The 72,089-nt window shown below is 46.0% G+C and overlaps 2 protein-coding genes, 1 long non-coding RNA gene and 2 pseudogenes across 3 annotated transcripts; 4 read left to right on the forward strand and 1 right to left on the reverse strand.

The window, feature by feature from the left end:
- Positions 1-1,287: 1,287 nt before the first annotated feature.
- On the reverse strand, positions 1,288-3,173 carry LOC112885535 (annotated as a pseudogene).
- Positions 3,174-26,095: 22,922 nt separating this feature from the next.
- LOC112885536 lies at positions 26,096-27,529 on the forward strand. The gene has a single exon (XM_025951136.1). It carries the CDS (start codon positions 26,096-26,098, stop codon positions 27,527-27,529), a length of 1,434 nt encoding a protein of 477 aa, XP_025806921.1.
- Positions 27,530-28,927: 1,398 nt separating this feature from the next.
- LOC112887759 lies at positions 28,928-30,406 on the forward strand. The gene is made up of 6 exons (XR_003227614.1): positions 28,928-29,350; positions 29,430-29,543; positions 29,625-29,737; positions 29,814-30,015; positions 30,079-30,165; positions 30,284-30,406. It is a non-coding gene; the product is annotated as an uncharacterized LOC112887759 (long non-coding RNA).
- A 6,292-nt stretch (positions 30,407-36,698) lies between these two features.
- LOC112887031 lies at positions 36,699-38,702 on the forward strand (annotated as a pseudogene).
- Positions 38,703-56,929: 18,227 nt separating this feature from the next.
- On the forward strand, positions 56,930-58,322 carry LOC112887960. The gene is made up of 2 exons (XM_025954263.1): positions 56,930-57,131; positions 57,737-58,322. Exons 1-2 carry the CDS (start codon positions 57,093-57,095, stop codon positions 58,208-58,210), a joined length of 513 nt encoding a protein of 170 aa, XP_025810048.1. The 5' UTR covers positions 56,930-57,092; the 3' UTR covers positions 58,211-58,322.
- Positions 58,323-72,089: the final 13,767 nt, after the last annotated feature.

Here is a 72,089-nt window from a genome sequence, read left to right on the forward strand (position 1 = left end):
AGATCAAAGAATCACATTAAAATTGATATTGAATTGAAGAAGTAGTGTTGCTAGCTATTAGCTAAGAATGATAACCTTTATATAGGATCGTGTGACCATGAACTACGTGGGGCGGCGGGTGGACCAATTGAAGTAGGATCAGGGAAACCGTAATTCTATTTCTATTTTCTTACTGACTAAAAATTATAATATACATTTCATCTCTCAACAAAATGAGTAAAATGCACTCCCGTTCCTCGAACTTGCTCAAGCTGTCATCCCAGTCCACAAACTTTCAAAATGCACATTCAGATCCTTAAACTTACAGATCGTATCATGTGAAGTCTAAATCATCATTTTTAAGTCATAAAGTAAAAGTGTTTCAACTTATGTGGAGCTTACATATGGGTCCAAATTTTATTTTTGAAATTTTCTGTTCAACTCTTATATTTTCTATTTATTTCTAAAATTTTATTTCTAAACTTATGCCGAATATTTTATTTTCCAATATTGCTCCAAAATTTGTCCTTTTTATTTTCCTTTTTTTTACAAATTTGGACATACGATTTTCTTGTTTTAAATTTTTTATACAGATCTTTCGTATTTGAATATATTTGTACAAATAAATTGGTATAACTATATTTATATGTATATAATTTTTTATTTGAAGAAATTATATAACTTTCGATTTAGTTTAAACAATTATGATTTGGACCTCACGTGATATGATCAGCATATTGGAACTTAATGGATGGATTCAGTACAATGTTTGCTTCGGGGAGCAAATAAAGTGAATAGGTGCATGGGCGCTGCTGGTTCCATGTTGCCACAGACCAGGCAAGTGGTGGCGCATGAGTATTCTTGGATGCCTATGATAAACAAAAACTATAAGTTTTATTTTGGATTATTGGATCGACCTAAAAACTTGATAAAATTAATTAGAATAGCATTGTGCGCAATTAATTTAGGAAGAGAAATGAACTAGGATTGCATGCCATCGTAATTATTTAGTTAACCCTACCCACTTGCATCCCTAGTAGTCTTTGATCCAAGGAAATCATCAAGTGGTGGTAAACCAGAAAATTCCAGTCGGAGCCTATGGTTATGGAAGCAAAGATTTAGATGGATAGTACTCAAAGCGTTGAAGTTATAGCAGATCATCAACAGAATAAACTACAAAGGACTATCCTTATTATTTTTATTCATAGTGCATTACTGTCTAATTGAAAGATGGACAAAAAAAAGAGAAACATGAGAAAGAAGTTGCCTGTTCTTTATTCTCACGAAAAAAACAAAGTTGGCTGTTCTTTAGACGTGGTGAACATGAACACCAATTGCATCAAGGTACATCCCAGCACGAGCAAAGAATCCCACAATACCGCTTCCCTTCTGCACGGGAACACTGAAGGGAGTCCCTATCTCCGTCGACCAAGGCCCAAAGGTTTGAACATTGGTGATAACTTTAAGTGAAGTTATAACCGTGGCACCATCGAACGTCCCATATGTTCCTGAGATTTCCTTGACAAACTCAGAGGCAGCAATTGGATCTGCATGGAAAGTAGTACAGATTAATTAGATATCATGATGACTATTAAACTCTTGCAGTTGTATCATTCACGATCATAGTGAATGCCTATTGTCATAACTATATATGGTTCACTTATTACTATATACTCAGCATAAAAGGCAAATAAATTAAAGAAATATCATCACTACTGACCTTGTGAGGGCTGCCACCTGAACCACCCCATGGACCTGCAGTGTGCTTCTGGCCGGTTTGGTCGATGTATGTAAACGTAACGGAGTGAATAACCACGCCACACATAACGGTGATACTTTCAAGATGCTTTGGGGGTTCTGCGATGTCCTTAGGTGACCCTCCATGCCCACCCCATGGTCCAATCTTGTGGGTATGATGGGGGACCTCCTGGTGTTTTGTTATCAGAGATGTAAGTCAGTTTGTTGAATGAAGTGTATAATAATTATTGAGTAAAATGCACCGCCAGTCCTCGAATTTGGCTCGGGGTGTCATTCTGGCTTCATAAACTTTTAAAATGCATATTCAGATACTTAAACTTATTAATTGTATCATGTGAGGTCCAAATCACAGTGGTTTAAGCTAAATCGAAAATTATATAATTTGCTCAAATAAAAAATTATATACGCACAAAAATAATTCATACCAATTTACTTGTACAAATATATTCAAATACAAAAGATCTGTATAAAAAATTGTAAAATAAAAAATTTATATGATCACATTTGTAAAATATAGAAAATAAAAAAATAAATTTTGGAGAAAATATTGGCAAAGAAAATATTCGACATAAAGTTTTGAAACAAAATTTTGATTTTTTTTGAAAATATTAGAGTTGATCAGAAAATTTTAAAAATAAAATTTGGACCCACATGTTAGCTTCATATAAGTTGACACTTTCATTTTTTTAACTTAAAATTAATAATTTGAACTTCACGTGATACGGCTAGTAAGTTTGAGGATCTAAAATATGCATTTTGAAAGTTTGAGGATCGGGATGGCACCCCGAACCAAGTTCAAGGGCCGGTGGTGCATTTTACTCATAATTATTAATGAAACTACCAAATGTTTCTCACCGATGGCGGGTCCTTGTTGAGCCGTGGGCAGAATCCTTAGATGGTAAGTTCCATCATATTCCCGTCGTGATTGTGTTCGTGAAGCCTTTTGTAGATGACTCCGGTTGCCATGGCAAGCTCTCCGGTTCCCCCAACAATAGCCCACTCGCCGTGCTCAACGACTACTCCCATCACTTGCAAAGTAGACCCCTTGAACCTGGATCTCCCATGGAAGTAAAAACCATCAATTATGAATCAATCAAAGGGTTAATACAGAAAGTAGCAGCGCTGGGTCATCGTGCATTAGTTTTTCTCCCAAAACAAAAGAACATGGTCATCCCTGCCTGCAGGTACCTTCCATCCTCGAACACTAGGCGGAAGGAGTTGTGCCAGTTCCCGGCGTTGATGTGCAGGCCGTGCGCCCGTGCGACGAGCTTGGCGTCAGGGCCCGGACCGTCGTACACGGTCCAGTTGTTAGCAGCCAGCTCGCCCATCACGGGCGGAGGGTTCAGGAGCGACGCCTGGATTACCCTTGGGCCCCGGCAGTTGTTGTGCAGGTACAGACCACGGATGCTGATGATGAGCTCGTCGCGCTGCGCCATGTGATGTCTTGCTTCCTCCTGGTGGTGATTTCCCTGCGCGCGGTGTCTCAGAATTATTATAGTGTCGTTGAGTGTTATACCTCTCGTCAGATCGATCGCCGGGAAATTCTGTTCGCAGATCGCTGGTCGTCGCCTACTACGCTGGGGGATCTGATCTGAAAACAAAAGGCTTAGGATCGAATGATCTGGGAGACCAAACGAGAATCCCACACCAGCACAAGTTCATTCCCTGTTTGCGTGTTTACAAATGACTACTATATATGTATATATAAAGCAACAGACAAATGACTACTAAGGATAGATACGTGCACAGCACGTTTAAATCTCTAATATGTTACTTATGGGGTAATTCTCTCAAGACACCAGGATGAGTACGAGACAAGGACATGCAAGGAAAAATGACATGCATGCGTGCATGTTGTTAGCATCCCTGGATTAACACACCGTGTCAGGATTAACAACGTAACTGCTACATACAGTCTCTTCAGGAACTCTGGCATATAACTTCTAATCGGCAAACATTTTCCTTTGTTACTAGTACTAGGAGAAGATGGACGATGGCACCGGCAGGTCGCTACTTTCATGGTATCTTTTTTCCTTTTCAGATCGGACTATTGCACAAACTGGTTTTCAGATCTCGGCAATGCTTCGCCCCGTACATCTGCAGTCTCTTTCTTCTTACCAACCGTTCCTTCACCATCCTCATTCCGAGCTCGACACAATTTCAAGCTGCTGTGTCCCACCCCCACTGGCTGGCCATCTCGCCGCCCATGCTGCCTCTGTGACCGGCAGCAGTGGATGATGACGTTCACCTACTCGCAATCTTGACGCCATCAACTGGCAAATGGCACCCTTAATTACTATTGTTAGGGCCAGCAGGCCGTTTGCGAGGAGCATGCCGAGAAAGGCCTCATGGTAATCCACTGCATGCCATCACTCGCGGTTGCAGGAGCTGCGTCTTGTGAGGCAACTGATGCGTTGGGCGGTCGGGCCTCCTTTTTTGCCTGAATGCTACTTTCAGATCCATGGGATTTCCGCACTTTCCTGAATGCCTCCTATGCCTACTTCGGATGTATATACGTGAGTTGGAGAATTGGCAATGTGCGTACGAGATAGCATGCATGAGCCACTATTGCTTTCTTGTTTATTTCTGATCTGGTTGTCATTTTATTGCCTTCATACTATCATCCAGGACCAAAATAAGAAATGAATGGAAAAGTTCAGATGGTACCCCACTAACTATCAGACTGCTACAAGTTCAGTTCCCCATGAATTTCTCTTAATGCTATCCATCTAATTTTCATCACGAACCAGATTTTACCATGTAAGAAATATGGCCCCGATAGACCATAATTGTGATTTTGGTGATTGAGTGACAGCATAGTCAATGGGACTAACAAGCCTGTGAGCTCAAGATTTGTACGATTTCTAGATCCTATGGATGGAGTCCAATTCATATACAAGACGGTCCAAATCGCTGTCAAGGTGTCCAAGTTGAAGTGAAAAACTAGAGAGAATATATTTAGGGTATCCAATTGACGGCAGCGATGATTTGGACAAAGTGCAGCAGGAAATGGACAACCGGTTAAACCGACGCTCTTGAAAATGAACTGATCAGTGCAATGAGGAGAAGGCATGACGATCAAGTGGAGAAATGCTAGAGGCACCAGTTGAACCGACGCCCTAGAGTTAAGCGTCGTCGGTGCATTCGTAGTTTATTGATACAGTACTGAATTTGGAGTTGATGCGTTCTGTCTCAGAGAATTCCTTCAGAACCGGTTGAATCGACGGTGCGTTGGTGCAATGCATCGGTGCAATGACGCAAGCAAGCTCAGGCGTGGTAGAGAGACGTTCAACGGCTAGCATGTAGATTCAGAGTAACCGGTTAAACCGTTGGCTATGACCAGTTTAACCGATGCTTTAGGCTTTTTACAGAAAAGCATACAACGGTTAGGAGTGGATCTCTAGCCTGTATAGCACCTCACCCCAGGTCATCTTGAGGTTGCTGGAGTTCGTGAGAAGCTAAATAAACTCTGCTGAAGTTCTCCAAGCCAACCAAAGAGCTCATAGATCAAATTCTTAGATTTAGCACAAGCTTTATGAGGTGTAGCGCTAGACTAGATCTAAAGAGTGTGAGAGCAAGGTGTTGTGACCTTGTGATGGTTCTTGAGTGAACCTCAAGCTTGTACCTCGGTGTGCCGGCCCCTTGGAGTCTTTGTGGCTCGTCGGCAAGTCTTCGACCCTCTGGCTTGGTGTAGAGCGGCGATAACATCTTTGTGCGGGGGACGAGGAGACCCTTCCTTCATGGGAAGCTCCGTACTGAAGGTGGCATCATGGTGAATGGGGGACTTGGCGTGAGCCTTAGTGGCCGAGCTTTTGTGGCAAGTTAAGGGTAATCCCGGAAGAGACTTGGTGACCGGGAAGTAATACTTCTAGTGAATACTTCAACAACGTGGACTAGGGGTGGCTTAGTGCCTACTGATAAATCCTCGCGTCAAGAGTTTGCTTTCTCTTATCCCTTCCTTTATATTTCTGCATTACTCTTACAACTTATGTGCCTTTACTTTCTTAGTATAGTATTTTTCTAGAATTGGCTACTGTTTGGGATGAGGGTTTCGTATTAGTTGAACCTTAGTTGCACATCTAGATAGCATGATCTAGTTTATATTTTTGTGCAAACTAGCTTGAGCCATAAGTTAAAATTTTAGAATTGCCTAATTCACCCCTCCCTCTTAGACTACGAGCACCGATTGCTTTCGTACCTATCATCATTTTGACCGTTCGTTGATGTGGTTATCTAACGTATCTAGCTGAATGGTATGCTTTTGTTTCTTGAACGCCTTTCATCCTTTCAGATTTCGCAGTTCCTCGTTAAGTCCGTCAAGATCGCCACGGATGGGCGTACATAGCAAACAAACCACCCTATTAATTGGCGTTGTAACCTCATGTTTGTTCCTTCTTTGTTAGTCCTATGTACACATTTTTCATTACTTATTTTTTTCACAGAAATCAAGGGCTCAGATTTATTTTAGATCTTACCTCTTAAGTGGTAAGAGAAGGTAAGATGGCAAGGCCCTTCGGTAAATCGTATTTATTGATGAACTACAGTAATTTTGTTTGCGAGTTGTCCCTTGCTTTAGTGGTCTTTGCATCCTTCTGGTGGCTCCTAAATCAGCAAAAATATCCGGAACGGGAGCTAGATTTCAGTGATGACTGTAACGGCTAGCTTCTGCATGGCAATCTTGACGCCACCAACTGGCAAATACCACCCTAAGACCATCTCCAGCAAGCTTACCCTTCCTCTAACCCATTTTAGGGGAAAATCCCCTGGGACCCACCATCTCCGCAACTAGGTTTGAACGTTGTTTCCAGCGGAGTCGCGCTTCCGTCGCACCATCCCGCTGGCGGCGCTGTGGGTCGTTGGTTCCCGCACTCGGGCGGAAGACGACCGCGTTCCCCGACGGGCGCGGTAGCTCCCTGGCGACGCGCCGCTCCCCAGCGACCTCTCCGACGACCAGGTATGGCCGGTTCGACGCCCTCTGCTCTCTCTTTTTTTTGTGACATCAAAATTGCCCATTTTTGTTGTGATCTCTGAACCCAAGTTGTCCCAATTGTGGATTGCTCATGTGTATGTTTCGATTTAGGTTTAGGATGGCATGGCTTCGAAAGCTTCGGCGTGAACGCAGGGAAGGGACTTCACGAGCCTACGACGACGTGTTGGTGGCGACCACCATTGCTCGTATCGCCACAGAGGAAGAAGAAAACAAGCCTAACCTGCGTCGGGGTTCAATTGTAGGATGCCGGACCATTGTACGGGATAGATACAGTGGGTATTGTTGTTTGATGGAGGACTATTTCGTTTCCAACTCTATCTATGGTGAAAACTTATTTCGCCGCCGGTTAGTTTCCAACATTTTATCGACATTGTTTAACTTGTCTTCGTACTGATCGTAGTATGGTTTCATCGTCATCACAGGTTCCGAATGACTAAGAATATGTTTGAATATATTAAGGATGCATGTGAGCAAGCAAACTCATACTTTAAGTGGAGACAAAATGCTGCAGGACAATGGGGCTTGGCTCTAGTGCAGAAGGTAATTGCTGCTTTGCGCATGCTTGCATACGGAGGTCCAGCTGATAGCATAGATGAGTACCTTCGGATGGGAGAAAGCACCATAATTGAGAGTGTGAACCAGTTTACATGAACCATTGTTGATCTATATGGCCCTAGGTTCTTAAGGCAGCCAACAAGTGCTGACATACAAACTTTGTTGGAAGTTGCTGAAGCACGTGGATTTCCAGGCTTGTTGGGTTCGATTGATTGTATGCATTGGGAGTGGGAGAATTGCCCTACCGCGTGGCATGGTCAATATAGAGGTCACTTTGAAAAGCCTACTCTGATTCTTGAGGCAGTTGCTAGTTATGATACATGGATATGGCATGCTTTCTTTGGACTTCCGGGATCATTGAACGATATCAATGTGCTGCATCGTTCACCGGTGTTTGACAATATAGCAGAAGGTAATGCTCCAGCGGTTCAATTTAACGTAAACAGCAGGGAGTACAACATGGGTTACTATCTGGCAGATGGTATATATCCTCCTTGGGCTACTTTGATCAATGGTATTCAAGAACCTAAGACTAACAAGCACAAAGAATTTACGAACAGGCAAGCTGAATTTCGTAAAGATGTGGAACGGACTTTCGGTATTTTGCAAGGATAGTATGGAATCATCAAAGGGCCAGCTAGGCTATTGGGTCAGGTTGACCTAAAGTACATTGTTGATTGTATCATCATACTACACAATATGGGTATCGAGTACGAGAGAGGATTGGATCAGCTGCGGGCACAAGATTATGAAGGTGCGTCGGATCCCAGATTGGGCAATGATAATACAAACGTGCCAGAGCTAACATTATTGATGGAGAATCACCATAGGATCCAGAGTCGACAAGGAAATGCACAATTGAAGCTTGATCTTATCGAGCATATTTCGAGCAAGTACGGAGATAGATAACTATTTATTCATGGATTACTCTATGGAACTATTTATTCGTGTATGGATACACATGTTCTGAACCTGTTATTTCTGTTGAATAATACAACATGTATGGATTCATGTATGGATGTACTGAATTTCTCACAGCACGTATGGATGACCTGAATTTCTCACAGCATGTATGGATGGATTTCATGTATCATTGTTCAGTTTAAAAAATATATGGACAGCATTACTAGTTGATGACAGAATTCTCACTGCATTCATGTATGGACAGCAAACAGAATTCTCACACCAAACATAATTCCCACAGCAAACATAATTCCCACAGCAAACAGAATAAAGGTACAGGGCTATCACACAGCCAAAACACAATAAAGGTACAGGGCTATCAAGCAGCCCTTGCTTAACTACTGTCAAGCAATCCCGACTTAACTAAGATCAGACGAACCCTCGCCACTTGCAGCCCTCGCAGCAATCCCCTTTTGCTTTCTAATGTAGTAATTCCTGACCCATGGTGCCATCTTCTCAACATCAAGACTCATGACCTTATCTTCTCGGTCTTCCTTTTGCAGGTTCAACAACTCGGTTGCTATCTCAAGTTGTTTCTCCTGAATTGAAAGATGTTTCTCCTGCAGGGCAAGCTTCCTCTCAGCACGTGTAGCAATCGCCTGGGCTTCCTCAATGGTTGCAGCCTCTACTTTTGCATCATATTTGGACCTATCTTCATGAATCTTTTGCAGCACGTCTATGTATGCTGAGCTGCTAGAAGAAGAGCCAGTAGGGGTAGTGCGCGCAACCTTTTTGCCTTGTCTCTTCCAATGGGCCGGGTAGGAATAGTTGAACCCTCAGTCCCCTCTTGGACACTAGCCCCCGGTGAACCCTAAGTCACATCTTGGACAGAAGCCTTGTTCTTGGTGCCTTTCTGGTACTCCTTCGCTAACCAATCATTCCATTTGGCTGAATGGCGAAGAATTAACCAACAATGGATCAGCTTGAATGGGCTTTCAACGACACCGGCATACATTTGCAGAGCGTCCTTCACCTACACATATATGACATAAGGTTCATTACTACAGATGATAGGGAAAAGCCTTCAAGATGAACCGAAAACACTGCAGTTTTCACAGGCTAAACATCCAAATGCTTAAACAACATGATCTCACAGTGACAAAAGAATCCATTATCATGTATGTGAGTCTGGTAATCGCACAACAAAAACCTTCTCCTCTACTACACATCCTGGTCAAAATACAACAGTTAAAGAATTACCTTGTCATCTTCACTTTGCCCACTCTGATTGCACCTAACAATCTCACTATGGAAGCCACAGAAGCGAGCAGTCTCTTTCTAGATGTCTCCCCACCTATGCTGCAGAGAACTGATAGACCTCACAGTGGGATTCCTGGTAACTTCATTGTAGTAATCAGAAATTCTTGTCCAGTATGACTTGTATGTCTGGTTCACCCCAACTGCAGCATCCTTTGACACATTCAGGTAGGCAGAGCAGAGTGCCTCGTCTTCATCTTGAGCAAAATTCTTGAACCTCGACGTAGTTCCCTTCTTTTTTCCTCCAGTTGCAGGCATACTTGCGGCCTCTCCCTCCTGAAACACAGGACCATCGATCAATGCACATATATGAATATTTGTAACCAACAATTAGAACTACATATATACATACTTGGCCATCTTGCTGTTCAACATTCGCAGTCACATCAGGAGGGGTGCCATTCATCATAGCAGTGAGGTCAATGGTGGGTGTGTAATTCACTTCACCAGTGAACTGGCCCTGGGAACTAAATTGATTCCAGAAATGATCCATGACGATTCTACAAAATGTACTAGCACAACATAAATCATGTATACAACCATGGAAATCGCCTAGATCTGAGAGGGAAATCCCTAGTTCAAGGGGGAAAGGGCAGAGCACGGGCATGTATACCGGGGTGCGGGTGCTTCCAGACCCGACGAAGAGTAGGGCTTGGCCTCCGGCGCTTGGCACCCGTCTCGTCGCTGTCGACCTCCCGCTGATGAATCCAGGCCCGCTGGCGAGACCTACGACGCAATGAAACGGGTCAGATACGGCGCGGTAGATCGGGGACGGCCGCGAGTGCGGCGGAAGGAGGCAGAGCTTGCCATGGGGGAGCTCAAGCGAGAAGCGAGGGGGGAGCTTGAGCAAGAGGCGAGGGGGAAGATGAGCGAGAGGAGAGTACCGGGGAAGACGAGGAGCGAGAGGATTGACTGTTGGCTCCGGAGAGGATGGGGGGAGAGAGAAAGACCCATAGAAAAGGGGTGCGGGGGGGGGGGATGCGCGTTTTGGGGGAGAGTTTAGAGGAACCCCTGGAGCAGTGAATAGGACCAAAAGTCCTATATTTTGGGATAAAGTGTGGGATGGGAGATATTGCTGGAGATAGTCTAACTAGATTAGGACCAGCAGGCCATTTGCGAGGAGAATGCCAAGAAAGGCCTCAGGGTAATCCACCACACGCCATGACTTGCGGTTGCAGCAGCTGCGTCCTGAGATGCAGCTGATGCGTTGGGCCTCCTTTTTGCCTGGATGCTACTTTCAGATCCATGAGATTTCCGTCCACCTTGCTTGCATCAACAATGGTGTGAACATGAACACGAGGAAATGGTCTAGACTACTATGCCTACTTGCGATGTATTGCATGCATTAGCCACTATTGCTTTCTTGTTTATTTCTGTTCTGGTTGTCATTTTATTGACTTCATATTTAAGTGCATATTATCATCCCGACCCAAAATAAGAAATGAGTGGAAAAGATCAGATGGTAGTCTTCGGTAATGGGTACCCCACTAAATATCAGACTGCTAGAAGTTCAGTTGCCCATTAATTTCTCTGAATGGTATTCATCTTTTTTTTTGCGAGGACCTGAATGGTATCTATCTAACTTTCATCAAGAACCAGATTCTACCATCATCACTTTGACCGTTCATTCGTGTGCTTATCTGATGTATCTAGCTGAATGGTATGCTTTTATTTCTGGAACCCCTTTCATCCTTTCAACATAGTACACATAAAAAAATTATATTTTCCCATCTTCGTGTTCTTCTGTGATGATTTATAATTACAATTATTCCAAGTTAAAGACTTCAAAGCTTCCTGTTAATTTCGATTCATTGTTCTTCATAGTTCATGGCACAGATCCCCATAGGATGCGTGATCTTCTTCTTACTGAGTCTGGTGGTGGACGATGCTTTTGTGGGAGCACCTGTTTGGCCACACTGCCACACACCACCTGCTGGCCGTGCCCCTGGGTAGGGGCAAGGACTGCAACGACCAGAAGATCATAAGGATGATGGGGGACAGGCTGGGTATGGCATCGCAGAAGATGACGCTGTCCCACCTGCAAGTTTCTGTTTTCTGGGTGGCCGATATGTACAGATCAGGCGGCAACGGAAATAGTGGAGAGTTCTAAAACCATTCCTGATGCCTACCATGCCTAGTGTTACGTGGATTGTCAAATCTACCGAGTTTGATAGTTTGAAATGCGTGGCATATTTCCAGTCATAGCAATTAGGACTGGGCTGCGACAAACCGCTCAACTACCTAGTTTACATGGAACTGAAGCGTAATATTCGGATAGGTGGCTTCGTTCTACATAGGAAAACAAGTTCTTATATATGGAAGGTAGCGGGCGATAAGGGAATGACAATAGTGGGTGGGTGAGTGTGAAGAACAGCTTTGGGCTCTTATGAGCTCCATGTGATTTTCTGTTCATCCTTGATGCTTTTAGTTTGCACCGTGCATGCGGTATGTACTTGGTTGCTAATTCAGTATATTGTGTACTGGTGGTGCAGGTGTATTTGTGTTGCTCACAACGTGTCATGTAGCCCAGGGCACTGTCATTTTTTCCCTGCACCAAAAGTCTCTCAACCGAATTCATTCACAAACCCGGAATCAACTTTCTTGGCTGATGCAGCTTTTTCAGTGAGTTTTGCTTACATGCTCCTCAGGAAATGAAGGGGCAGAAGTACCAATAAAGACTATGCTAACTATGCACGTTAATTGCCCTGTTCATGGTTTATGACCCCCGTTAAACCGTAGTACTTTGTGAGCGCGAGCGGGATGATGATATATGTCCACCGTGCGGACCGGCGTCATCTGGTGGTTTTGAGACGTGAGATCGACGACGACCATCAAGTTAGCGAACAGGAACGGTGCACCAACGAGGAACACGATCCAGGTGCTGCTGGCCATGTCCGAGGCCGCGTCATGCTCTGCTCTGATGGTTGTTTGGGGACAGCCGGACAGGTCGGTCCAACTCGCCTGATCATGCCATTTTTTTTAGATAAGGGCCTGATCATGCCATGGAGCTCGACGATAGAAACTGTGGGTTCGACGGTACAAGCCAGTGACGACGAGATATATTAGTGAATTAGTTTCTATACAAGGGTGCCAACACAGAGCTTCCAGTAGTTGGGTATGGTACCCTGATCGGTTGAATTCTCTGCTTGGTGATGGGATGAGGGAAAACAGAATGGCGACTTCATGGAGCCCACCATGTAGGAGGTTTACCAAATGTTTTTCAAACTTCACGAATATACCAATGCTTTTTTTTTAATCACAGGGTGCCAACAGTGCCGATAATTTGCTATAGATGTACCCTCATCGGTTGCATCCTCTGCTCTAACGTTAAGGATAGATGTCAAATGCTACATAAGCTCGAGGGCCGACGTAGGAACAGGATGGAGGGCCGTGCATTCTTGTTGGTACAATGAATCTACGTTCAATTAGCATACAATGTACGTAGATTCATTGTACGCTAATTGTACAATGAATCTTGATACTTAAATTAATAGTACAGTCCCAGCTGGTAGCTAGCTATATATGAGAGGAAACTTTTATATATAAAAGTGAGTGGTAAGGAAAGGACGGGTGGGCGCCACAGTATTGGCAGCCGTGATCACCACGATGCTGTAATTGATGAGTTCCATTCTTTTTCGCCCCAGCACTCTTTGAACTTGTGTCTACCATGCACTTCATTCTGAATTCAGGATACATTTTTTCTGTGTACAGTTTTTTCTTTGAAGGTACTAGTTTACGTACCCATCCAATTCCACTCCATGGCATGCACCGTGGTCCACGGACTCTAAGCATGTTAGGCTATCGTTCAATCTAGTTGCAGTGTCTTTAAATTAATGCCTCTCTTTTACTCCATTTACCTTTGTATAATGCCTACCTTAGTGTGCATCGTGCATGTTCATATCTGTTATAGACACATCAGCACACATAGTATATTTCTTTTTTTTTCATGCATATTTGGCTTGTATTTATTGGATGATTGCATCAGCCATCCGGAGCTAGAGGACGAGCAGGAATAACCAGTAAACGTGTACGCAACTAAACTAGTTTCAACCTGAGTTTTCACCCACAGCTACTCTACTCGCCGTTCATGCTACCACGTAACTTCCAGCGAAGGCCTGTTCTCGCCACTACATTGGAATGAACACGGTGGCAATGCAGTGGTGGCTGCAAAAGGGTAGTAATAACTGTGAGAAATGCTGTGACTGCATCCATGTATGACTGGCCTCTATGCCCCAACCCTGACGAAAACCTGTGGCTTCTGGCAGGCGGCCCGCTCTCGCCACCATACCACAGCGAGCCCGAGCAGTGTACAAAGTTCCGCAACCAAATCCATGAGAATCACTTTGTGGAATATTGGTTATTCGTAACTTGCTGATACATCCCATTCCTAGAAAATGCTTATTTGTAACTTGCTTCATGAATGTGTGAATACGGAAGACATTTTTGTGTGTAGTGCTATGATGGAGGCGAAGCATATACGAATAAGATGTTGTAGTAGTGAAGGACTCGGGAAGTAGTTGGCTCACAGGCAGGGAAGAACGACTATATATGGATAATGCTCAGAAAAGGGAAGGAAAAGATGGGTGGCCAGTATAAGGGCGGAAATAAGGCACTTGCATCAATCTGTAATCATGTTGCTTCTTCTTTTTGTTTTTTTACGAAACATAGATGTAGACGCTCGTATATACACACACACATACGAATACATGCATGCAATTCTACCCCAATGAGCACATCCGAGAGATTGAATGGATTTATCTCGAGATTGATAAAGTCGACGTCACCATATGTACCTCGTTGTCGATGAATGTGTGGCCTACCACTGAAAGAATAATGATAAGATTATGTTGCTTCTTTGATGTATATATATGTCCTCCAGGTGGTGCCATGTTGACCTAACTGTTAATATTGATTTTGGCTGTGTTGATCACACGATTTAGCACATTCTGCCAAGCACAAAATACTATTTCTGACGGGTGAAAATTTGTTTTGTTTATACCATAGTTTATGTTACGCATTCTTGCTTTGCATGCCGACTAAATTGCCAAAAACACAAGAAGTAGTATTCTGGAATAGAACTAACAACTGGAGTCCATGGCTACAAAGATTGGAGGAAGCAGGGGACTTCGGTTTAGATGAAGTAAAAGAGTTCACACCTGCTACATCTCCAACAATTGTTATGGCCGTCATGACTTATTCTGTCATTCAGGTCAATGTTACGAAAATCAGCACAAAAAAAAAAAGACGAAGCAAACATTCAAAAGCTATATGCATAAAGGTTGGTTTTGGACCGCGTAGAGCATAATGCCCTTTGTCAAGTTAGTGGCAGTCCTATTTGGGTCCTAGAACTAAACACGTCCCCAACTTTGGGTATTGGGCATTCCATAACTCCATGGAAAATGGAAGTTGGTGTTGGTTCCAACCGTTTTGCATGACCAAGAAGATCCATCCTGTTGAGCCTATCTATGAGAAGAAGCCATAAAGACTGTTCGTGCTAGATAAAAGATTTCTCAAGCCATATACAAGATCTACATGAACTGGAATGCCACCGGATATGCTCCCACTGTGATCATAATTGACAAGGGGGATAATGGGTTCTCATGCATATTATATATACCAGCTGAGAAGTATAACCCAAAGTTCAACATTTTAAAATTCAATATAAGCCAGAAACTTCATGGTGTCGAAAAATAATTTATTAGCGTCGTCAGACAGAATGATTGGGTTCCACTTGATGATGGAATATTGATTCTAGTTAACCTGGCCATAAATTATGCAATAGCAAAGTGGCTTGCATCCGACCTGCTGTTGAGTCTATGCTCTGCAATCATCTATCCTGACTGTTCATAATCTCAGTGCAGAACTGTTCAGCGAGACACGAAGCTAGCAGCATCACATTTCTAACGTTGGCTGAGACATTTGTCACATGATTCATGGGTACACAAGTAACACAACCAGCCCTAGCTTCAGAGCGACGGGGATAACAGGTCCCCACACGTGCCTTCCAACAAAACTATCTGCCACCTTGCCTATTTCCCTTGGCTAGCTTCTATATGAAAGCAGAATTAGAGAGGCAAAACTGGATTGATTGATGGAGAGTACAGGAGGTACAATATATAGGCAAGGAAACCCTAGGGGTGGTTTATAGAATCAGCACCAATAATCAAGGGATCCTTGCCTATCCTATCAACAGATCCACAAAACCTGGGACAGTCCTATAAGGCTAATACTCCTGTCTAACACGCCCCCGCAGTCTGAGCGTCAGCCACTGCACACGTTCAGACTGGACCGAAACTCCGCAAAGACCGAAGAAGGAAGCCCCTTGGTGAAGATGTCGGCGTACTGAGAAGAAGTCGGTACGTGCAAAACACGAACATCTCCAACAGCAACTCGTTCCCTGACGAAGTGAAGGTCAATCTCAATGTGTTTGGTGCGCTGATGTTGCACTGGGTTTGAGGACATGTAAACTGCGCTGATGTTGTCACAATAGACCAACGTGGCACGGCGCAGAGGAGCATGAAGCTCTTGTAGAAGCTGGCGCAACCATGAAGCTTCGGCAACACCATTTGCCACAGCGCGATACTCGGCCTCAGCGCTGGATCTGGACACGGTGGTCTGACGCTTGGAGGACCAGGAGACAAGACAGGCACCAAGAAACACAGCATAGCCCGAGGTGGACTTGCGTGTATCAGGACAGCCAGCCCAATCAGCGTCAGTGTAGACCACAAGATCAGTAGCAGAGGACGGTCGTAGCAGAAGACCCAAATGAAGAGTGCCCTTGACGTAGCGGAGAATGCGCTTCAGAGCAGCCAGATGAGGTTCCCGAGGATCGTGCATATGAAGGCAAACCTGCTGGACGGCGTAGGCAATGTCAGGCCGAGTGAAGGTCAAGTACTGGAGAGCACCAGCAAGACTCCGAAACTCAGAGGCATCAGCAACTGGGGCGCCATCTGTAGCAGAGACCTTGGGGTTTGTATCCACTGGAGTCAGACAGGGCTTGCAATCCGCCATATGAGCACGAGCTAGGATGTCAACCATGTACTGCTGCTGAGAAAGGAAAAGGCCATCATCACGGCGCTGAACCTGCATACCGAGGAAGTAGTGTAGGTCACCAAGATCCTTCATGGAGAACTCGTGCTGGAGGGCAGAGATGATCCAACCAAGGAGCGCAGTGGAGGAGGCGGTGAGGATGATATCGTCGACATAGAGTAGCAAGTAGGCAACATCAGAACCACGCTTGTAGACGAATAGCGACGTGTCTGACTTGGCTTCAGTGAACCCCACGGACAGAAGATAAGTGGCGAACCGGCTGTACCAGGCACGGGGGGCTTGCTTCAATCCATAGAGGGACTTGTTGAGCTGACAAACAAAATCCGGACGAGCGGAGTCCTCGAAACCAGCAGGCTGCATAGAGTAGACTGTCTCGGTCAAAGTGCCGTGCAAAAAGGCATTCTTCACATCGAGCTGGTGGATGGGCCAGCGATTGGAGAGAGCCAGGGAGAGCACAGTCCGAACGGTAGCAGGCTTCACGACCGGGCTGAACGTTTCTGAATAATCCACGCCCGGCCGCTGAGTGAAACCGCGAAGAACCCAGCGGGCCTTGTACCGCTCAAGTGACCCATCGGCATTGAACTTGTGCTTGAAGACCCACTTGCCGGTGACCACATTGGCGCGCGGGGGGCGCGGCACGAGATCCCAAGTGTTGTTCTTCAAAAGGGCAGCATGTTCCTCTTCCATAGCAGCACGCCAGTTTGGGTCGGCAAGTGCGCTACGGAAGGTCTTGGGCACTGGAGACAGAATGGCGGCGGTGAAGAGCTTGGGTACTCTGAAACCGCTCTTCGCGCGCGTGGTCATGGTGTGCTGGTTGCTCACTGGTGGGACAGCAACAGCACCCGCCGGCAGGGACGTGCTGGAGGACGGCGGGGGAGACGCGCCAGAGGTGGGCGCCGGGGCTGGGCGCTCCCGGCGGGTGTACACCTGTTGGAAGAGGTGGTCAGGGCGCGCAGAGGGCGCCGTGACCGCTTGGTGCGGCGGTGTCGTCGAGGAAGGGCCCGGCGCTGCGCCGGGCGTCGGTGAGGCCTCCGGAGCCAGTCCAGGCATGGCTGGAAAGCCCGGAGGAGGTCCACGAGCCGCGCATGGCCGTGCGGCAGGAGCAGGGGCCGCACGTGGCTGTGCGGACGGTGGTGCAGAGGCCGAGCCGACCATGGGCGCGCCGGGCGAGGGAGGGCCGGCTGGGAGCGCATCTAGCGCTGCTGAACCAGCCGGAGGAGCGCCGGGCGCAGCCGCACGTGGCTGTGCGGGGTGAGTCACGCCAGAGCCTGCAGAGAGAAACTTTTGCACAGGACCAATAGGTGCTGGCACACAGTCAGTAGTATCCAAAAAATCAAGGTCAGCCGGTGAGGAAGAAGGGCCCTGCTCAGCATAAGGGAACGAGGACTCGTCGAAAACGACGTGGCGGGAGATGATGACTCTGTTGGTGGAAGGGTCAAGACAGCGGTATCCTTTATGATGAGCAGAGTAACCTAAGAAGATGCAGAGGGCTGACCGGGGGGACAGCTTGTGGGGAGCAGTAGCAGACAGGTTAGGATAACACTTACACCCGAAAACGCGGAGATGGTCATAGGTAGGCGCAGTGCCAAGGAGGGCGGCATGCGGCGTGCCAGACGCGAGTGTTTTGGTGGGTAAGATGTTAAGGAGATGGGTAGCTGTCTGAAGTGCTTCAACCCAGAAGCGAGGGGGTAGGGAGGCCTGGAACAGAAGGGAGCGCACAACGTTATTAGTGGAACGAATGATGCGCTCGGCCTTACCGTTCTGAGAGGAGGTGTAAGGGCAGGACATGCGAAGGTGGACACCGTGACTGAGGAAGAACGTGCGGGAGCTAGAGTTGTCAAACTCTTTTCCATTGTCGCACTGGATTGCCTTCACGGTGCGGCCAAACTGGGTAGACACGTAGGCAAAAAAGTGAGCAATCATCGGGAAAGCGTCAGATTTAAGTTTCAGAGGAAACGTCCATAAGTAATGGGAACAATCATCAAGAATGACCAAATAATATTTAAAACCCGAAACACTGAGAATAGGAGACGTCCACAAATCACAATGTATAAGATCAAAATTATGTGTAGCTCTTGAGGTTGACACAGGAAAAGGAAGACGCAGATGACGCCCTAGCTGACAGGCATGGCATAGCGAAGAGCTAGTGTCGTGACGGCAGGCAGGGAGACCCGACGAAGCAAGCTGGGAGAGCGCCTCTTGTCCGGGGTGGCCAAGGCGGCGATGCCAAAGGGTAGACTCAGTGGCGGCTGCGAGGGAGTGGGCGACCGGCAGGCGGAGAGGATACAGCGGCCCGGAGCTATTGCACCTTGCGATCAGTCTCCGGGACAGAAGATCCTTCACAGAACAACCAGACGGGTCAAATTCCACTGAGCAATTGTTATCGATGGTAAACTGTCGGACGGAAATAAGATTCTTAATAAGTTGAGGGGAAACCAAAACGTTATTAAGATGAAGCTGGGGAGTAAGAGCAGTATTACCGGTGGATGTGACAGGAAGCAAGGAGCCGTTACCGACAACAATTGAACAAGGGGTAGGATACCGCATGGGAAAAATATGGGAAAGAGAACTGGAAGAAGAGGACATGTGAGAGGTAGCACCTGAGTCAAAATACCACTCGTTGGTCTGCTGGGGCTGATTCAGCGCCATGGTGCTGAATGTTGATGCCAGAGATTGCTGATCCCAGGACGAGGGACCAACCGACGAGGGGAAGAAGCCGGGGGGCAGTGGAGAACACTGGCCAGCATGCTCCAAGGGCGCGCGAGGCGCCGCCGGCTGCTGGGGGTGCTGCTGCGCCAGGAGAGCCTGCTGGGGAGGGCGCGCAGGCAGAGACGCCAGTGGAGGCCGCGGACCGGGCCACATCTGGATGGTGCCGGTCCACGGGTTGTAGAAGGACGGCCAGGACGGCGTGGTGCGGTTCTGGGCAGTGCTGGAGGTGCCCGTCTGGGAGCCCTGGCCTCCGGAAGCCTGACCAGAGCCCTTGCCGCCGCGGCGGCTGCGGCGGCTCTTGGGTGGCGGAGCAGAGGGGCCGCCCTGGGAGGCGACGGCACCCCCGGAGCCCTGGGAGGGGCCGCCAGTCGCTGAGGTGGGGGCGGTGGAGGTTGCCAGAGCCGTCGCCTGCGTCGAGTGGTGCTCCATCGTCATCTCCTCGAGGAGGAGATCAGCCTTCGCATCGACGAAGGTGGGGAAGGGACGCCCCCGACGAAGATGCATCCCGACGGCCTTGAAGCGCTCGTTCAGACCGCGGATGACGTTGAGGACGAGGGTGCGGTCGGAGACGGTCTCGCCCAAGTCCTCAAGCATATCCGCCATGCGCTTCATCTCCTTGCAGTACGCAGCGACCGACAGATCGCCCTGGGCGAAGTTGCGGAACTTCGCCTCGAGGAGTAGGGCGCGCGTCTCCTTGTTGTTGAGGAACTGGGACTCAACAGCAAGCCAGGCGACGCGAGCGGTGGAGTTGCGCGAGGAGATGGAGGCAGCCAGGTCGTCGGTAATGGTACCGAAGATCCATGACTTGACAACGCAGTCCATGCGCTGCCAGTCAGGGAAGGAGGGCGCCGAGTCGTTCTGCAAGACATGATCCTGCAGAGAATACTTGCCGACGGTGAGGAGAAACTGGTCGCGCCACCGGTTGTAGTTGCCGGCGGTGAGGTCGAGAACAACCGGGATGAGGGCGCGGATGTTCTGAACTGCCACCGCCTGGGCATGAAGGTTGGCAAGCGCAGCAGCTTCATGAAGGAGGAGCGCCTGACGAAGCTCGCGGCGGTTGGAAAACTCCGCGTCCTGATCAGAAGAGGCGCCAGCCACGTCGGGGTCGTCGGCGTCGGAGTCGGGGTCGCCGGCGGCCGCGCGCTCGTGCTCGGCGCGAGCGAGGGCGTCGCGCTCGCGGATCGCGGCGGCTTCACGCTCCTGGGCGGCAGCCTGGGCCTCCTGGAGGGCGGCAGAGGCGCGCGCTAGGGCCGCGCGGCGCGTCTCCGTCTTCCTGGCCTCGCGCAGACGCGCGGCGGCATCAGCGTCGGCCGCCGCAGCGGCCGGATCGGGCGGCGGGAAGGCGGCGGCGACCATAGAGGCAGAGGGAGAGGGAGGAGGGGAGCCGGTCATCGCGGCCTGGTGAGGGGCCGGCGCGGGATCGGCGGCGCTGCCAGGGAGGCGCGTCGGGGAGAAGGGAGAAGCGCGGCCGGGAGGCGCGCAGGGCGCGGCCAGAGGCGCGCAGGAAGGGCGGAAGCAGAGGAGGTCACGGACCGAGATGAACTCGTGATACCATGAAAGCAGAATTAGAGAGGCAAAACTGGATTGATTGATGGAGAGTACAGGAGGTACAATATATAGGCAAGGAAACCCTAGGGGTGGTTTATAGAATCAGCACCAATAATCAAGGGATCCTTGCCTATCCTATCAACAGATCCACAAAACCTGGGACAGTCCTATAAGGCTAATACTCCTGTCTAACACTATAGAATTTACTGACTGTGCACGGCCGGAGCCATCTCGTTCGAGTATTGCCCAACTACTTGGACACTCTGGTCTCACGTGGTGAAACGGCAGGAAAACATCGTCAAGTATAGTGAAAAACACGGTGGCTCAATGAATCATCATGTTTGGGATCGAGCGAGTCGTGGTGCTAACAGAGAGGAACCCTAACCGAAAGCTAGCTCTAAACATAAATCACCACCACCACTTTGAATTTCTAATAGAAAGGATCGGAGGAGCTTCTTATGTTGTGTGGCGACAATAGCGGCGATTGGGTGGCTAGCAGGCATCCCCTGCCCAAGCACAAATTGATGCAAGGAGGCTGAAGAGTGTTGGACATTCCTCAAGCCTCTCCACCAGAGGCAGTTGTTGGAGTCATGGCGGAGATGCACACGACGTGGTCTGAAACTTGCTGATACATCTCATTCCTAACAAATAGGCATAATAACTTTCTACAAGAATGTGTGTGGATAATAAGCTAGACAGACATTTTGGTGCAGAATGCAGTGATCGAGGAAAGCCTATAGGAATATGCACCGAGATGTAGTACTCGTAGTAGTCCAGTGACTGAGCAAATAGTTGTCTCATAAGCAGGACAGAACAATACATCAAGGTCATGCATGTCGTCTGTCATAGTTGCTACATATGCTGGCTTGTTAATGGATTGAGTAATTAAGAAAAATATTTCTCTCAAGCATTTATTGTTTTGGAACTACCCATCAAGCATGATCTTTATTGAAAACTGGAAGTACTGAAACTTCAATATATCAAGGTCATGCATGTCGTCTGTCTAACAATCCGGTACGTGGGTACGAATTTTGCTGAGACAACTGGAAGTCCCAGGCCTCTATTGAAAACTCAAAGTACTGAAACTTCAACGACAAGAAAGTTAATGCTATTAGGATTATCTCCCACCTACGCCTTCGGTTATCATATTTTATTGGACGTCCACGTCCCCTTGCCTTATCTTTATATAACATCGCTGTGCAACAGCAAACTCATTGTATTTTCCTTCATCCTGGACCTCTTCAAGGTTCTCTAGTCTCCACATCCATTGCTCAATCATACCCATTGTTAGGAATGAGAGGAATCAGAAAGTTAACCAGCACCTTCAAGAATGCAACTAGCCCATGTGTGCAACAACTCTTAGGTATATGACAAAGAGGCTGGCATGGTTGGACATCTTGTTTCGGAAGATTTGTAAGGTTAGACTAAGTCACTGGGAGATGGTGAGAAGCAGGGGGTCCAGGGGAATGTAATGCCTACCTAGTGGGTGGATACGCCAGGATAGTCTAGTTGTCTAGTTGATCATCTCGCTATGTCAGTTTTACCTCTCTGATGAATGTTTTCATCTAAACCTATTTAGGACATGGGGATGTCCTTAAGCACTCGCCGCAATGGAGCTAGTTGGCCTATGAATTGTATCAATAGATTTATTTTGAAGCTGATTTAAAATGATATTATAACAACTGATGACATGCCGAGACTAGCTTTTTCCTACGCAATACGGCTTGCATTGATTAGCGTGGATCATGGGTATCTTTTGAACAAGTTCTTATTGAGTCGGCTAGGTTTCAATCGGATTTATAAGAGCTTTATGAGCATTAAATTTGATGACACATCAATAATCTTGTTGACTTGGTAAGCACTTCGTGAGGAGGGGGGGTGTTGTTCTTCCCATAAAACCCAACGGGCTCGGTTACCAAGTCTAAAAAAATACAATGAACCCCGCCCTGAGGATGTTATCATTTCATGGCACGACACATTTGATCACAACATAATATAAGAATTAAATGTCATGGCTTGTCTACGAAATAGTGCAATAAAACTATTGCACTGAGAGAGATGGTTTCATCTTATAAACACTATACCACAACACCAATATCCCGTCAGATATCAATCGCTATAACTAGACAATTACCAATGAACCATCGGCCGGTAAAGAGTTCTAGCGAACAATCTGTCAGTATTTGAATATTTCCCGATCGTGTATGAGTCGGTAAAAATATTTACATATATCGTTGAAGGTCGGCAAATACTAAGAATTGGGTCTAACTATCTGTCGGCAAACTCGTGCGAGGCCTCAGTTAATAGGCCCATGACTGAAGCCAACAGCCCTCTCAAACCCTTGTTTGCCCTCAACCGCTCACTCTCCAGCCGTTGCCGACTGCTACTCGGCTACCCGCCAAGGGCCATGGCCCTGTGGCACTGACGGCCGAAGGAGCCCCACGCGCCGCCGGCTGCCGCTGAGGCCCCGTGTTCGTGGCCCTGCGGGGCCGCCGCCAAAGTGGCTCCATGACGTCGTAGCCCTACAGCGCCCCCCACCGAAGAGGGTCCGTGCTGCCGGCCACCGCTGAGGCTGAGGCCCTGCGGCATCGCTCGCCGAATAGTCCCCATGCTGCCGGCCGGCGGAGAGCCCCCAAGTTGCCAGCCGCTGAAGGTAGATGTACGCCTCGGGCCCTCCCTTGAACCCTCCCCTTCCTTGCTATGTGGATCTGACAAATTGTGTGTTGGTGAAGCTGCCTCCTCCTTGACGAACTGGTAGACACCTTTGATTTGTGTTACAAACTTAAGGCTATTCATCAGTTGTATCACTACTAATGCTGCGCGGCATCATCATGTTGCGGGAAAATCAAAGAATCTTTTGGAATTCAGTTTAAGATGAGCACAGGTGTGGTATTATTATTCACCCCTTTGCAACTGTAATTGTATCACTTTTCTTTCTCTATATATAGTATTTTCGTGTGTATATGTCACTGCAAATTTTATTACTGAAGGGACCCGATGTTGCAATAAATGCCTCAAAATATTGTTTTATGGGAGGTTTTGATGCAACCAGGTGCGTTCTTTCACTTCTAAAAATTTATAAGTAGAGTCCAGTATATTTATGGCCCTTGCTCTTCATAATGATGCTTGAAGAAGCAGTGTATTTTTAGTTTTTAGTTAGCATTGCATTGCTTAGATTATTTTTTCCTTACCAAATTGTCTATTTTCTCCCCAAAAATTCTTTTGCAGTAATTTATTGGCTGGAAATTTGTTTGGCATATCACTTCGTGGAACACATTCTCATGCTTTTGTTACTTGTATATGGCCAGTAAAAATATCCTTCCTGTTATGAATAAATGAAAGCTTTCACAACTACAATAATTTTCTTCACTGGAGAGCATTATTTCTATGCATACTGTAGTTGCATTAGTCAAATAAAACCTTTGTTCTTCACTACAGTGCCTGTTAGCCCCATTTTCAGGATTCAGGGTAATGTTTTAGCCATGCTATATTTCTTTTGTTGTGTTTTTTAGTCCGATGTGAAACCTATGGGTTATCATTTGAGTATAGTGACTTTTCATGTCATTTTTGTACAATGTGCACAACATTTGGTACTGTCCTTTGCATTTGGATCTACATAAATTCATGCTTAGATACAGATTTAGAAAATCAAGCTTAGATACACATTTTGGGGGTACCATTTCTTTTTTTGCCATTTATTGCTAGTTGGTTCTTTCCTGATTTAGTAATACTTTCGAACCTTTCAGAGCCTTGATGAGATCCCAGACAAGACCCTCACTACAGGAAAACGGCAAACTTCCGACGGCCAAAATAAAGTTTCGACGGCCCCGTCGGAAGCTACTTAACTTCCGACGGCCAACTAGATAGCCGTCGGAAGTTACTTAACTTCCGACGGCTCTAACTGCGGCCGTCGGAAGTTTGCCGTTTTCCTGTCGGAAGTTACTTAACTTCCGACGGCTCTAACTGCGGCCGTCGGAAGTTTGCCGTTTCCCCGTCGGAAGCTACTTAACTTCCGACGGCCAACTAGATAGCCGTCGGAAGCTACTTAACTTCCGACGGCCAAAATAAAGTTAAGTAACTTCCGACGGCCACAGTTAGAGCCGTCGGAAGTTAAGCTCTCGTTGGCCGTCGGAAGTTAATTGGCACGACGTTACCCCCCGGCCGGGCTCGCGTTATCTCCGGCTACCGCTTTTTTTCCCCAAATCGATCTCTATCTCAGCTCCCCCGCCGCCGCGCCACCGCCCGTCCCCGCCGCCGCCCGGCCGCGCCGCCCGTCCGCGCCGCCGTCCGCACCGCCGCGGGCCGCGTCCGCGCCCGCGCCGCCGCCCGTCCGCGCCGCCCCGCGCGCCCGCGCGCGCGCCGCCCGTCCGCGCCCGTCCGCGCCGCCCCCCGCGCCGCTCCCCGTCCGCGCCGCCCCGCCGCCTCCGCCCCCGGGCCGCGCGGCCGCCCGGCCTCCCGCGCAGCCGCCCGTCCGCGCCCGCGCGCGCGCCGCCGCCTCCGCCCCCGGGCCGCGCGGCCGCCCGGCCTCCCGCGCCGCCGCCCGTCCCGCCGCGCCCCGCGCCGCCCGGTCTCCCGCGCCGCCGCCCGTCCGCGCCGCCCGGCCTCCCGCGCCGCCGCCCGTCCGCGCCGCCCGTCCCCGCCGCCCCCCGGGCCGCGCCGCCGCCCGTTCCCGCCGCCGCCCGGCCGCGCCGCCGTCTGTGCCGCGCGGCTGCCCGTCCGCGCCGCCGCCCGTTCCCGCGGCCGCCCGTCCCCGCCGCCGCCCGGCCACGCCGCCGTCCGTGCCGCGCTGCCGCCCGTCCCCGCCGCCCCCCGGGCCGCGCCGCCGCCCGTTCCCGCCGCCGCCCGGCCGCGCCACCCGGCCCCCCGCCACCCGGCCGCTCCGCCCGGCCCGTCGCCGCCCGACCCCCCGCCGTCCAGGTTAGTGCAGCACCGTCGGAAGTTAAATATAGTATTGTATTTGATATGCATATTATAGTGATTAAATATAGTATTGTATTTGATATGCATATTATTATGATATATCTAATTTAAAATTAAGCGCTCAAGATAACTATATTCTAACTTTGGAATTATTTAACTTAAAGTATGGATGAGGATCGACGATGGATGTACGAAGATTGGCCTAATTTGTCAGATAAATGGATAGCTAATACGGAGGAATTTGTTAAGCGTGCTTTTGCTATGTCAAAGAATGGAAATGATGTGAGATGCCCATGTAGCTGTTGCCGTATTTGCCATTGTCAGACTAGGAAAGTTTTGTCCTCACATCTAATAAAGTATGGTTTCATGCCTAACTATGAGGTGTGGGTGTATCACGGTGAAGCTTTACCTCCTCAGAATGCACCAGAAGTCCCAATACCATTAGAAGTGCCGACATCACCACAAGTTCTAAGTAATGATAATGGAGAGTATGATAGAATGGATGAGATGCTTCGTGATTTAGGGGAAGATATGGAGCTCCCATCCGAGACTGAGGATCCACCCACGTCGGAGGCTAAAAATTTTTTCGAGCTCCTTAAAGCTTCAGAAAAGCCGTTGCACGAGCACACAAAAGTGACTGTCCTTGCTTTCGTGACTCGACTCATGGCTATTAAGTCCAAATTCACATTATCTCACAATTGTTACAATATGATCTTGAATTTGATTGGTGATATACTTCCGGCAAATCACAAGATGCCTAAAGATGTCTACCAGTCAAGGAAATTGTTGTCTGGGCTTGGTATGGACTACAAAAAGATAGATGTTTGTCCAAATAACTGTATGCTGTTTTGGAAAAATGATATAGATTTGAAGAAGTGTCGAAAGTGTCAAGAATCGAGGTTTGTGGAGGTTGTAAATGAAGATGGTGAAAAGGTGACTACAGAGATAGCACAAAAGCAACTTCGCTACATGCCTCTTATGCCTCGGTTGAAGCGGTTATTTTTATCAAAGAATACTGCTAAGCACATGAGATGGCACAAAGAGAGGGTGCGTGCAAACCCAGACTTGATGGTGCACCCGTCTGATACCGATGCATGGAAAGCTTTAGATGATTTTGATCCAAATTTTGCTAGTGATGCGAGAAATGTTCGGCTTGGTTTGGCGACAGATGGTTTCTCACCTTTTAATATGACTGCATCATCATATTCTTGTTGGCCGGTATTTGCTATTCTGTACAACCTTCCACCACATCTTTGCATGAAATATGATTATATGTTCTTGTGTCTTGTAATTCCTGGTCCGGAACATCCTGGAACACGACTTCATGTGATGATGCAACCTTTAATCGATGATCTAGATAAGTTGTGGCAAGGTGTTGAGGCATATGACTGTTACAAGAAACAAAGATTTACCCTTCGAGCTGCATTTCTATGGTCGATCCATGATTTCCCGGCATATGGTATATTTGCTGGCTGGAGCTGTCATGGACTTTTAACCTGTCCGATCTGTGGTAAAGATACAGACTGTTTCCGCCTTGAGTTCGGTGGTAAGATATGTTACTTTGATTGCCACAGACGCTTTTTGCCAGAGAATCATCCATTCAGATTTCAGAGGAACGCTTTCAGGAAGGATACTATTGTCACGAAGGGGCCACCGAAGCGTATGAGTGGAACAGAGATTCTAGCTATGTTGAAAGATTTAAAGATGATACAGATGGAAATGGATATGTTGGTTTTGGAACTGAGCACAACTGGACTCATATATGTGGATTATGGGACCTTCCTTATGTCAAATCGCTGATTCTAATGCACAATATCGATTTGATGCACCAGGAACGTAATGTTGGTGAAAGCATTATAAGTATGTGCATGGAATTCACTGATAGAACGAAAGACAATGTAAAGGCCAGAAAGGACTTGGCACAGATTTGTAATCGACCGTCCCTAGAGTTGACTGAAAGTGGTGGTAAGCCACGAGCTGCTTTTTGTCTGAAATCCAAACAGAAAAAAGAGGTAATGAAGTGGTTGAAGAATTTGAAGTTCCCCGATGGTTATGCGGCAGGTTTTAGGAGGGCTGTGAATTTGAAGACCGGAAAAATAAATGGGTTGAAGAGTCATGATTACCATATAATTATGGAGAGACTTCTTCCTGTTATGTTTCGCGGATTTGTACATGATGATGTGTGGAAAGTGTTGGCTGAGTTAAGCTACTTCTATCGGCAACTTTATGCTAAAGAAATCAAGAAAGAGATGATGGAGAAGTTGCAGAAAGAGATACCAATACTTTTATGCAAGTTGGAAAAAGTTTTTCCTCCAGGCTTCAAGGCGTAGACAATTGCTGGAACACTTAACTCCAGAGATGCAGGGGCAGATTGCGTTCCAGAGAGATGAGGTATATATGTAATGTTTAAATGTGTATTCTAATTTTGAGATTCAATATAATTACTGCAATATGTTATGTATTTTGTAGAGTGAAGAGGAGACGGAAGAGGAGACAAGTCGCAAGGAGTCGGACGAGGCGGGCCGGGAGAATGACTTAGGTGGTTGGGATAGATGGTGTGAAGGATCTGCTGGTGGAGGGTCGGCAGGTCAAGGGTCAAGAGTTGGTGGGTCAAGAGCTGGAGAGACTAGTGCTGGTGCTGCGGGGACAGGAGCTGGTGATGAAGGGGCAGGAGCTGGAGAGGCTGGGGCTGGGGCTGGAGGGTCTGAAGCTGGAGGATCTGGAGGGCAGGGTCGGACACATAGGCGGCGGTCGAAGATTGGTTGGATTCCGCCACCTAAACCTCCAAGAGAAGAAGAAAAGTGCGTGATCACACCAAATGGAGATGGGTTAGTATGTTTTTCTATGTTTTAGTACATAATCCTTATTCCGAATTGATTCTAATTGTTTTATATACTTGTAGGTCTTGGTTTGAACCTAATTTCCCAGGTGTTGGTCATTTAAGACAGGTGAACAAAATCTTAGGTAACATATGCCGTATGCTTTGGCCTGGAATGGTAGAACTTGTTTCTGGTGAACGGATCCCAGCTACATCTTGGAATCATTATAGATATAGTGTGAACATAACATTCGGCGATACCCAAAAGGCAGTTTGGGCTGAGTTTTGGGTATGATTGCTCTTATGTATTGATTTAATTTTCTACATACGATGGCTACTGACTGCGTAAAATTTTTGCAGAAATACTACAAGTTGCCTGAGGAGGGAGCTTATGATGATCATGCCAGACGTGTGTTCCACCATAACGCACACATTGTGGTTAGAGATATGATTTCTTATGCCAGAATTTAGGTTGTTGCCTCTTATCTGGAACGGACTCAAGGGATACGATTTGAGAAGAAACGGGATGCTGGAAAATATTACTTGACTGAGGAGCAATACCGCGAGGTAAACTGTTGCAAGTTGCAATTAGTATGATTCTGTTTGTTACCTTGAAACGAAATATTATTGTGCAGGAAATGATTCCGTGGATGGCCACATGTGAGGAGGCTTATCATGCCTTATGTCACTATTGGACCACGTATGAGTTCAAAAGCATTTCCCAGAGAAATAGAGGAAATCGTGGAACTGAGTCCTATCATACCTACGGAGGTGATGGGCACTTCCGATTGGCCAAACGCATTGTAAGTGAACTCTTTGAAATGAATTCTATTAATTTCATATATCAATACATGCTTCTTTAATTTTTTGTTGTATGTATAGGAAGTTCGCACAGGTGTAGCGCCGAGTGATATTCAGGTCTACCTTGAAGGTCATAGAGGACGTGATCCTACAAATCCAGATCAGTTATGCTCTCAGGCGGCTACAGAGCGTCTGGTATATCTTAATTTACAAAATTAGCACTATCAAGTTGTCATGAAACAATCTTATGTAACTGTGTGATTTTGTTATTTGAAGGCGGCATATGGTGACCAAATGATTGCTCGCCATGGAGAGGGTTATGATTGGAGAAACGCGCCTATTGATCCTGAGGCCGTTTACAGTAGTGGTGGTGGAAAACCTCATGGCCGGTTAGATTTCTTTAAATTTCAATCTAATTTGATCTTTCAGCAAGTCTGGTATATCTAAATTTCAATCTATTTGTAGGTATCCATTATTCGACAAAGTTATTGACTCGAGTCAGGTGCCGTCGCGTCAAAGAGCGGGATCGTCGCGGTCAGCAAGTCGCAGCACAAGTAGTGGCGACGACAGCGCGGAGGTTGTAAGGCTGCGTGAAAGAGTAAGACAATAGGAGCTACAGCAGCAGTGGTTCCAAGCTCAACTTGCACAACAAAATGCAATACTGCAGGTAAATCTTAATTGTTAAAACTTAGGTTAAGTTACATTCTTGCTGACAAATTTGATCTTTCAGCAAATAGCGAGCCAACAGAATATACAAGTGCCACCACTGGTACATCCACCTTTTGCACAGGCCGGTTGGCCATCAGCTTCACCTCAGGTATGATAGTCAACGATTCAAATGTTAGTTCATAGTCATTGCAAAATATGGTCACTCTAAATAAATATTATCCAATTAGTTATCTTTCAAACTAATCTTGTCCATTTATCTTTTATAGCCTTTTCACACCCCACCACCTAACCTTGCGGCACCGGGAGACTCACACGTTCATCCAACATCGAATTGGGCGGATCAATTCATTGGAAGTGGCGGATCAGTTGAACCAGGTGATGGAGGCGGCCAAACTTAAGTGAAACATTGTTGTTCTATGAATTTGTTTCATATGATATGATACTTGTATGAAGTTTTTGAACTTTAATTATGAACCTCTGAAGTTTACGTATGTGGATATATGAATTGTGTACTTGCGTGCAATTTCTGATCGTGAATTATAATTGTGGATGAAATTTGATTGTATGTAATGCTTGTGGTTGGTTTTGGGGTTTTAGGTTTGAAATTGCTCTGTTTGCTGGGTAAGCTTAACTTCCGACGGTTTCTGGGAAACCGTCGGAAGTTAGACGTCTATAACTTCCGACGGCCACGGAAAACCGTCGGAAGTTATCAAACGGACGTCAGCTGCCGTTTGCCAGGCTAACTTCCGACGGTTCGCCGGGCCGTCGGAAGTTTGGGAAACTTCCGACGGTTTTGTTCTATGCCGTCGGAAGTGTAAAATTTCCGACGCCTTACTGCCGTCCAACTGACTTCCGACGGCTTAGCGCTAAACCGTCGGAAGTAACTTCCGACGGTTTACCCGTAACTTCCGACGGTTTAGCCGTCGGAAGTTACGGTTTTTCCTGTAGTGCCTCAGGAGCAAAGATGGTTGAAGAGTTTGCCTGGATTTTTTCCGTTTAGTGCAAGAGTGCTTCAAAAAACTTGCCGGTCGGCAAAAATTTATCCTGATGCCACTTTTACCAACTAATAGTTAGAGTTGGTATAACTGTATACCGACTGATGGTTGATCACTGAAATGACTTATACCAACTTTAATGAAGTTGCTATATATTGGGGCTGTGGTATAGTAAAAGCTGATATGTAAAACTTGATAACACTACAATGAAACTATGCATTGAGAATAACCTTACACGTCACAAACGATTCACGCACATCACATGCATCTTTTTATATTCCAGCATCTCTGCGAAACACATGAACTTGATTGATATGGTGAGACACGTGAACACAGTGACGCCAGAACCAATCCAGTGCATGTCCATCATTACAAAAACCGCATGTTGGTAATGATGAAGAATGCCTAAGTTAACCGGCTTACCGTCCGTTATCAGAGATGGGTTACAAATTACCTTTGACAAAATACTTGTTACATCTAAAGACTTTCTTGTAACTGACAACACATAAGAATCGTTACCAGTTTGTCGATGAGTGTCCTACGGAAAAGTTATAGATAATGAACGAAGAACGATGCATATAATTTGTAAAAGGTAACAGATTTTATTCTTTGCATGTTACGCATAACTTACATGTAACAGGCTAATAAAATAAATTTGCAAAAAGATAGCCTAATAAAATATTGCATGCTACCTATATCCTGTGCCCCTAGGTACCAAGAACCTTGCTTCTTCTCCACGTACTGGGAGCACAAAAAAACTTAATGTTACATGGACATCCGTCCTGGACTTGATAGAAAACCTTAATATTTGTCTTCTACCACAATGGATTTATAAGTTATTAGCTAGGTTTTGTTAATGATGGAAAGTGCAAGACATTTCTTGTTTCGAATGAAAAGAAAAGTGCAAGATATATATTTTGGAGTACAAAAATAAGACAATCTCTCAACAGATAAAAGATAGTTTGCGGTAACATGATGTCCTCAGTTAAACCTAATTAGAGTCCATCTAGATCCATCCACATGTGTGACACCTCAGGTATATGGGAACCAGACTTAGTGCATTGAGTGTAGGATGTGCTCTTGTGTGTTATTTAAGGATAAGATTTTAGGGTGTTTTCTGTAATTTTAGAAAAATATAGGGTTTAATGTGCAAAATGTGTGTGGGAGTGGATAATTTTAAAATATAGGAAGGGCTGTTTTGCAAATGATGCTTTTACTTTGAAACCACTGTAAAGAGTGAAAACAAATCAGGGAGTTGTTTGAAATGTAAAATTTAAATAGGTTTTAAAAGAGATTTGACTAGTTGTATGGTTTTTAAAATAACTTTGAAACCTCAACTCTTCTGAAGGTGAACCCTAAAGAAAAAGTGTAGAACTTTTTATTCTCTACACTTTTGGTTGTTGGAGCATTTTCATTTGAGCTCTAGTTTAAAAGCTACTCAAGCTTTACAGTGAGCCCCCTGGACTTTTGAACTTTTGCAACCGGGTCCTCGTCGTCCACCTCCAGCTTCTCTGTTTCTCCCGAGAGCTGCTGACGCCGCCGCTTAACTCTGGCGAGCTGCCCCGGCCGCCACCTGCCCCTGCGCCGCTCGCTAGTGCCACCTCCACCTCCAGCGCACCTGCCCCGCCGCTTGCCAGGCCTTGGTGGCCGTTTTCCCGAGCCGCCACGCCATCCCCGAGCGCTCCACGGCCGCCACGACATCGCCGGCCCAGCTCCTCCTTGCCGCGCCTCAGGCTCCTCCGAGTGCTTAAAACCCTTCAGTACCTCGTGAGCCATCTCTTTTGCCTTCTCCCCGAGCTCAATTTCGCCCCGGCCCCTTCTCCCTCGTATCGCCGCCGTCCGCCATTGCGCCGCCGTTCGGCCTCGCCGTCGGCAGCTCAATCCCGAGCCTCCCCTCCCCGATTTCTTGCTCCACCAGCACCACCTCACCCTCCTGAAGCTCATCGCACCGGCCGTTTTCCATTTCCCCCACCGGAGACGCCTGCCCACGAGCACGCCGCCGCTCCTCCGCCGCCGCAGCTCGGCCTCGTCGCCGTCCCACTGCTCCGCCGTCCCCCAGCCCCTGCCAAGTGGAGCAACAGCACCACATCAACCTCACGAAGTTCTCCAGGCACTCGTCGTTCCTTCCCCGACCCTCCAATCACCGGAACGCCGCCGCCAATCTTCCAGCCGCCGCCGCCGCCTCTGTTCCCCGTCGCGCCGCCGCTACAGCTCCTCCCCGGCCCAACTTCGGTCACCCCTGAGTCCCTTGTAAGCCCCTGAGCATTTTCCCTCCCTTTCCCCTCGTTGCCGGCGAGCTATCTCGCCGGAATTGATCGCCGTCGATCTGTCCCCGAGAGGAAAACCGGCCAGGGACCTGATTGCTCTGTTTTAAAAACTTCCAGGGGTCTGTTTGTAAAGGATCAGTCCCCTTTTCTATTTCCTTTTCAGCCAACTTTGAAAATTCATAGGAAATGGTAGAAAAATCCAAAAATGGTAAAACCAGTTCTGTTGTGTTCATAAAAATGAGTTCTACAACTTTTGTTACTAAGGTGCAGTTTGAAATCAACTAGTTTTGAAGTTATTTAAATATTTTCAAAAAGGGATCTTTTGTGTATAACTTGTGTGATTTAAGTTTATTTCCTGCAACTCTTGGCTACTAGTTAGTTCAAGTAGTGTTTAGTTTTGTGTGAACTTTTCAAGACCAGTGTAATTTTGTAAATTAAGTAATTTTCAAAATTGGTCAAAATAGGTTCAAACAATTAAGCTTTAAGTATAATTTATGATAAATGTGTTTAAACCTATGATTAAGAATAATATACTTTAGCTTTGTGATACTTACTTAAGGACAATTATTAGTTGTTTAATGAGTTTGTCATTTTATTGTTGATGCTAAGTGTGTATTGATTATTAAATTACAACTTTATCATGAAGGAAAGTCTTAACATATTTGTCACTAAAAATCAACCCTTGCATATCATATAGACTCGTCGACGCTTGAAGATGGAGACTTCGAGTTAATCTTGGAACCCGAACCTGGGCTATCTGAAGACTCCGTCTAAGTTACTGAAGAAGTGACTGAAGCCCCGAACCGACGTTCGGAAGTTTTTAACTCATCTGACCCTAGCTTCCCTTCTGAAGGCAAGCCCCGGTGCACATCCTAATATTTTCAAGCTATTACAAATTCAGTATTATATTATATATTTTTGCATTACGTCTAGGAGTTGAGATGAAACCCTAGCTGCATGATATCTTAGGAAACCAATGTGTTGTACCCGAGTCCTTATCGCTTAGATGCTCTGCTAAATAGGACCGGTAAAAGTCGAGTGATTTCCTGTCACTCGCGCGATTTAGGAGTTGCTTGTTTACAATTCTGCAACCACTATAAGGATGACGGACAGGGTCATGTGTTGTATCATGACCTGGAAATTTACCCTGTCTGTTTGGATAAAAGCTTTAAGGTCGAAATATGTGGTAGTGGTGGCTAAGCGTTTGAAAGTACTAGCCACATGCCGTGAAATATGGTAAGCGGTAAGCCTAGTAACCGATCGGCCCGGCAAGTGGACATACCTCCCACCACTCGTATTTTGGTTCTTCTTGTTACTCGATTCGACGTGTGGGAATACGTGTTGCAAGGGCAACCAGGAGTACGGGTTGTAGTCGCGCTACAGCCGTACGTCCTGCACACATTGGGTGTGCGTATGGTCCTGCAGTCGCTTGTGGTGGCCCTGATCCACAACCCGGAATGAAAGGTAAACGGTTGCTTCGGAATCATCGTTGGATGTTCCAAGTGTGTGTGTTAGGTTTACCTTGCAAGGTTGAAATTTCGGTCCGGATCGTCCGCCTCTCACGAAGATTGAGACTGCTTATCCCTTTTGCCACATCGAGTAAAAAGTGTATTTGTTGATGGAATAATTTTGATGGATGATATTCTCTATCTTGCTTGTTTAGTATAGGTGCTTACCTAGAATGGTCAATCAAGCTAGAATCTGAAAGCTAAAACTTGAAATAGATTATACTCTTTTTTGCTTTTCAGCTGAAAAATAAACCCAGAACCTTACCATACTCTCATGAGTCTAGTTAAGGGCTAAAGTATACCCAAGCCCGGGTAAGTCTTGCTGAGTATTAGTATACTCAGTCTTGCTAGAACTGCTTTCAGGTATGCCGGTTGAGAACCAGGTTGATAGTGCGTCCTGCCCCTTTGCTGTTCCGCCTGGTTGGTCCGTGGAATGGGATCCGTCCCCGGCCAGCATTGACCCCTCGGAGTGACACCATCGACTGGGCTACGCATGGTGCTGCTGATGGCGACGTTGTTAGTCGCGTTGTCTTTTCGCTGTGACTTTGGTCAACAGGTGTTTACCCGTTGTTTTTAATAACCCTTTGTTTATTTTGCTCCAGTCAAGGGCTGGAGAAAACTGGTTTGTAATAATACTGCTTACTCTGTGATAAAGGCTTGCGCTGTTATATACCTGGAGTTCATCTTGTATGAGTATGACCTACTCCGATCCTGTGTAACCGTGGTTATATCGGGCGGTGACCCGACAGACCCATGGGTTATTCCGTTTGAAGTGCATTTGAGATCATCTTGTCTTTGTAAATGATGATTGGTGCACTTGAACCGGAATAATTCAGACGGTTCTGCCACAACATGTTCTTCTCTCATTCTTCGTCGTCTCCGTTCCTTGCACTTGGCATATGAGCTCCATGATGATGGTGAGCCTGGAAATCTAAATTGCAATTGGAGCTCCAAGTGTTACTGGGTATTACAACAACACCAAAATATTGATGGTTTCTTAGGGAACTGTTGCTGCATGCACACAGACTTACTAAATATAATGGAGCAAAATGACTTATTTTTTAGATAAATCTTGCATCATAGGATAACCTTTTTTTTTTTGCCACGGAGAGAGTACTATCAAATACTAGATATTTCCTACCAAATATATCATACTCCCTCCGTTTTAAATTATAGATTGTTTTAGCAAATTTAGATGCATAATTTTTGCTATGGATCTAGACACAATGTATATCTAGATGTATTACAAAAACTATATATCTAGATATCTTCTAGCAAGTACCTGACGATTCAGCTGATGTGCTCATATAGTCGCCAACGATTCGTGTGGATCACGAGCATCTTTTTAGTTCCTGCATTTCTATTGAACACGTGGATAGGATGTTTTTGATATGGTGAGACCAAATTTCTGACGTGACCCATCGCACAGCTAATGGTTCGATCATGTACTTGTCATGATAAGTTACTGCTTTTCCTCCATCCATATCACTATATGCCATAGTAATATATAACTTTAACTAGACAAAAGTCGAATTTACAAATTATAAACAATAACTTGTCAAATAATATGCTTATTTAATATAGGAAAGCTGCATCAATGGATTTATGTTCAAAGTTGATTTAAGATGATATAGATTAGCATTTGTAACATATTGCAAGAATAATCAAATGTGCATGCATACTTTCGAACACTAGCGATTTTGTACCAAATATGTCTTACATTGAGAGGAGTCAGATGCTTCTTTCATGCTCATTCTTTTGAAAGCAATCCGTCATAGGAAGTGGTTGCATGTGCAATGGGCCAGGGAAACCAACAATAATGCACTCGCTGGCCGGCCCACAGGTCAGACAACAAGCCATCCCTTATAAATACAATAGCAATCATACATAAGCCCCATAGGCCATAGCTACTGGAACACAAGCACTCAAAATCTCTCGCAGAGACCAGCTAGTCCACCGGCCGGCGATGATGCCCTATGGCACCGCCGCAGAGGCGGAGGCGGCGCTTGGGCGTTCCTTGACGTGGGCAGAGGCCTGGTGGTTCTGGTACTCAGCAAGAATGCCGGACTTCTGGCTCATGTGGCACATCGCCCTTGTCTACTTCGTCATGTATGCAATCGTTCCGCTACCCCTCCTGCTTCTCCAGCAGCTCGCGCCGGCAATTACCTTGAAGTACAAGCTGCAGCCCCGAGTAAAGCTGCCGTCTCCGATCGCCATACTACAGTACATGAGGGACAACACGCTTCTTGCACTGTTCATCATCGGTCCTTTCCCGCCATCTACTCTGCTGCATTCAAAGGTCTGTATACTGCTAATTTATTTGTTAAATTTACTAAACCCAGCAGGCATTGCAAATTAAATAAACATTTAAATATAGATAATAGGACTAACTTAAAATGTAGTACAATTAGTTGCCATTATACACGCCTAGCCTTAGCCTAGCTATGGAATTGCATGGGCCAATTGCTAAGCTAATAATAAGTGAAGTTGGTGCTCACAAAATGTAGTACAAGTAGTTCTTTAATAGAATAGTTAACCTCAAGAATGAATCATAACAATTATGGAAACAAAGCTAATTAAGTATTCATCTGTGCCAGTAAATTGACTAGTGCAATTTACAGAAAAGATCGGCGAGATCAACTTATTATTAAGAATAACCTTGTACTTCATACGACAGATGTTGGGGATCCGGATGTGGCTTCCGTTGCCTTCTGCATGGGAGACAGTGACACAGCTCGTTGTGTACTCCTTGGTGGAGGACTACATGTCCTTCTGGTTGCATCGCTTTCTCCACAACAAGTGGGGCTACGATAAGATTCACCATGTCAACCACGAGATCAGGACACCGACGGGCTTCGCTGCATCCTATGCCGACGGCATGGAGCTAACCATGTATGCCATTACTATCTTCGCTGGGCCGGCCATCGTGCCGTGCCATGCCATGTCACCACGCATTGGCTTTGGTTCTCCATACGCAAAACGGAGGCCATGGACGCACACAGCGGGTAATTATCAGATAAAGTTAAGTTGTTATCCTTAAGTTTATAATTATTTGAATTTCTATGTATTTAGAATTTATTATTTGTATTTGACGAATGATCGCTTGTTATTGACCTCATCTTGTAACGCAGCTACGACTTTCCGTTCAGCCCTCGAAGTTGATCCCGTTCTATGGCGGCGCAAAATTTCACAACTACCATCACTATGCGGGAGGACAAAGCCAGAGCAATTTCAGTTCTGTTTTCACATACTGGGACTATTTATATGGGACAAACAAAGTAATAAGTTTATTGTTTCTATGCAAGTTATGGATTAATACTATACTTTATACGTAACTCGTCACATTAGCTTATTTCTCGCCTTTATTTTCTCTCTTTCAGGGCTGCATGTACCACTAGGGAAGACTATTAATGGTATAGCTCTGTTCATACTTTTGCCATCTTCTTACTTGATATCTACCAGTACAAATTTGACTTATATCTCCATTGATCTGAAAGTCTGTACTAGCATGCCACACATGATCCGACCAGCTATATGCATGTTTACTTCTTTTTTTTATGAGGTCAAGCATTAACTTTTGTACTTCGTGTGCAGCTCAAGATGAAGGAGGCCGAACACAACAACGTGAAGACCCGCAGAGACAGCAGCGGGAAAGAGGACCGAGAGATTAGCTACCCTTTTTATGCATGAATACGTGGAATTAAGTGGACACCCAAGACATACATTACTATTGTTCCTTTGTCAAGGAAAGACAACAAATAAACCTTAACTACCACAGGGTGTGCCGATCATAAGTATCCATATGTACACTTGCAATCAGTTCATGTGGTGCCCAATAGTACGTAGTAGCATCGATGTAAAGTTATAAACAAGGAAGAAAACAATACTATTGGTTCCTCAACTATTCAAATTTCACTAATATATTACTCTTTGTTTGGGTAAATAAGAGAAACAGTTTTTATCAATAGGAAGACCCTGGTCTGGAGCACATCTGCCTACTGCAGACACCCTTGGGGACAGTATCCAGACACCGTTGTGATGAGCGGTGGCTAGCATTCACCCAACGCAGGTGGCACCATCCTGATGTCGTCTTCTTCATTTCCTTGTACGAGAGGTTGTTGAAGCCATACCCAAATTAACGGGGCTGTGTTGTCACTGCATCTTGGGCCCAGTGGCACACATAGAGATTTCCTATAGCCTGGGCGAACATAGTAACTGATAAACAAGTTTATACAAGCATTTATGTTCAGTGACTTCCACTACGGTCACCATGTCTCGATCCTGAAAGAATCATGGATAACTAAATAGGGCACTGATGAAGTAATGACCCATTAACCAAGAGCAAAATCAATTATAACTATTCCGTCAAAATCAAGAGCAAAATCAATTGTTCAGTTATCTACCATTCTATGATATTTGAAGCCCAGCCATGAGACATGAGACAGGAGACATGTGGTGGTGCCTGCCATTCATTTCGTCAACTCGTTACATTATGTTCGTGGTCTAGGCTTAGGCATAGTGACCGGTGCAAGGCCTGCGGCAAAAGGCCTCACTGTCAAGCCTGCGCACGCCCTCAAGCTGTTAGCAGCAAGGTAACGGGGATAGAAGTAGAGAATGGAATTCAGGTAGAGGAGCAAGAATTGGGATGAGATCAGATGGATTTCGACCAACGAGGTTTGGTTAACTTGGGGAAGAAGTAGCTTGTTCATACATGATGTCGTCTCCTCTCATCCCTCATCTCTTATCCTGCTCACAGGCAGGTTACACACGCACGCCACTATTTTTAGGCTGGGCCCACTTGGGCCGATGACCCTCCTGTTGGGCCGACGAGCTCTTGGACGATCCACCTCAGTCACTTCATCAGTAGTCGGCGCAGCAGCCGTAGTCGATGCCGTAACATTCCCTCCCTCATAAGAGCCTGCTTGACCCCAAGCAGGGGCCCTGGGAAAAGACCGCTTGACTGCATGAAAATCTTCCCAAGTTGCAAGCTCAGTGGACATACCAGACCACTTGATAAGCACCTGTTCCACAGTATCAGGGCCACGAGCAATGAACCTCCTCTGAAGCACCAGGTAAGGCAGAAGCAACAGACTGAGTAGATGGTGGAGCTTTCTTGAGAAGGGATACATAGAACACCGGATGAATATGCGCACACGCTGGCAAGGACAACTTGTAAGCAACAGGAACCAACTTTGGCAGCAATCTGATAAGGCCCAAAGAACTTGAACGCCAGTTTTTGGTTGGCACGAGGAGCAAGCGATGACTGCACGTACGGTTGTAACTTAATGAAAACCCAATCACCCACTTCAAACGACCGTTCAGAACGATGTTTGTCGGCTTGATTCTTCATGCGATGCTGAGCGTGAAGCAAATGTTGTTGTGTCAGACGATCCATTACTGAACGATCCTCCAACCATGGTCCCAATTCAGAAGTCACAAGAGTCGGTACAGCATCAGGACCAAAGCAGCGCAGCTTATAACCATACAGAGCTTCAAAGGGTGATCGGTCCAAGGCAGAATGCAGACTAGTATTATACCAATGCTCAGCGAGAGAGAGCCACTGATTCCACTATGACGGACACGCATGAATGAAACACCTCAAAAATGTTTGCAAGCATTGATTGACGCGTTCATTTTGGCTGTCAGATTGCGGATGGTATGCTGAGCTCATGCACAACTGGACATCGGCCAACGTAAATAATTCTCGCCATAAGCGACTCAAGAAGATCCTGTCGCGGTCAGAGATGATAGACTGCGGCAACCCGTGCAGCTTATAGACATGAGCCAGAAACAACTTAGCAACGGATAGTGCAGTAAAAGGGTGTTTGAGAGCTAAGAAATGTCCATACATCGTAAGTTTGTCCACCACCACTAAAATGGCATTAAATCTTCCAGAAGACGGAAGTCCCTCGATGAAGTCCACTGAAATAATCTGCCAGGCAGATGATGGTATTTGCACTGGTTGAAGAAGACCAGGGTACTTGGCTTGGTCAGGTTTTGCTTGACTGCAGACAGTACAAGCTGAAACAAATGTCTGAACAGATGTTTTCATGGCCAGCCAGGCAAAGTACTGTTTAAGTCGACCTAGAGTGACTGGTACTCCTGAGTGGCCTCCAATAGGTGAATTGTGCAAAGCTAAAATGATCTTGTGTTGCAACTGATGATTGGAGCCCAACCAAATACGGTTATGATAACGCAGAACACCATCCCTCAAAGTGAAGCCCGGGACAGCATCAGCATCAACAAGAAGCTGAGTGATTAGGTTCTGAGAATTGTCATCATGTACATATCCTTGGATCACTTCCTCCAGCCAAGCAGGAACAACAGTAGCCATAGCATTAATTTCAGCAGATGTGGAATGTGGCTGACGAGATAAGGCATCAGCCACCCTGTTGTCAGCACCGGCCTTGTATATAATTTTATATTGAAGTCCTAGCAACTTGGAGAAAACCTTCTGCTGCCAGTGGGTATATATGTAACCTTTGCACATTCAAGTGGATCAGACTCTTTTGATCAGTGAAGATGTGAAACTCAGCAAGCTGAAGATAATGCCTCCATTGGTCAACAGCAATGAGAATAGCAAGATATTTTTTCTCATAAGTTGATAATCCTTGTGTTTTTGGGCCTAAGGCCTTACTAATATAAGCTAATTGGTGCCCAGCTTGCATCAGGACTGCACCAACGCCCACAGCACATGCATCTGTCTCAATAGCAAAAGGAAGAGAAAAGTCAGGCACGGCCAGCACAGGGGCAGAACATAAGGCTGACTTGAGCTCTTGAAAAGCTACTGCTTGTTCGGATATCCACACAAACATAGCATTCTTCTTAAGCAACTCAGTGAGGGGTCTTGCCAGAATAGCAAAGAATCTCACAAACTTTCTGTAGTACCCGGCTAGGCCCAAAAAACTCCTCAACTCTTTAACATTGGTTGGAGTAGGCCATTGAGAAACAGTTTCCACTTTACTTGGATCAGTTGCAACACAGCCTTGACTAATGATATGGCCCAAGTACTGGATCTTCCTTTGGGCGAAGGAGCATTTAGATAACTTAACTTGCCAGTGATCTTGTGCCAACAACTGCAAGACAGTTCTCAAGTGCTCAACATGTTCCTCGTAGGGATTGCTGTGCACCAATATATCGTCAAAGAAAACCAGCACACACTTCCTCAATAGTGGTGCCAATGTGCTACACTTCCTCAATAATGGTGCCAATGTGCTGTTCATGGCCCCTTGAGATGTACCTGGTGCTCCACAAAGGCCAAATGCCATCACTTTAAACTCAAAATGGCCATGATGAGTTTGAAATGCAGTTTTAAATTCTTCACCAGCTTTCAACCGGATTTGATGATAGCCTGCACTGAGATCCAAAGTAGAAAACCAACTTGCTTTGGCCAGCTCATCCATTAACTGATCAAAGACTGGTATTGGAAACTTGCTCTTCAGAGTTACAGCATTTAAGTATCTATAGTCAACACAAAAACGCCAAGATCCATCCTTCTTTTTCACCAACAAAACAGGAGAAGCAAATTCACTCACACTGATTTGGATGAACCACTTGGCAAGCATCTCAGCAACTTGTGTTTCAATTTCATCCTTGAGGGCTGGAGGATATCTTTAAGCCCTTACATGAACAGGTTTAGCACCAGGAATCAAATGAATGGTATGGTCACAAGTTCTCTCCGGTGGCAAGGCAGAAATAGGGGCAAACACATACTCAAAATCAGACAAAGCAGCAGCAATTTCTTTAGGAATGGCAGAAACAGCATCACGGCTGGACGGATCAACAACCAGGGAGCACAACTGAATGACAAAAATCTCTGGTAACTGAGGGAGAATGCCTTGAAGAATTGCAGTAGCCCCTTTGTAAGGCAACTTCATCCACTTGTGTGCCCAATGGACTTGCATCGGGCTAAACTCCTCTAACCAATCCATTCCAATAATTAGTTCATAAGAGTTGAGAGACAACACCTTCAAGTCTGAAGTGAACTGATAGCCTTGCACAAACCACTGCCCTTGAGGTAAATGAGCCTCACAGTGCATAATACCACCATTGGCTACCTGCACCCTGACTGATGACTGAAGTGGCAACAAAGCAGGTAACTGAGCAGCTAGTGTTTGCGAGATGAAAGAATGTGAACTACCTGAATCAATCAGAATAGTCACACGGTGCCCTTGAATATCCCCCTGGAATTTCATTGTCCTAGGACCAACTGAGCCAGATGCAGCATCCTTAGACAAAGCCATGTACAATTGTTTCCTAGAAGCCACAGACACAGAATCCACATCCTGATCCACACTGAAAAGCTCCAGTAGTTCTTGGACCACATGAAGCTGCACGGTTGGAGCACATTTGTGATCTCGGCTTCACTTTTCAGCATAGAGATCGCATGGCCCCTTAGCACGACTGTACTGCCGCAGAGCTGATAACTTCTCACCCATGGACTTGCTGGACTCCAAGCGTAGCAAGAAAATAAGATGTTGTCATATGTGAGTTGAAATGTGCGGTTGGGCGGACATGATAATATAGGGGTGGTAGAGGGAGACTTGATTATTAATTTTCCAAATATTTATTTCAGCATAGTATTGGTGTTTCCGTCCAGTTGTTAAATAACTATCGTGTCATAATGCTTCAGTTAACACATATTTTAATTTTGACCATTGACATCTCTTTAAATTTTTATACATTACTTTTTGAAATGGTATAGCTACATTTGAATGTGTTTAATACTATTATTTATGGTTTAAGTAGTGTCCTTGTGACCATGCTTTTGTCTAAAACGATAATTATGTGAAGACTAGAGGAAGTACTAGTAAGTATTCAACACTGCATTTCAATAAAAACTAGAAGGTTTGCGTCATCTCAACAAATAATAGAAAAATCTATATTTATTCACATACTCATCACTGCATTTATTCACAAATCATCACACGATTCATAATCACAGACTAAACACATAGTAGAAAACTAATCAATTGCATCGCTTCGTCCCGTTGCTCCTCCTGACGAGATATAAAGATACAAAACGGACTAAAACAAGGAATGAAAAAAAATCCAAACAATCGATCAATTGACGCTTGCATCCGGCAGCCATACATTCCCCCTTTGCATTGGCTTGCTACCCCTGGGAACTCCGAGCACTGCTTCTGCATGAACTAGAAGCCTCGATAGATTAGTTTTTTTATGGACAAGATAAAAAAATATCGTGCCTTTCCAAAGAACCCCTTTGTGCCTTTATAGTAGAGATAATAGTCAAGTTACATTCTATAACCTTTTGTTTGGAAACTAAGCTTCCTTGTGATGAAAACTATCCACCTGAGTTCAAATCCAACTTAGCATGCCGCAGTCATGTTTTCATAGATTTCTTCCATAAGTATAAACAGTAGGTGCTATTGTTTAGTGGTGGACATGTCAATCAACAGCCAGGCGCCTGTGATGACTTCACCAATCTCATGATCTCCTAGCTAGCCTAGTCTATTGGAGGTGTTTACAGTGTGAGCGCCCATGCATATATACGAGCACCTGTGTCTCTTGAAATGATTAGTTGGTTTATGAGTATCCATTTGTTGCATCATCAGATCATGAATATCGAATACAATATCAGCATCTCTTCTCGATCATCTGCTCCTCGTTGTTCTTCCCCAGCAATTTTTACCTTACAAATCAGATCATACGAGGATTCATTCCACCAGAGATTAGCCTGCCACGCAATACATTTTGACTGGAGTTCATAACTGCCATTCGTATCAGCTGATACGCTAGGTTTATTTGACTTGCTGATCCCTCTCAATCCTAGATACAGCTAGGCATTTTATTGAGCAACTGTGGTGGAGACGGTAGCAAGACATCCGGAAGAAATATTATACAGACGACAAGCACAGTTGCTCCAAAGATATGATGTTGTCATAAAGGGGGAGAAAATTAAAGGGTTGTACTGGGACCATAAAGTGGTAATTAACCGGGAGGTGGTAGGACCATTGGTCTGGCCATGTCAACATGCACGCTACAGGCGTGATGGTATGAGCATATACACAGTAAAGCCTACCGGTCCAAAACCGTATATGCTTCTTATATTATTGTGTTATTTATTAGGAAACGTCTGACACTGTGCTAACAGAAAATAAAATTTGAACCCATATTTACACAGGATCCTTGTATTGCCTTATCCCAGGAGGGAGAAGCTGCTATTGGTGATGTGCCCAATTAACCGTAGAAGTAGCAGTAATTAACTATTTGATTGGTGCTATGCATTTCTGTGTACGATTCTTTAATTTTTTGTGTGTGAGCGTTGCTTTAATTAGGTGGTTGTCAACTACATGATATAGAAGCTAAAAAGGTTTTCTTTATCGGATAAGAAGTTGAATGCTAGAAGTACACATAATAGAAATTTAAATAATTGACTACGCTAAAATGGGATGTATCAAGTTATAATAAATATTTGGTAACACCTACACTCATATAAAACAAAAAATAACACTTGGGAAATAAAAAACAAAGATGACCCTAATGCAACCAGCAATCGAGTACAGTTAATTTATTTACGATGGATCTAGCAATTTAGGTCCACGTCATCGTCTTGGTGAACTGACCAGAGCAAGTAAGCCCTAGCATCAACGATCCCCGTTCTCCCGTCATCACACGTACATTGGGTATCCAGCTTAGCTTGGACACAGCATCTGTCATCTGCCGGTTGCGGCAGTCAGAGTAGCTTCGATCTGCTGGTTGGAGAAGGCCAAGATGAGCAGCATGTACTCACATAGAAGCACCATTGTCTTGAACCTCCTCATCACGGGTCCATACTGTGTTATCTTCGATCTACCTTAGTTGTAAAATCGGCTTTATAATCGATACCTCAGGGGCCCAACTCGTCCTATGCTGCGAGCGGCACAAAACCTCCTCGGGCCAACATGTGCTGATTAACTTGCTGATTCCTCTCATTCCAAGCTAGGCATAAGATTGGATTAACATTTGTAAAGGTGGACATACTAAACTACGAGAGTATGAGAGCCAGCAATGGTGCGGCTCAGCTGCCCGTGGACATGATATATATGTAGTAAAGATGAAGCAAGGGGTTGCGACCACCCGAGTCCAAGAAAAAGTTGCAATTGAATGTGCTGTTTCAGAATGCTGAACTGAAAATGCAAATAAAACATGAGAATGAACGGTTTTGGGGGTGGCTTGGCCACATTTCAGCACTATAAATAGTCACGATACTCCACCAGCACAAAACCGTGGCTTATTTGCCTGTCAACTGTCATGACGCTTTCAACAGAAACTAAGAATTGAAGATCATGTCGTCTCTCAATGAAGTTCTGTGTTTTTGCAAGTCAACTGTCTGTCATGCCTTAGGTTGACACTTAGTCATATGGGCTCCCGATATGGTACTCCAGTTAGACAAGTACCTCTTCAGAGGTAAGAGTTCAAATAAATCTATACCACTATATTTTAAAATAAATAATAAAATATAACTAGGAAAGAAACAAAAAGAAAATACCTGGCTATCCCAGCCCATCCTCACGCGACCCGTCCTCCCTTATCTGGTTGCCATCCCTCACGCCATGCGATCCCAATCTCTGCCTCAAAACTATTTGTAATAATAGCCTCGTCCAGTAGCTAAGTACTAACATCATTGTTTTGCTTCAACCTTATTGGACTGCAATAGTGCCTACACGGGCCTATCAACCTCTCGACTCTAGTAAGGGAAACTGGTAGGCCTTATTTAAGTATTACAATACGCATAATGTAGTGTGACATAGAGCTTCTGAATGAATCATATTGGTGGTCAGAGCGGCTTGCGCATATCCATCCATAACCAGATCATTATTGTGAAGCTTAATATTGTTCTGCAAATTAAATTCCGAAGCAATTTTATCTATCTTTTCAGTCTTATCCCTCCTAAGTTTTATCATTGACTAATTCATTCACAGGAATATCTCATTATATTTTTTTTGTACATTATATGATCATTATTTATTTGGAAAAAGTCTAAATTACTTCCCTCAACTATAGCTAAAGTCTGGATAACCCACTAAACTATCGTTTGGTTTATTTTACCCCCCAAAACCATGCCCTTTGGTTTAAATTACCCCCTAATACAATTTGTCTTTTTCATTTCTCCATACATAGGTGGAGTTATAAGATGAAATTTTACAAGATGGTAGCATACATCATAACACATGTTAGAAAAAATACATCATAATTTTTTATCATTATTTTGATAGGTTAGGATATTTAATAATAAATTAACCATTGGAGTTCAAAATTATATGAAAACTAATGATGAAAAATTATAACAAATTTTTAATCTGCATTGTGATGTCCACTACTATCCTGCAAAATTTGAAATTAAAATTCAACTTGTGTATAGAGAAACGAAAATAACAAATTGTATTATGGGATAAATGAACTAAATGGCATAGTTTAGGGGGTAAATTGAACCAAGTTATAGTTTAGGGGGTTATTCAGACTTTGGCTATACTTGAAGGGAGTAAACTGAAATTTTTCCTTATGTTAAACCTTTATTAAAGGTAAAACAAGAGTTGTATATGATCATTTCATCTAACTCGAGATGGGCCAGGCCCTTGCTGAGTATATTGATATTTAAATAATTGAAGCTTATTGAGAAAGAAAACACAAGAGAGAAAGCTAGGGACTACGCTTTACGTTCTCCTCAAATTTTAGTTACCCAAGATTTCCAGATACCTCCCAAACTTAGATAGCTAGTTGTAACGTTTTTCGTTGCTTGCAATGCAGTTAAATGTAGTTGTGACATGCCAAAGGAGAGATGCATTCGAGTATACTAATAGAATGCTCGAGAAGGAGCGCAATTGAAGAAATGGTGTACGCGCTGCAACAAAGTTGATGATCTATCTATCACGTGTGTTGGATCGGAGGATGATTTTTGTAAGGGTACTGTGTGGCGGTGAACGTAACCCAAAGGCACTGTATACATGCATGTTGGTTCAGCACACTGGTCGAGTGAGTAGTACATTATTGCTTGGCATTTTCTCCAGACACTACACCACGGTTGGCTTATGGTAATTTGTGATCAGTTGCTAAAAGCGCTTGCAACAACTTGCGATCAGTTGCTATAGGGTTTTAGCAACCGACGCGGTCCGTCGCTGTAAGTGGGGTTGCTAAAGGCTTTAACAACCGTCCACTTCTTTAGCAACCGACCCTCCATAGCTGTTGTATACCTTTACCAACCGAATGTACAACCCATTTAGCAACCAACAGTAAGTTATGGAGACTGATATAATCTGAATAAGTAATGTCAATTCAGAGCTATTTATGCTGTAAACCAATTACAGTAAACAAGCAGTCACATAGCCATAAGTAAACAGGCAGTCCTTCACATGATGAGTGAGTATAAACAAGCAAGAAATCATCACAAATGACTTATATCAAGTTAATTGACTTCATTAAGCAGTCCTTCACATGGTCATAAGTTACCATCATCTTTCCAAATGATCCAACTAATGAGGCCTAACTAGCTAGTTTTGTCACAAAAGCAACCACACTTGCAATTAGTTTACAGCATAATGTTTGCATGTTTACAAAATCTGTCACAAAAGACTTCCATGCCATGTACTTGAAACAGTCCTGCACAAGCTTCTGGCACCCAGAATTCTTCAGCCTACACTAAGATCCTAACAGTCTTGCAATTATCAATTCTTCAGCTTATCCCTTCCTGGACACTAAGAGGAAAAAATTAGTCAGTTATCAAGTGAAAGCAACGATGACAAAAAAAAGTGCTACTTGCAACTAACAACAGGTTGAGTTGGCTGTCTTAATGCTTTAATCACCCAGCAGGTTGAACATTATCATTTTTTTAATTTCTGTCATATGCGCTACTTGCAACTAACAACAGCTATCCTAAGAACAAACAAAAGTAGTTCCAATAACAAGTAGGTTGCTGGCTGTTGCATATATAGTTCTATCTCTATCCTAAGAACAAACAAAAGTAGTTCTGTCATGGTAAAACAGCAACTTATGAGAAGGCTGGTGCATTTTTCAACCACAATATATACCTGAACCAGCTGGTGCCTTGTTTGTAACCTTCAGCTGTTAACATTAGGAACAATTATTTAATAATGGTCACATATATGAATCAAAACATAAACAAGCTGAAGCATATCTCATTACCTTCTTGTATGGCCATGCAAGCCTTCTCATCCTAGTATTAGCCATAGTTTGCATGTTGCCATATGGATGAGGAAGAACTTCATCTCGCTTGAGCACACAAGTCACAATAACTTCACAATATTGCCTTCCAATTGGCTCACCTCCAACTATTGTGTCCGGTTTAGTGGAAACAATTGTTCCTTTAGCTACGGGCACATTGGCTCTCAACAAGGCATATAATATGACATCTTTTCCAATCTAAACATATGATTAACAACAACTGAATTCAGTGTCTTATAGGATTATGCCCCCTATGGAGTATAGAAATTGTAAAAAAGGATGAGAAACTTACAAGAGCATCATGTGGAGACCGAGGAGCATCTGTCTTTGGTGTTGCTGCCTTTGAACTTTGCAGCTGATCATCGTCATCTCCAGAAGCATAATCTTTGTCATTAGGGTCATCCTCACCATTCCTTGCACTAAAGAACTGTAGTGTACCCTTAATCAGTGCAAACAAGCAAAAACCATAGCAAAAAATCAGATCCAGTCCTCACTTTTAAGCCATGGAATAGTACCTGATTTGTTTGTGTAGTAGAACCATGGTGTGACGCGGGCTCTTCACTTGCGCGGTCCTTTTGTGCTCTTTGCTCAATTTCAGCCTCCAACTCAAGTATACGCTGTTGTAGAGCAGCCTTCTCATTTTCAGCCTTGTTACGAGCAAAAATCTCCATTTGAAGTCTAGTTGGCTTATAGGACTTCAATCCTGGAGTGCCAATATCTTGAGGAGTTGGACCCAAACCCAAACATCGGACAGATCCTTTTGGCTCTTTCTCTCCACAAATGATAGCAAATGCATCACCTTCTTGAATTGTTCGATCTTTTATTTCTGGATAGACTTGAAGAATGTCTTTAATTTGATTCTATTAGATATTAGATGGGTTCATATGTCAAAGATATATTTTGCTAACAAGATATGAGATGAGTTCATATGACACTAAAGAGGCTTACAATCACTTGTTCTGCGGACTGTGAAGGAACTCCATCCTTCCTCGTATGGGTCTTGACAAAGATATCATCTCTTCGTGGAGGACGACCAAGTTCCATAGCCTATATCAATTCTTGTAAGTAACAATAATGTATACAATTTGAACAGATCTAACTACTAGTTCATGTGCTGAACATTACCAGATCTAACTACAATTTGAACAATATATATCAAGCAGATCGAACATTACCAGATCATGTGCTGAACATGCAAAGCTCACACTACCAGTTGTATGGTGTAACTGCACATGTTTCCTATTTTGTTTGGCTGTTCCAGATCGATCCTAACACAGAATTAACAAATTTATATACATTGCATAGAGGTTCTAAGCTTGGTATTGCAAAATACACGTCATATTACATGTTTCTTACCTGAAACTCAGAAGACAACCAATACTTGTAGATACTTTGCCAGTCATCATCATTGATTCTTTCATCAGGACATTCTGGAATTTCCTCTAATGTCAAATCAGGATTAAAGTACTGGTCCTTTAAATCTGTCTTGAATTGTTTCCACTTCATATGTGCAGAACGCAAAAACCAATGTATGGCAGCATCATCAACATCAAAATACTGCTTTAATTCAGTCCACAGCTCTAACTTCTTTTGAATATCAATAAGCCTCCAATCCCTATGAGCAATCGACATCTTCTTCCTAACGTGGCAGCCAATAGCACTAGAGAGTTGCCTACCAGTTTTACCAACAGGTTGACCATGTTCATTGAGATGTACCTTGATCTTAGACATTTGAGGTGTCCGTGAGAAGATCTCATCCATCTTAGTTATGCCCCTTGCAGCCCTCTTTTTTGTACCACTAGTTATGTCATCAGTCTGAGCATCTTCAACTGGACATAGCAGCAAAGGGAAAGCAAAGGGAAAAAGAATATTAGCATTACTATTGTTAAAGCAAAAGGAAAAACAATACTACTGTTAAATAAAATCAGTACCATTGTCAGTAAGAAAGTCTCCATCTAGCAGCAAATCATCAAGTACATCCTCTTCATGCTGAGGTTTGTTTCTTTGTGGCCTTGGACGCAAGTTTGGTTTACTTGGCTGAAATTCTGGTTTACTTGTTGCAGTACGTTTTTTCTACAAGCAAATGCGATGCATGTGAAATAGTAATCTGCCACAGATTCTACAAGTAAATGTCATGGGAAACAAACCTTTAAAGTTTCCGTAGCCAAACCTTGCTGCCCCATGTCTTTGACAATTTCAGCGATGTTCAAATCTGTGAATCTCCTTTTGATCCTCTTAATATTTTCAAGCCTTTCCTGCTCATATTCATTGGATGACCCAGCTTTATTATTGCCTCTTGCGTTTGGCATTTAGTTTCCTGAAAAAATGACAAACAGATCAGATATATGTACTCAAATGACAATACAAACATAAGGATATGCACACATTAGCTTACAAAATGAACCAAGAAGTCAAGGGAAAAAAAGACAAATAACATAACTTACTTTCTAGATTTCTGTCCATGTTTTACTCCACTGACAATTATACCATCTATATCTGTTCTAGCACATGGGACACGTCCAGCAACCACACTTTTAGGCATACTAGGGTTCAAATCAGGGATTGTAATATTAACACCAATATCAGCGTCAAGCAATTCATCCTGTGTATCATCACTTACATACAAATCTTGATGCTTTGGTTGAACTACAGCAACCCAATCAGTATCAACTGGATCGGGAACGTAGAAGACTTGAGATGCCTGTGATGCTAATATGAAAGGCTCATCTGACATCTTATCACCGGTGTTGAACAAGTGCTTGAAGTTAACAGTGGTGATCCCGAACTGATCTGTTTTCACCCATTTGTTGTGTCCTCGGTTATCAACCCAATCACACTTGAAAAGCACAACATTTCCTTTATGGTAATAGTTCAATTCAATGATTTGTTTTATGATACCGTAATAGATGTGTTTCCCTACTACTTGATTATCATTTCCTCTTTCAAAGTGTGTTGTCTCCGCAACTAGAGCTACCCCACTACTTTGGACAGATCTATTCTCATCATAGGAATGTGTATGGAAGTTGAGACCATTGATTGTGTAGCTGTTATATTGATTTGCAATCATCATTGGTCCTTTCGCTAAAATTTTGATCTCTTCAGATACGTCCTCACACATTCCCTCGACCTGTAATTAGTAGCACTACTGTTAAGTATTCACTGATTTCACTTGAGATGCTTAATTTAGAACTCAATTTACTACTTACATGCAACCTGAACCACTCATGAAAGGATCTATGATGCATGCGGTTGATCTCACGCTGATTTCGAAAACCAATTGAGGAGAGGTACAGAGCATGCTCGCTGAAAAGACCAACAAAAAAATTAAACAAAGATGAAAAATAATCTAGGCAATATCAATTGAGTTGTACTGCTTACTTTAGGTATGGCTCTATATTAGCATAGTTGAAAAGGACATATCTATGTGCTTGAAGCCATGTCTTGTGATCTAAATTCAGAATACAATTTCCTGCCAATGCTCGACCAATATTGTGAAAGAAAGGTGTTGTAACAGAAATTTCTGTTTGCAAGCTCTCATTATTTCTAACTCTATGCTTAAAGTGAGTTTCATCTTGTAAATACCAAGAACAATGTGTTAGGGCATCGTCAAACATAGAACCCTCCATAATTGATCCCTCCGGGTGACTTTTGGTACGAACATAGCCCTTACATTTCTTAAGAAACCTATACATGTACAAAACAGCACTCATCAATTTATCAAAAAAGTAGTTTATTGTTTTGTATGTTGCAATATGCACTAGATAATTACCTCTCCACTGGCCACATGCTACGAAAATGGACTGGTCCTGCCATTCTTGCTTGTTCAGCAAGATGCACCATCAAATGAACATTAATGGTAAAAAATGATGGAGGAAAAATAATCTCTAGCAGGCTCAAGATTTCAGCTATTTCAGACTGTAGCCTTTGCATATCACTTATTCGTAGAGCAGGGGAGTACAATTTCTTGAAGAAGTTGCTTAAACGAATTAAAACAGCACTAACTTCTTCAGGAAGAACTCTCCGCACAGCAAGTGGAAGCAAATCTTGTAGAAGAATATGGCTACCATGACTGTTAAGACCAATAATCTTTTTGTCACTAACAAGAACATTATGTCGAATATCAGCTGCATATCCATCCGGAAACTTGACCCCTTTCAAAACTTGACAAAACAGTTTCTTTTCAGCGGGACTCATTAAGTAGGGTGCAGGAGGTAAGTAAAATTGATTATCATCTAGTTCAACCGGATGAAGGTCACTTCTAATACCTAAAGCTTGAAGGTCCAAGCGAGCATTCAAATTATCCTTAGATTTTCCAGATATGTCCAACAAAGTGTTGATTATGTTGTCACACACATTTTTTTCTATGTACATGGCATCATAATTATATCGGATCATCAAGTCCTTCCAGTATGGAAGAATGAACCAAATAGGTCTTCTTTTCAAAAAGATTAATGACTCCCCTTCCTTGCGTTGAGAATTCCTAGCTGCCTTGTTGGATGGGTTCTTGCCATAAACTGTTTTTAGGTTCTTTGTATATTCCAGAATTTCATCTCCAGAAAGAGGAGCAGGCGCTGGCCTCAACTCAGCGTCACCACCAAATGAAGCAACATCAAACCTTAATGGGTGATTTGGATGCAAAAACCTACGATGACCCATGTAGCAATGTTTGCTGCCATTCCCAAGTCTAAGAGAACAGATCAAGGAGTGACAGTCAGGGCACGCTGCCTCACCAGATGTGACAAACCCAGACACACTACCGAGACCAGGAAAATCAGTGATGGTGTAAAGTATTGCAGCACGCAAATGAAAGTATTCACCCTTCGAAGCATCATAAGTTCTCACACCATTAACAAACATATCAAGCAGATCGTATACAAGTGGCTGCCAGTAGACATCCATATCACTACCAACAGAATACCGACCGGGGATTAACGCAGACATAATGAAATTTGAATCCTTCATGCACATTGCAGGTGGAAAGTTGAGTGGGATCAAAATGACAGGCCAAATACTGTAACTAACATTCATAGTCCTATACGGATTGAAACCATCGGTGGCAAATGCTAGGCGAATATTGCGACTATCAGCAGCAAATTCAGGATTCTTCTGATCAAAATCCTTCCACAAAAGTGAATCAGCGGGATGTCTAAGCAAGCCATCTTTTATTCGGCGTTCCTCATGCCACCTTGTGAGACTTGCAGTTTTAGAGGATACAAACAATCTTTGAAGTCTTTTCTTAATAGGAAAATAGCGAAGAACTTTTTTAGGAACCTTGTAATCCCGTTTCCCATCTAGACTCTTCTTTTCCGATTTCCAACGTGATGCATTACAATTTGGACATGTATCAGATTTTTCATGCTCTTTCCAAAAGAGGATGCAATTATTTTCGCATGCATGAATAGTAGTATACCCAACTCCCACCGATTTGACCACTTTCTTTGCTTCATGAAAATTTTTAGGAAGTTCTGAACCTCTAGGCAGCACATCAGCAAGTAGGTCTATCAACAAATCAAAACTTCTATCTGTCCAACCTCCAATAAGTTTGATGCGAAGTAATCGAACTAGGAAACGTAGCTTTGAGTATTTACTGCATCCTGGGTATAATTCTTGACTATTATCTTCTGCTAACTTACAAATTGAAGCTACATCATTACTAGGTGGCTCAAAAGATTCATCATGCTCCATACACCCTCCATCATCTAAACCACAAGCTAAGTCCCTAATCAACTCATCTATATCATCATCTTCGCTGCGTTGCTCAATAAACTCATCTATATCGTCTTCATTCACAGAAGACGAAGAAACTTCTCCATGTAAGGTCCATGTTTGGTACCCTTTTAGAAAACCATCACATATCACGTGTTCTCGTACTTCACTTGCCTCTCTCCAAAATGAGTTAACACACTTTCGACAAGGGCATAATATCTTGTTCCCTACTGCTGAATTTCTAAACGCAAAAGCTAGAAAACCATTCAACCCTTTTTCATAGGCCTCCGTTTCCCTATATGCAATTCCTATGTTAAAAATAAATATAACTACAGCAGCAAACAATTTCAGTTATTATGAACAAGTTGTTCGGTACCTAGCCTCATTGGTGATCCACGATTTATCCATGCACCTTTATGTGAGATACGAAACAACTTTCAAATATGGAATCTAAAAACAGATAACAAGCATCAAAACATAGTTGCATATTTTTGTAATGTACATGCATACGCAAGGTATGAAAAGAACTCAGAGGCACACAGAGAAAATTAATGAATGGGTATGCAAAATTACCCTTTGTGTGAGCTGAGGTTTGATAAGGTTAATGTCAACCGCCTTCCAATGAGAAACGCTTTGCTCCAGCTGAAATCGGTACCTGCAAAGACAAGAAGTAGCAGTACCAATCAGTAGCTGCAAGATTTGTACACTGTGTTTACGAAATAATAATTCCCTACTGCGGGAGAGAGGGAGCAGAGCGGCCAGCGGGAGGGAGCAGTGCGAATGTCTTCAGTAATGCGGGCAAGCAATAAGTCCAGAGCAGATCGAACTTGGGAGGGAGAGAGCTGAGCGACCAGCGGGAGGGAGCAGTGCGGCAGGGCGGAGGCGGGCGCGCGGGCCGCGGTGGGCGCGCGGGCGGCGGGTGGCAGCAGGCACGCAGGCGTGCAGGCGGCGGCCAGCGCGCAGGCGCGCGGGCGGGGGGGCGTGCGGGCGGCTGCGGGCGCGCGGGCGGGCGGCAGCAGGCATGCGGGCGCGCGGGCGGCGGCGGGCCCGCAGGGGGCGCGGGCGGCGGCGGGCGGCGGGGGCGCGCGGACGGCGGCGGGCGTGGGGGCGGCGGACGGCGGGGGCGCGGCGGGCGGCGGGGGCGTGCGGACGGCGTGCGGGCGGCGGGCGCGGGGGGCGCGCGGGCGGCGGGGGCGCGCGGACGCCGGCGGGCGGCGGGGGCGCAGCTGTGCAGGCAGGAGCGCGCGTGAGGCACTTAGGGTTGGGGAGGGGTTGGGGGGGGGCAGCCGTTTGTTGGGCCACTTGTTCGATTTGGGCTGCAAATTCAACGAAAATTTTCGCGCGTAGTTTGGGCGCGCGGGAGTCTGCCCGCCTAAACCTTTAGCTACCGACTGTCGGTCTCGATATAACATATTTACCAACCGATCGTCTGTTGATATAATCGTACAGTTTTAGCAACTGATCGACTATTACTAAAACGGCTATTAGCTACCAACTTTCCATCCTAACCTTTTAACAACCAACAGCTAGTAGTTAGTATCAGTTGCTAAATGTCATCCGTGGTATAGTGAGAGTACGTAGTCAACTAAATAAATTAGATATGCTTTGGTTTGTTGGCTAAGATATTGATTAGTTGGTGCTTTATTAGGAACAGCAATGCCAGTGAAAGAAGTTGGCCTGTCCTCTCTCCTCTCTTCTCCTTTTGTCCTCTTAGTTAAAGTGTAAGGATAATATATTGGGGCAGTTGGTCATGATATTGTAAATATCAATTACAGATATATAACTCATGCATGTGTTGTTTGAATCTTATGCGTGTACATCACGCTTGTAGCAAGTTGTTGTTATCTAAGATTTACTTAATTATCTCTATCTATGACAGCTACCGGGAGACTAAGGCCTCAGCATTATTGGTCTCCCATCAAGCCAACCAGTCGCTGATGAACATCTGAACCAACCCCAGCCATAACAAAGGAGCATTAGTTATGATCATGGTTTTAAATCATCGGCTAAGGCGTTTAGCGGAAGAGCTGCCATTACGACGTTTAGCGGGCAATAGCCGGCATTTAGCGCGCTATAGCTGACTTTAACGGGCTAAATAACATAGCGGCTGCCCTTTCTAGCAGCTATAGCCAGGCAGTTATAGCCGGTTATTTAAAACCTTGGTTACGAGGCAGGCGAACCCAGCACCTAATGATACAACTTAATTCGGTCTTAATAGTTTTGTTTCAGGAGCATTACCCATGTGAAGGTGTAGGAATGGAAATCGAAGTTTCCCATTCTCCTCGTCAGACACCCATTGTTATTCAGCTCAAGTATGCGGTCTAAGTGCAGCTTCTGATAGGCCGATCGGGCGATCGATGAGGCCATGATACCTGGCCAAGGAGAAGGTGAACATGAGCAGCATGACCTTTTGCTTCGATGCTCGTTTCTTTATGGCTGGGCAGGCCTTTAGAGCCGGTAAGTGCAGTCTCTACTTCCATGCTCTACTTGCATTCCTCTGCTATCAGAGAGCTAAGGTCCATGGGAGCAGCTCTAGCTGAAGCAAATCCAATCACCAGTTCTTCTGCTCCAGGTCCCAGTTATTTGACACTGACCTACTGTAGTCTCCCAAGAGCGGCACAAAGACATCTTAGGTGAATCTGTTCTGATTGGCTTGCTGATTCCTCTCATTCCTATCAGCTATATGGTTCATATAATAAGGTGGCCGGCGATATAGTAAGCTGGAAGAGCTGATGAGGTTGATCATGAAAGAGCAGGAGGGGGGGTGGGTGTGTATTATAAGAGAGCATAAGAGCCGAGAAGGAAGCTGCGCCCTAGTGGCATGATGCTATATAGAGCAAGCAAGGGGTTGTATTGGAACGATGCAAATCTAGGATAACCAATTAAAGAGATGCAAAACAATTTAGAACGAACTGATATGACATGGCATATCATTGGAGCACTACTACAGAAGCGTGCTGTGCGATTCAGTATTTTCAGAATTCCATAAGTGGATTGCAGTTTTCCATATATTAGGGTGTACTAGCAGGTTTAGCAGGTTCCGTATAATGATGTCCACGCAGGTTCTCTTTGAGGATGTCGCCTCCTCCCCCACGCTGCCCCACACCAAGTCCGTCTGTCGCGCCATCCAAGCCGCAAAGCGCGATCTTGGTAACGGAAAGGAGGAGAAGAAGAGACCGTCGAAGACCTTGTCGCCGCCGCCGATGATCCCCTCCGCGTGCGATCCGCATCTCGTCCCGCGCCTCCTCTCCTACGCCGGCGCCTCGCCCGCGCGGCCGCAGGCGGCGGCGCTGCTGGAGCTCTCGGAGGTGGAGAAGGTGCTGCCCGAAGTCCGGGCAGGCGACGTGCGCGTGTTCCCCCGTCGGCGAGGGCGGGCTGCCCGGCGGCGCCTGCGTCGACTCACATGGTCGTCGCCACAACATCGCGCAGGCGCTCCTGTACAAGGCACGGACTCCCCTGAATTCCCCTTCCCCTGCCTCCCCCTAGAAAAACGAAAGGAAGGTTCTTTAGATCCACATGTCGTGTATGGCTCATGACTGCTCGCCGATGACCTGCAACCAGCTAGTTTAAACTGTATTTTTGCACGTTGGAAAGTCATATGCAGTGGCATAAGTACTCGTAACATAGACATGAGAGCTGACAGTTTAAACTTGAATGGTGCCTGATTTTAGTTCGTGTATCTTTGCATGTTCCTAGTCCAAGTGTTGTCTTGAATCCATGCCTGCCGAACAAGCTTGTTGGAATCACTCAAACCATGCCTGGAACCATTCCTATTCGGGAACCATTCCCTGGCTGCCGAACGAGCCCCGAGTCAGCGCCGCGCCGCCCCCCGGCCGCGTAGCACACGCTGCCTCACGTGAACGCGTTCCCGAGCCTCCACACCAGCCCTGCTGCGACCAGCGTCTTGTTATTTAATTTACTTGATGAATTTGTGTGAAGGCTGGATTGGGTATGGATTGAGGTAGCTAACACTGGAGATCTGATTACTATATGTGTTGATTGCACTTGCCACTACGTGAAAAATCAGTCCACAATGATGCTGGTCAGATAAATGCTACGATCCCTAGAAACAACTAGCTCCAGCCGGCACTGCTTGGTCTTCTAGAGAATATGGTGGTTGTTCCCAGCAGATGCATCGTGGTAATAAGCTGAAAGCAGGACAAAGCATGCTTCATGGGACCTGTATGTGCTTGATAACTTGCTGATTCCTCTCATTCCTAGCTAGGTACATGATTGAGTAACATTAATAACAAAGGTGGACACACTATGCTTACTATGTGTTGTAGGATAGCATGAGATAAGCCCCGTGTGTGTATATACATATATATATATATATATGTATGTGTATATATGTATATAATATATATATGATGGTCTTTCTCTCCCTATGTGAGTGTGTGTGTGCATATGGCGTTGGAGCTCTAGCAAAAAAGAAGTAAAATGAAACGAACAATTATACATAGTAATATTAATTCAAAATTAACAAATTTATGTAAAATGACCGTTTGTCAACTTATTCTGCAGCTCCTTGCAAATTTTACTAACATGCTGGTGAATAGCACGGCTGCACAACAAAGTTAAACAATATAATACACCTTCTTGTACATGAGATATAAAATAACAGTAGAATTTACAATTACTGGAGCACATTAATTTTAGGTCCAGTAAGCAGAATGAACTACATGTATATTACTCTTTACAGTGTTACGTTAATGCGATAGTACAGCTTGGCATAGTTACCCTAAATGTTCTGTAGAATGATGAACCGCATGCCACGGAAAATTTCAGCAGCTTAACTATGCCATATAAGATTTTACCCATGACACACAAACACAACCCTGCAAGGGAGAGTCAGAGTGTGAAAATAAGACAAGCCATCCTAGCTAGTGGATAGGGGCTACTTGAAATGAGTCTCCCGACTGCACAGCCATCAATAGAGCAAGTGGAAACAGACGTGAAATTTGTATGGGTCATTATATCAAAGGACTTGGTACTGGTTGGCGACCGGCCATCAAATATCGCACTTAAGTGAAAACGCCATGTACCCATCATCTTCGATACCCATGTGATGGTTAACTTGCTGATTCCTCTCGTTCCTACTTATTAGGCCGCCTAAGCTGGAATAGATCCATCGAGCTTTTGAGATGTGTGTGCTTCTGTTTTGTGCGGTTTTGGGATAGATGGTCTTATAAAGAGCAAGCAACGGACTGCGCCAGGAGAAGGGAAATCCAAGAAAATGTGATAGTGAACGTGGTGGGTGGGAGACAACAATGCACATTCATCAATTAAACATGCAAATGTGAGGGAGCATGGGGGCAGTAGATTGATTAGAAGATGCTTGCTGATGACTGTGGCTAGTGTGGGATCATACGGAACATGGGTTGCAAAGCAATCGAACTGGAGCAGACAAGAATCACAGATTCACAGTCAAGCTTACTTTGCGCAGTAATCTAGTCCAAATTTATGAACTTTTGCAGGATTATGGCTTGAGTTTCGGTAGGGTTCCCATCTTTGTGGACAACATGTCAGCCATTAGCATTGCAAAGAACCCTGTCTTACACTCCAGAACCAAGCACATAGATATCCGATTCCATTTCCTGCGAGACAACCATGAGAGAGGACACATAGACCTGATCCATGTCCCTTCAGAGAGGCAAACCGCAGATATCCTCACCAAACCGCTAGAGCAGGACACCTTTGCACGCTTGCGAGGGGAGCTTGGGGTTTGTTACCCCTTTTAATCGCTGACTTTTCTTTGGTTAGCTTTATAGGTTTTATTTGCTTCTCTTCATTTTCTAGGTTTGGTAATTGCATTGTGTATGTACATTGTACATGTTTGCATTTTGCATTGCTACACTGCACTGGCATTCTTGTATACACTGTTATGATCTTCTAGTGCTTGCTAGTGTAGTTTCTTAGACTCGATCATGTATAGTTTGCTCCACAGTATATGTCATATCATTTGAGTTAAGCTATTTTGATTTGAAAATTTGAAAACATGGTCACCCTGTCTTGGCTACTAGTATGATAGGATGTATTGATGTGCTTTGCTATCTTAATCATGCTAGTGTGGCTTGTAATCTTTGACATGAGCTAAAATTGTTAAATTTGTTTAAAAATATGTCTGAAATGGAATGAAAAGATCCAGGTGGGATTGCTTGTCGCACTGATCGAGCTTTCGGGACGGCTCACATAGCACTAGTGAGAACCCGGGCAAGGCTGTGCATGACTGAAGCGAGTGCCTTAAGCTTCTGACTGCCTTTGGCATAGGCTTGGCCTCGTTGCTAAGTAAAGCATGACAAGCTTTCAACCCCTGGCAAAATCACTTGCTTGATAAGTTTGAAATGCAGAATTGAATCATGATAAAATATATTGGCTGCTTTGGATCACCTTGTATGAGTTTGACTAGCACTGCCTTCTTTATCCTATTTGCTATTGCTAGATCATGGGTGATGCTTTTATTTTTGCTGAACTGAACTTGCTAGCTCTAGAATTGATTGATATATCCTGTTGAGCTAGATTCAGTTCTTGTTTATGAAGCACATTTGCCTGTCACTAGTTGATCATATCTGTGTATGCCTTAATGTTTCACGTACACCCTCTGCACGACATTCATTGCATAGCATGATTTCAGGGGGAGTTTTAGGCTTGATGTGTGCATGTGCCAACAAGGGGGAGAATTTTTGGGAGAAGTGATCGAACAAGGGGGAGACTTGGTTGATTTTTGAAACTTGTTGCACAAGGCTTTGACGTGATTAGAGTTGAACTTGTGAGAGGGAAAAGGTTTGCTTGGGGAGTGTCTGTTTGTTTCTGGCTCCTGGTTTTCCTCGTTTTCCCTCCACTTCCAGCATGACTGCGTCGAGCTTAACCTCTGTCTTTGAGGAGTCATGTTTTGGCTTTTGATCGATTGCGTCGAGCCGTTGCCCTTGTCTTAGGGAATCGATCTGTGCTTGAGTAAGTGACTATTCTTGACTTTTTGAGCTTTTTGTCACTTGCTTGAGTTCTTCACTTTCTTGCTTCTATTTTATCACTTCTTTGGTTTCAGGTGGTGTGTTGACAATGCACTCATCAAGGGGGGTATTAAGGAATGTTGAGTACTCTATCCTGCCTGTGATGAGTGAATTGTCAACCGTGCGGTGTGATCGTGCGCTTGGTCTTTGGATTGCAGGCACACGGGCGTCGAGTGTCGACGTAGAGTTGCCGTGGAGGAGCTCGGGCTGGGCGGCAGCTGTGGCGTCCACTCCTGGATCAAGGACGCAAGCGGCGATGGAAGGCGGGTTTCTTGGTTTGCGCCACAAAACCAAGGAGGTGGACGGCGGTTGAAGACGCCAAGTCGTGGAGGCACGGGCGTCGGTCTCGAGACTGACGGAGGCGACGGGCGTCGACGGCGTCTAGGGCCTCGCTGCGGGCGAGGAGGTGACGGGCATCGGGCGGCGTCTAGGGCCATCAGAAGGCCGAGGCGGGAATGGCGTCTAGGGCCACGGCGTTGAGGCTGGAATCTTCCCGCGCGTGGAGTTTTGGCGGTTTTCTCAAAACCGGCCACCTACCCGGGTTTTGCGGACCCTCCAAAACCGCGGACCGGATCTTCGTCCACACGGCGGCATCGCGGAGAAGACTTCGACTCGATGAAAGAACCTCGACCGTCGGATGAGTCCAATGTATCTTTTCCAGTTTTGCCCCTACGGGCTTTCTAGTGTCTAGTTAAGTCTGGGGGTATTTTAGTCTTTAGTCTAGAGAGTTAGTGGGGTTAAAAGAAAGAGGAGGACAGCCAGCTCAGGGAGTCTGTGTGTTCCCGTCGCCCCCCCCCCCCTTCTGGTTTTCTTTTGTTCTTCTGGTTTCTCCTCCCCTCCCCTTTTTCCTTCCTCTAGGGTTAGGATTTGGTGATGGAATTTTGAGAGCTTGTATCACGGATTCATGGGAAAAGGAGGCCCTTCCCTCCTAGTGCCCTCCGGGCTTAATCAATTCGTGTTGTTTTTCTCGCTGTAGTTTGGATTCCCGTTCTTGTTTTGTATCTGCGCAGGCACCAGGGAGCGCACCAAGCGCTGAGCAGCAGGGAGCAGTGGCTGCTATGCAGCGTGCAAGGAGAACAGGCAGCCTGCAGTGCTAGCCCCTTGGCCTTGGTGCACAGAGGCAGCAAGTAGCAGGGAGCGGTGGCTGCTATGCAGCATGCAAGGAGAACAGGGAGCCTGCAGCGCTAGCACCTTGGCCTTGGTGCGCAGAGGCAGCAAGCAGCAGGGAGGTAAGCAGCTTGCACGGCAGCAGCAGCAATTTAATTGTTTTAGTTGATATGCAAATTCCAGTGACCTCGGGCGACAGTAGAGGTAGCAGTTCAGGATGCACGTTTGACGCACAGCAGCTGTTTGATGAATTGCCTAACTAGTTTTTCTTTCTTCACTGATTTTGCTAGATTTGTTTTAGGTCGCAGATGTGTAGTTAACTCTTGTTCTAGGGTTGTTTTCTAGCTGTAGTTTGTTTGTCCCCTCACTAGATTTATTTGCTCGCTCTAGTTTATTTAATTTCCTGCTTAGTTATATCCTGAAAAAGCAAAACACAAACTAGTTGTTTAGCGCTCTTGCTAATTAGTTTTAATTCTATTTCTACTAGTGTTTGTTTTATCTGTGCACTAACTCTGTCTTGTCGAGTTCTTGTCGAGTTGAGCTTCCGATGTTTTCTCTCTGATCAGCTTCCGTTTGGTTGCGCGTGTGTGCGTGTTTGTGAGATTTTTCACCGCTTTGCTTCTGAGAGTGTGTTTTGGCTTCCGATTGTGAGTCAAGAGTATTCCTAGTGCTGATAGTCGTTCTGAACTATGCAGTACTGATACTCCTCGTCCGAGGTGTGTTGGGTGTAATCGGGACTTTTCTCTTCAGTTTTTCAAATAGAATTTGAGGCTCCCATTCACCCCCCCTCTGGTCGCCTATCTGGTCCTTCAATTGGTATCAGAGCTTGGTTGAGGTTTTCAGTACCTTAACCGGTTCGAAAACCACTTGTCGACCATGGCGAGTCTTGGTAAGATCCCCATGTTTGCCGGCGAGTACTATGCTTATTGGAAGGTGCGTATGCGTGCCTTCTTGCAAAGCATGGGAGCTGAGGTTTGGGAGATTACCAAGAACCAGGCTTACGAGGTGCTTGCCGTTCGGACCACACCTCTTCAGGTGTCTGAGCACGAGGCTAACGCCAAGGCTGTCAATGCCTTGTTCGCTGGCGTTTCTCGTGCGGAGTTCTCACGCGTCCAGAGTTTTCAGGAAGCCCACAAAGTTTGGACGTGCCTTGAGAACTACCACGAGGGCACACCTCAGGTGAAGGCTAGACTGTTCGAGACTCACCGGCGTGAATACGAGAATTTCACACAGGGGCCGGGTGAGAGCATTAGCGATATGTTCAGTCGGTTTCAATCGATTGTGAACAAAGTCAATGTGAATAGATCTACTGATGCCCTTGAGTACACGGAGCACGAGAAGGCCCTCAAGCTGCTCTACGCACTTGACCGCTCTGTGTGGGATCTCAAGGTGAACACGATCATTGAGTCTGCAGGCTATGAGACTCTAACCGTGAACGAGCTTTTCAGCAAGCTCAAGGCCACGGAGGTGGATAACCAGACACGAGCCAAGCTCAATGGTGCCCCTCCTTCAAAGAGCATCGCTCTTGTGACTGGTCCAGGTGGAATGAGCTCCAACGCCAACTCTGCTCTTGGCTTTTCTCTTGCCTCTTTGCCTTCTGTTACAGATGAGCAGCTGGAGACGCTGGGCGACGACGACTTGTGCCTCCTCATCAGCAAGTTCCAGCGCGTCTACCACAACAGGCAGAGGAAGAAGAACCCCGGGTGCTACAACTGCGGCGATTTGAACCACTTCATCGCCGATTGCCCCAAGAAGTCCGGCGGTGGCCAGATCAACCACTTCGACTACTACTGCCACCGTGACCGCGACGTGGGAGGCTCCAACAAGGAGCGTCGGTGCCACAAGCACCGCAGTCGTGACCGGGGAGGACGCTTCGACAAGGAGTCGCTAAAGAAGCGCTTCCAGTACAAGGCCAAGAAGCGGGAGAAGGCATTTCTGGCGCAGCTCAGCGACCTCGACAAGAGCTCCGACACCGACCGATCTTCTTCACCGACCTCTGACGACGGCGACAAGAAGAAGAAGAAGCAGGACAAGGAAGCCACCGGTTTCATCGGCCTGTGCTTGGTGGCCAGTTGGCGCAAGGGTTTCTGCACCATGGCGGGCGAAGCCGATGGTGCTCGTGCGTCTTCAGGTGGACATGCTACACCGACGCACGTCGATTCTTCTCCTGGATCCGAGAGCAATTCAGAGGTAAACTCCACAATCGACCTGCTTGATATGGAGGTTAGGGAGTTGTACGCCGCTCTCGACAACCAGAAGAGGCTGCTTAAGGAAGCAGCTAAAGAGCGTAGAAAGCTTAGGGCTGAGCTGGCTTGTGCCAGGGAGAAATCTAGTGAGGATGAGTGCGCTGGCTGCATATCTCACATGAATGATCTTGTTGCTCTCCGTGCCAAGCATGATGAGAACGTCGCGAACTTAGATGTTGCTAAGACTTCGCTTGCTGACGTGTCTCATGAGCTCGCTAAGGCCAAGCATGAACTAGAACTGGTTAAGGACGCTCCTATTGTTAGCGATATGCTTGAATGTGATGAGTGTCCTATCTTTAAGTCCAATCTAGCTTCGTTGCAGTCCAAGTTTGCTACTGTTGTGTGCGAGCTAGAGGAGATGAAGTCTAGGCCAGTTCTGCTTGGTGCTTGCAAGTTTTGTCCCACGCTTAGGTCGGAGCTAGATGAGAAGAACGCCTTGGTTAAGTCTTTAGGGAAGACTAAGGTCGTGGAGTCTAGCCCACCTATTGACTGCTCTGTTTGCCCTGGTTTAATCTCTGATTTGGATAATCTTGCAGTAGAGAAAGCTAACTTGGAGAATGAGAATACCTATCTTAGAGCGATTCTTAGTTGGGTTTCTGCTAGTGAGCCGCAGTTGGGCATGATGATTAAGCAGTTCAAGCGTGGTGATGGGTTTGGGGTCGGTTACACATACACGAAGTCAGACTTTGACAAGTTGTATGGTAAGATCGGCAAGGCTGCTGGAAACACTGCTAGTACAAGCACGCAGCCTTTGCTCGTTGACCCCGCGGATGGTGTGCTTAAAGAACCACCGAAAGCACCTCCGCAGAAGCAGGTTTGGGTTCCAAAACCCAATGAGCTGAGGAATCCCCTCGACACGCTCCCTGCTACTGCAGCCCAGGTTGCCCAGAAGAAGGGGGTTGCTTCTCCCCGTCCGCAGGCTAGGCCTCCACCTCCCAAGCGTGAGGTGAGGTACCACTGCGAGTACTGTGACAGGGAAGGTCACCTTGAGGAGTTTTGCTTCAGAAGAAAGCGGGCTATGAGGCGTGAGCAGGAGATTCGAAACGCGGACATGTACTTTGCTCGGGTGCATGGTCCTCCTCGGCATGGTGGTAGGCGAGATGCTTGGGCGCGCCGTGTAGGTGGAGGTCAGGGAGACGGTGGGGGTTACCGTGCTCCAGCGGGTGGTCGCTTTGCCGGCCGTGCACCTGGTAGTTTTCAGTACGGTTATGGACCACGGGACCGAGGTTTTGGAGGAGGTTTTGAGGATCCACGCTTTCCTCGCGGTGGTGTTCGTCAGTCACGCGGTAGACGGGACGGGGGATACGCTTTGTCTGGTTTTGCTAACCCCTCTGTAGAGCAAATGGCTCGACACTGGTTTGCTTCTCACTTTGCTAACCCCAGTGTTGAGACATTTGCTCACCCTTTGTCTCACTACTGATGTGCAGGTTGGAGGCTTGGAGAACAGGTGGATCATGGACTCCGGTTGTTCGCGCCACATGACCGGAAATGACAAATGGTTCTCCAGCCTCACCCCGATGCGCTCAAAGGAGTACATTGTGTTCGGGGATAATGGAAGAGGAAAGGTACGTGGACTTGGCGCTGTTCGAGTTTCTGATCGCTTTACCCTGAGAGAAGTTGCTTTGGTTTCGAATCTTGGTTTCAATTTGCTCTCTGTTTCGCAACTTCTTGATGAGGGGTTTGAGGTTCGCTTCAAGGAGGGCTGTTCGCGTGTTTTGGATTCCAGAGGAGATTTGGTTTGCCGGATTACACCTCGTGATCGGGTTTTCTTGGTTGACTTTTCTGGAACTCCTCTTGGCCCTTCTCGTTGCTTGTTGGCTGGTCCTTCTTCCGATTTGTGGAAGTGGCATAGGAGACTTGGACATTTGAGCTTCGATTTGTTGTCGAGACTTAGCTCACTTGGCCTAATCCGAGGATTGCCCAAATTGAAGTTTGAAAAGGACCTTGTGTGCCATCCGTGTCGCCATGGGAAGATGATTGCCGCTTCTCATCCGCCTGTTAATTAGGTGATGACCTCTCACCCTGGAGAGTTGCTACATATGGACACTGTAGGTCCTTCTCGGGTGATGTCAGTTGGTGGGAAGTGGTACGTTCTTGTGATCGTGGATGATTTTTCTCGCTATTCTTGGGTCTTTTTCATGAGAACCAAGGATGAGGCTTTCAATTTTGTTCGAGACTTGATCTTGAGGTTGAAAAATGAGCTACCCCAGGCCATAAGAGCGATTCGCAGTGATAATGGCACAGAATTCAAAAACGCTCGTTTTGACGCCTTTTGCAGTGATCAAGGACTTGAACACCAGTATTCTTCTCCCTACACTCCACAGCAGAATGGAGTTGTAGAGCGGAAGAATCGGACGCTGGTTGAGATGGCGAGGATGATGCTCGATGAGCATAGGACTCCTCGCAAATACTGGGCTGAGGCGGTTAACACCGCTTGTTACGTGTCCAACCGCATTTTCTTGCGTGCTTTCAAGCACAGGACCTCTTATGAGTTGCGATTTGGACGCCAGCCCCGTGTTGACCATCTCAGAGTTTTCGGTTGCCGGTGCTTTGTGCTGAAAGATGGAAATCTTGATAAGTTTGAGTCTCGCTCGTCTGACGGCATTTTTCTCGGTTATGCTTCTCACTCTAGAGCGTACCGTATGCTGATTATTGATACTAACTGAAGTACTACCAGGTCTGCTAGAAATTCTACCCCACTTAAATTGATTCTTACTCGTAGACAGCCTAATTGACAATTGATGTCGCCCCCAGGCGTCCGGGTTAATAGGGGTGTGGCTAGTAGCACTGTAGGTATTTTGTGTTTTTCCACAAAACTCGAGGATATAAACGAGTGCGATGCCCCGGAATCAAATAGTACTGTTGCTAGAGCTGAGTTGACCAGGTACTCACCGAGCACTACTCCCTGAGCTTCTTGAGCCTCCTGCGCGTCGATGTGATTGACGCGGGCTCGTCCAAACGATTGCTGGGGCTGCTTCGTCTGCTGGCTGTTGTCATTGTTGCGGACGGGCACTCGGTTGGCGCCGGTCAGAGCTGGTCTGGGTCCATTTACTGTGTTGGAGAAGGCTGACGTGGCCGGCTTATTCTTGGCGTAAGGGCAGTTGGCAATGTAATGCCCTACCTCGCGGCAGTTGAAGCAAGCCCTAACATTGTTGTTGTCTGGGGCGACCTGGCTTGCATTACTCTGTGGGGCCCTCATGGTATTCTGGTTCCTAGACTGCGTGTCAGGGGCCCGTGGTCCTGTTACTTGAGACTGGGTCCTATACTGCATTGGGGCCTGAGATCTTGGTGCAGTATAGCTGGAGTTCCTCTGCTTTTGGAAGCGGTCCTGCTGGCGGGCCTTGCTCTCCAGGAATTTCCGCTTGTTGTCCTTCCGCTCTTCGGTCTTGGCCCTTTCTGTGAGGATGGCTTTGTTCATTAGGGTGTTGAAGTCCGGGTAGATCTGAGGGGTAAGCAGGGTCCGGAGTTCTGGGCTTAGCCCCTTCTTGAACATATCCTGTTTCTTGTCGTCGTCGTTCACTTCCTCTGGTGCATATCTGGCCAATTCTATGAACCGGTGGGTGTACTCCTCCACCGTCATGCTTCCTTGTTGTAGTGCGCGGAATTCATCCGCCTTGCGCTTCATGGTGGCCGAAGGGATGTGGTAGCGGCGGAACTCCCTTACGAACTCTCCCCAGGTGATGGTAGAGGCATCTTCGGCTGCGGCACAATAGTTTTCCCACCAGGATAATGCTGTTCCGGTGAGCTGGTGGGCTGCTAGAAGGACTTTGTCCCGGTCCTGGCATTCAAAGGGTTCGAGCTTCCTCTGAATCACTCGCAACCAATCGTCCGCGTCCAGAGGGTTGCAGGATCCGGCAAAGGTGGGCGGCTTGGTCCTCAGGAAGGCTGTCAGCTTGTCATTCATACTCTGTCCGCGTGGTTGCCTGTTAACAATGGCGTTGGCCAGTGTTTCCAGTATGAGGGTCTGGTTATGGATTATCTGTGCCAAGTCTCCGAGGGGTGGGGGTGGTGGTAGTTGTTCTCCTTCTTGACTTCCTCCTCGGTTCTGGCTTACTTCTTGTTCTGCCTGAGGGGGATTTCGTCCAGCAGGCTGTGCTCCGGCACCAGCGGCTGCGGGGTTCCGGCTACGGGAGGCCCTCGTGACGCTCCGGGGAACCATCTGTTGATTGGGTAGAGTGGGGTTACGATTATGTGATGTTTAAGTTGTTTAATTCGTATATAAGGCAGAATCTACCTCCTGCCAGTAGTTATATAAACAAGCAGCACACAACAGCACACAACATCACAAGCAAGAGCACAAACAACTTTATTACTGCAAGGGGGTACAGCTTAGGGTGAGACTAGGTCTCGTACTACTCGTCCAGGGTCATGTCCAAGGGCACAACTTAAACAAAAGGGGCTGGGGGTACATCACTAGGCTGGCGTCGGTCATTCTACTCGCGGGGCTGGCCTTCTTCTGGGGTGGAGAGGGTGAGCAATCCTCCGCCGTTCTCTGGGTTTCCATCCGCCGAGGGTTGTGCAGCACCATCTCTTTCCGCGGTGGCAGCAGAACTTTCCGGGTTCTCGGATGGGGCTTGTGGGTTTCCAAAGAGTGTTCCCCATCCTATGACGGGTGTCCCGAGTAAAACATGGTCTTCTCCGATTGCCGGGACAGGTGTTCCGCTTCGGGTCCAATCTTGCATGCGCCGGTCTCGGGCTTGCCTGAGGCTCTCTTGGGCTACGGCTTCGCTACTGATCGCGGCTGCGGCTCTTGCTTCGGCGTGGGCGGCTTGGATCTGCCGTAGTCTCACTGCTAGCTCCGCTTGCTCAGCTCGATGGGTCTGCTCCCTTAGAAGGTTGGCTTGTTCATCGAAGAGCTGGTTCAGGGCGGCTAGGTAAGTAGCTACTTGGTACAGGGGGCCTTCTTCGTGGCGACGTCGTTCCAGGTTTCTTATGCGTGCTTCCCAAACTGGGGTTCTGATGGCCGGCGGGAAGAACTTTGCTGGTGTGGGGGCGAGGTGTTCTTCAAAAATCCGGCACAAATAACGGAGTGCTTTTCTGATGGCCAAAGGGTAGGTGTCTTGGTGTCTAAACCCCGTGGCGGTCGCACGCCAAGGCTGGATGTCGGGGTAGCGGTTGCTCCTGGCGATGACCAGGATCACCCTGCAGCGGAGGGTACCATGGTGCTCGTACTCTCGGCTGTAGTACCTTGGGCGTTCTGTAACGCCAAGGTCTTCCAGGGTGTTGATCAAAAGGCTGGGGAATCCAGGTGCAGCTTGGCAATCGCCCTGGGTCCATCCTTCCTCAGCCATCTGAAATAAGGACAGGGTAAACAATCTGGCACAAGTGCAAAGGGAGTAGATAACATTTATTATTACAACAGGCATGGTACAGTTTTCATGGATACGTGGTCATTAGGGTAGGGTTCTAGCTTAGAGTGCTAATCCTATCATGGGGATTCTTCCTCGATCCTAATATGGCGTTTCTTTATTGGGAGGAACCGATCCATCTCATCTTCGATCTGAGTACCCTTATCCCAATGGGTTTCCATGGGTTCTTTTTCTTCTTCCTCTATCCATCCACCTATGCCATTACGGTTCTCGTATTCTTGCATCTGGGCTTGGAGGGTGGCTAAGGAATACTCGGCGCTTGCGGCTCTTGTCCGTTGTTCCTCCAGCTCCTGGGTTATCTTTTCAATCCCATGGATTAGCTGCTTCAGTTGTGCCGCCTGTTCGCGGTAGAGTGCATCCAAGCCAGTAAGGTAGATGGACAGGTGGGAGACCGTATCTTCTAGGTCTTCTTCTTCTCGTCCAAGTCTCCTCATCCAGGCAATCCAAGTGTGTCCACTTCTTTCAGCGGGTGGGAAAAATCCCATAGGAGTCCGTCGAAGGTGGTGCCTGTATAGCACACGCAGTCGTCGTAGGGCTTTACGGGCGGCCTTTCGGTAGGTGTCGGGGAAGCGGAAACCAGTTGTGGAGATGAACCAAGGGTCCACATCAGGGTAGCGGGTGCTTTTCTCCACAAAAACCATCATGTCGCACCGAAGGGTGCCTCCGGCGATGTACTCACGGTAGGCATACTCCGGTGGTTCCATGACCCCAACGCGTTCCAGGCTGAGCAATAATAATTTAGGAAGGCCGGGCTCTGCGTGGCAGATTCCGTTGACCCATCCACTGTCAGCCATCTGGAACAGGGTAAAAACCAGGGGTGAGTGTCTGTGCAGAAAGTATCTATTGAAATGAGTTCTAGGGTATAAAAGGGGGTTTCGCTCCTAGGGTCACGTCCTACGGCCAGCCTACGGCTCTGATACCACCTGAAGCGTCCCCCCATCAGGGAAGACTTAAAAGTGATGCTTTATCAGTCCCAGGAGGCTGATAACACTTTTATTACATCAGATGGTGCATCACCGTACAACTCTACGCGGTAATGGGCAGTGAAGCGCCACTATCGCGAGGATTACAACTAAAACCCACACTACTACACTAGCTACGAACAGCGGATCATCAGAGTCTTGCGCCATGCGGAGTCCTAGCGGTGGCCTCGCCCACAGGCAAGACTGGGTGCAGGACGGAACCCTACTCGATGTCTTCGGGGACGTAGTCGGGGTCTTCCACTGTAAAAGTAAGAATGGGGTGAGTACAAACGTACTCAGCAAGTCCAATCACTCCCACGGAGGGGGGGGGTATAACAGAGTTAAATGCACAGGATAATCCAAGGGTAAAGGTATGGTTCATTTGCGGAAAATTCGGTTATATGCAAAGGTCTGTGTAAAACATTTCTCAAAAACAGTTTTTCAGTAATAAAGAGCACATGATGCTGATCCACACAGGATCCAAGTTTTAACAGCTACCGGACTCCCCGTCCGCCGTAGCACACGGCACAACTACCGGATACCTTCCAAACAACTCACACCAACCCAACCGTTCCCAGAGAGAAACACTAGTTATGTGACCACACCGTAACCTGCCCAATGCCGTGGGCACGGCTATTCGAATAGATTTTTAACTCTGCAGAGGTGTACAACTTTACCCACAGGTGGGGTACCACAGCACGAACACCTTAGTGCCGGTGCA

This window comes from Panicum hallii, chromosome 3, assembly GCF_002211085.1.
Source record: "Panicum hallii strain FIL2 chromosome 3, PHallii_v3.1, whole genome shotgun sequence".
Classification (NCBI taxonomy): domain Eukaryota; kingdom Viridiplantae; phylum Streptophyta; class Magnoliopsida; order Poales; family Poaceae; genus Panicum; species Panicum hallii.

What these genes read in the sequence shown, in the direction of transcription:
- LOC112885536 (XM_025951136.1), top strand. Translation starts at nt 26,096, where the DNA reads ATGCCTAACTATGAGGTGTGGGTGTATCACGGTGAAGCTTTACCTCCT.
- LOC112887960 (XM_025954263.1), top strand. Translation starts at nt 57,093, where the DNA reads ATGCTCGTTTCTTTATGGCTGGGCAGGCCTTTAGAGCCG. An exon ending in TGGGCAGGCCTTTAGAGCCG is followed by an intron (nt 57,132 to 57,736) that starts GTAAGTGCAGTC and finishes ATGTCCACGCAG; the next exon opens with GTTCTCTTTGAGGATGTCGC.